Source organism: Papilio xuthus, unplaced genomic scaffold (genome assembly GCF_000836235.2).
Source record: "Papilio xuthus unplaced genomic scaffold, Pxut_1.1 DF827461.1, whole genome shotgun sequence".
NCBI classification, from domain to species: domain Eukaryota; kingdom Metazoa; phylum Arthropoda; class Insecta; order Lepidoptera; family Papilionidae; genus Papilio; species Papilio xuthus.
In genome coordinates, this window is record NW_013531188.1 from 248,888 (window position 1) to 316,314 (window position 67,427).

Genomic DNA, 67,427 nt, shown 5'->3' on the forward strand with positions numbered 1-67,427 from the left:
GTGCGAAACAAATCTACCTAAAAAAAACCATTATTTTGAAGGAAGGAATAAATATCACAATATATGATAGCATTCCTAGTACGGAAAAGATGTTAAAAAAAGTAATTTTGTAATGATGAAAATAAAATTATACCTAAATAGTAATTTCTCGTTTCCAGGAGCGCCGATCAACATGAACAGGTATAAGGCGGATGACGTGGAGGACATCGTGCACTTCGACTTCATCAGCAAGTCCATCTACAGCATCAGCCACTCCAACCCCAAGCGCAGGATCGAGAGCCCGCTCAAGGAGGCGCTCGATGACGTCATCAGAGAGGTCGGTGATCACAATGTCGCTTCTTTAACTATTATTATTTTCCTTGCGTTCAACAATACTTCTGTTTATTATTCGATCAAATAATTTGAAGATATTTTACTGGTGTTTTTGTTAATGATAATGTCGCGTATGATGTGCAGGTGATGGAGATAATAAACGCGCCGTCCCGTCAGCGCGGGCGCGTTATAGACTTCAATGAGCTGCTGTACGGGTACACGCGGCTGCAGCCGCTGCACGGCGCCGACCACGCGCTCGACCTCCTGCTCAAGTACCGGCGCTATCGCGGCCGCAAGATGACCGCCGCCGTGCGCCGCCACGCGTATCTGCAGCAGTCCTTCACCGGTACATACACCTAGCCTCTTTGCATCATTACGCCTCGTCTCAAATTCAATATCACCAACGTTACTATTTTACATTGCAGGTACGGAAATCAGAGAGCTACCGATCGGCGAGCCTCCTCCCCCCGAGGAGCCGGCCATCCTGGAGCAGGTGGAGGGCGTGGAGTACGAGGACTTCGACGAGCCGAGCCAGCAGCAGGGCTTCCTGGAGCGACTGGACGTGCGCGGCGCGCTGGAGAGCGGCCTCATGCGCATACACAGCAACCTGCCCAAGGTGCTCCAGTGGGGCGACAACCGGCTCGAGTACCCGCTCTACGACAGATGTATCCACTTCATCATGCCGCTCTCCGGGCGACAGGAAACCTTCGGCAGGTTCATGAAGAACTACGAGGACATCGTCCTGAAATCGGACCAGGCGGTGTCTTTGATAATAGTGCTGTACTTAGACAGTAAGAACCCTTCGGATTACGTGAACGCGCAGACTCTAGTCGAGTATTACACGGATAGGTACAGAAAAGATATTAAGATAATACAAATGGGTTCGACCACTTTCTCGAGAGGGGCGGCTCTGACGGAGGGGCTGAAGGTGTGTCAGGACGACGACCTGATCTTCTTCATCGACGTCGATATGATGTTCAACCATTTATCACTGAGAAGAATCAGAATCAATACGATAAAGTACACACAAGTCTACTTCCCCATTGTGTTCAGCGAGTTCAACCCTGACGTGGTGAACGGTGAAGATTATAACAAATTTAAAGACGAAATATTGATCGCGGACGATGATATTGGGAAGTTCGTCGAAGAAGAGGAGGAGACGCCGAAGACTGAACGAGAACTTGCAGACTTGAAATACAGCACAGAGATAAACGATGACAATGGATACTTCAGACAGTACGGTTTCGGTATCTTAGGGTTGTACAAGTGTGATTTCATGCGAGTCGGGGGTTTCGACTTGAACATTAAGGGCTGGGGTATGGAGGACGTGCAGTTGTTTGAAACATTAATCAAATCAAATCTAACAGTGTATAGGACGGCCGACGATAGTTTAGTGCACAAGTTTCATTCTGTGGACTGTGATAAGAATTTGGAAAAGAGTCAGTTCCTAATGTGTCTGGGTACGAAGGCGTCTACTTACGGCAGTGACAAACATATGGCGTATTACATGCTGAATCATCAGGAGGTGTTGTGGCCTCAGGAGCAACAGGACAACGAACAAGACAAAACGAATGCAGAGGACGTCGATAAAAAAGAAATAAAAGAAAAAGGTGCGAGCTAATACAGGGTAACACCGGGTCACTTTTAAAATTTGAGTTAAAAAGTGAGGTTATGTCTCCTTTTTGTTGTTTCACAGACTATTAAAGAGCAGATAATAGATAGTAAAATATTTTTTTTTTAAATCGGTCATGAACAAATATTTAATTTAGGCTGTATGTTTTATTTATATTATTTAAGCGCTTGGTTTTAAATACTTCGATTGATAATTTGCCACAATGACATTGTTTGCAAGAAATAGATTGTATGGATTAAAAATTATTGTAGGTTGTTTTAATTTGAGTTGGACTTACGAGAGGAATTTCTATTAATCGAAGTATTTGTAGCATTTTTATTTATAGGCGTAGATATTTAGTTACCTTCCAATGACATCTATATGTAAATTAGATTTATAATGTGTTTGTGTAACTTCGCTTTGCGCTGTACAGTTTTGTTTGCATAATTTTTAATTTATTGTCATAATTAGATGAAAGTGAGATGTTGTCGAAAAAACCATATTTTTTAGATGCATTTAAAACTTAGATAGTATAGAATTATAGATTTAAAAATCAATTAAATGTTCCTAAGAATCAAACTATTAAAAAGTAAAAATAATTCAGGGAATAAAATAAGTTTTTAATACACTTTTTTTTACGTCGTTTAAGGTTATATAAAACTCTACAAAACTTTTTAGACATACTTAGAGTTATTGCAAGTTTTTGTGCCAAACAAAATAAAGGTTGAAATGTAAACATTTCTATATGCAATTAAAATATTTCAATAGTCTATATTCAGTTGTACATTTTTATAAAATTTGTTAGGCAATGACTAGAATCGAAAATGTAATAGTAAATTATTGGTATAGTAAAAATAATTGGGTTACTTACAGCGTTCCAAATATACAAAATCTTATTAAAAACAGTTTCTTATTAAATTTACATAATAGTTATAATACTTCGACGTAAAAATCCTGTAAAATTTAATTATTTTAAAACCAAATTTTAATCTATGACTTTTTCCCGCCTTCCTAGCTCTGATGTATCTATTCTCATTGCATACTCTTTGTTCCTTAAATTTTTTTTTTCACAAATTTTTCCAAAATCGAAGCAATTTTATCTATAAAAAATCTTTTACTTTTTCTTTTTTCGTTATAAATCATATTGTTTTAAATAGATCGACGAAAATACTCAAACCCTAAAAGGTTGTGAAAATAATTCGTATAAAATCTATAGTTTTACATTATAAAGGCAATAATTACTTATTATCTTATGAAAAGCGAATAATTTATTATTAATATGCTGTAAATTGTACTTTTAAAATAATATCACTATGTCTATTTCACAATAAGGACCTTTTTATTCAATCATTTTTTATGTTTTTATTTTCAATATTATAGTGGTCATGGTTACTAGTTTAATACATTAAATATTTTCTTTTCTTTTCTTCACCAGTTATTTCTATTTTAAATTGCTCAATAAATGTTAAAGTACTAATTAATTTCCTCGCAAGTATGACAATACTTTTTCAGATTTAACATGAAATTCCACGACAGAAAATTTACTATCAAATCAATAAAAAATATAAACAATATTGCTATCTCTTTTTCGTCAATGAGAGTGAAAGGGATGCAAATGTGTTTTTGTACCGTTGTTTTGGCATTGCATGCAATATCACCGTCACGATGTTATTTCTCGAGTACGCGATTTAATTTTTGTCTTTTTAATACTGTGTTTAATTTGTAATATAATTGTGTGCGAGCTTTATATTTGTTTATTGAATTAATTTGTGTGTATCGTGATATCTCTATTTTTATACATTTTAAATATTATTTTATCATTCCTTTTGCAATTTACTATTTTATATTTTATGACAGTTCTGTATTGTGTGAGAGAGAAAGCATAATTTTAATGTGTTAAGTACTTCAGACATAAAAGTAAAAATCATATTTTTATCATTTTAAAAATATCCCTGTAATTATTACTGTTTATTAATTAATTAATTACGATTATTTTTTTAATTTTAGTTTTTTGATACGTTGATGTTTTCAGATTATTGAGACTAAAGTTCTTGTCAGAAAAATTGCTATTAATCCAGTACAGGAAATTGTTGCCTCTGTATGTAAATATAATTTTTTTATATTTATAAGAGCGTTTGGAATAGGCCAAAGGTATTCCATGGTTATGTTATGAGTTAGGTATCAATTTTGTTTGTAATGCTTGCCACACACGTTACGGCATAACGATTTTAACCTTGCAAGCATCACTAATACAATTAATAACATTCAAGTGTCTTTATCTAGTATAAAAAAATATATATTTATGCTCAAGAAATGCATTTGCGCAACTTATAACAAAAAAACATTTTTTATTTTATCTGTGTCTGTCCGTCTTTACGTAAGTACGTGATTCTTCCGAGTATCTCCGAAATGGACCGACAAATTTTAACAAGACTTTTACTGGAAGGAGTTTATGTGTCTATAAGTAATTTAGACAATATTTTTAATTCCGCGCTGACGAAGTCGCGGGCAACCGCTAGTAGTACAGCTAGGGTTTGCATGTAGGTTATGCATTAGATCCTAACCTAACGTAACGTGTGTGGCCTGCATAATCAATGTCTTCCTTTATTACTTCGATTTTCAAAATTATATCAAAAGTTTTTAAAACATTTTTCTACAAGGTGATGAATTTTAAATTTAAAATGAAGCCTCAATCATTGTTAAATATTAAAATAATCGGTTAAAAGGACAATAAGCAATAAAGTTCTATTTAAATAAGAACAAATATCTGCTTAATGATGTATTTCTGGCGAAATGGTGCTGACGTAATTATTGTATATTTTTAGGTTATAAATGTATTATTATTTTAAGTATTTTAAATGTAAAGATGCTGTAAATGTTACTTTGTGCTCACTAAGTGCCAATATTTTAGTACTAAGTAGATAATTATCAAATATTACAATGTTTATAGTATTGTAATGCAACTTCCTTTTTTATATAAAGTATTGTGATGCAAAAGTGATGAAATTCAATGAAAATAGTACGAAATTAAATATATTTTTCACTTACAATTTGTTTTATTTATGTATATTTCCACTGGCGCGATTACCCGTGCCAGTCTGGCCGCGAACGACTCTTATTATCTATGATTAACTCATAAACCCTTTCAACTAGCTTTAGTCTATGCTACTCGATTAGTGAAAAAGGAATCTTAGTATGTGTTGACTTGACTTTCCAATTGTCTGCCGAAACACAAATGCTAAATTTTCTATTTCTTTCGCATGTATTTGTGCAATGGAAACGCACTGTATCAGTAAGCACAATCTTTGGCAACTGTTTCCTCGCGGTAAGATTGCGTGCCTGTCATTACGGCAACAATTAATGAAACTTTCGCACAGACTGTGCAATAGACAATTGTACGTTTCGTCATAGAGCAGGAGCATCACTCAGCAGCCGGTCATTGTCTATGCTCGCTAGTTATGTAACTTTATGTAATGCACAAAGATTATACGACTAGGGCTGCCACACAGTTATTGACCACCCCAACATGATAAACAGGAGATATACCTTTGCCTACAAACCCATACTCTTGTGTAATCAATTACAACATACTGTATTTTAGACAAAATATAGAAAACCTTAGCCGTGAAGTTGTCATTTTAGCAGTGAAGATGAACATGAAGTCGTAGCAAGATTCTTTCTTATAAGGAGTCTTCTTTTGTTTTGCTCTGAAAAGATTTACGTAGTTTTGTATTTGTGTATGAACAAACACATAAATCATACTTTCAAAGTTTGACTCAATGCAGACGTAAGTTTAGTGACAACCCTGAATCAGCGATTAGAGTTGTGCTACAATGATAATGATCCGTTGGTAGCGACAGGTCAGCTTTTGTGGCTCCGAAACCCGCGGTTATTTAGCTGTGAATATTTACTTCTTTATACTTTACTCATACAAATGTAGAACTACATAATATATCTGGCATAACAGTGCCACAGCCGAAGTGGGCACGGCCGATCACATTTAAAATTATTTTTCTTGATTCGTGCGCTTTCATTCCAAATAATTGATACTTTTTAGTAAAATCGATTTTAAATTAATAAACAATGAGTTTCGTGGCCCTTTAATTAGTCATGAGAATGTACAATAATACATCAAAGTGTTCATTAAAGTTTCTACAACTGATAATAATGTGTTCGCGTAATGTTTTAGAATGGTTCTTGAGTAAGAGGAGTAACCACATTTCATTGAATTGATTATCGGAATAATATTGTACTTTCCAAAGTTTCAAAACAAAAGGAATAGATTAAGCAATAGGTGTATCGAACAGCAAATGGACAATTGGAGAAGGGTCTCATAAAATACTTACCTGAAAAGGTTACAGCGTGACCTTTTGCTAGTGAATGTTTCTTACACTAACTACTCCTACGTAACGTGTAGCAGTTAGCATACTCATGTTGTGAAGTAAAACAAACGTATACGGTGTCGAAATGTATTTATTGTTTTTTTTTGTAAAAAAAAACTTAAAAATAAATTAAACTATATTAACAATAAACTTTATACAAAACAAGGAGTGAAGGCCGGCGGTGGGACACTTCGCGTGAGAATTGGAGCGACTGTCCCCCCGCCGGCCGCAGACCCGTGAGCGCGCACAGTCGCAGGCGTTGGCCGAGCTGGCACAGACCGCGGCCACCTACATTGTACGTGGCCGGTGATCCATCGGTTAACGTTTAACTATTCGGACGAGAGATGGCGTTGCGCCCGAATCACGAACGCGATGAATGTTCCCTCTTAGTAGGGGGCGCCGTAGCTGCCCGAGGGGGCGCTGTAGGAGGAGGAGGGGTAGCCACCGCTGGAGCCTCCGGACTGCTCGTACTGCGCGACCTGGATGGCCTGACGGACGCCCTCGAGGTTGATGTCGACGACGCGGCCGCTGTAGCCGGGCACGCCGTAAGAGGAGGAGGGCACGCCGTAGGAGGAGGAGGGAGCGCCGTAAGAGGAAGAAGGAGCGCTGTGGCCGCCGCCGAAGCCAGAGCCGGAAGACGCCTCCTCCTTAAGGAGGATCTGGCGCACCTGCTCCAACAGTTGGGCGTCGACCTGTTGGCCCTCGGAGGTCTGGTACCCTGCGGGTACGGGCTGCAGTGGGCCGCCACCGCTCAGTCCACCACTGAAGCCGCCACTGCCGTGTCCGCCGGATGGCCGGCTGTAGCTGTAGCCGGAGGGGGGCTCGGCGCCTGCGCACGCGACCAACGCCAGGGCTATGCACTGCACAACAACGTACACAATTAATACTCACTTATTAGTTAGAAAAACGAATTTAATATCTAAAATATAAACAATAATGAATTTGATGATGATGCAATCACTGAAATTCACATGTATTCGTTAACTTTCCAACGTGTCCTAATGTTTTGCCTTTTCTTGTTAAACAGAAATCGTGCTGATGTAATAAACGACAATTGATAATATTCTAATGCACGTTACGTGAACGAGAATCGTTCTCATCGTATTTTTTGAAAGAGGCAGGTGAACAATGTTGCCCGTGTGAAATATAGACCCGGCAATTAATTAAAGCGCTTTCTATTTTTTTTTACAACTGTGGAACATTGTGTTATAATCCGTATGGTAAATATTCAAACATCTTCATAGAAACCGTTACATCATGTGACTATAATGGCGTCTACGTAAACTACTCAATTATAATAAAAACCTTTTAGGTAAAATTTTCTTCCAAATCTATTAATCCAATCATATTAAATTCATTCTTAAGTGTGCCATGTTGATAAAACTCTACTTTGTGATCTCTCAGGTTAATAGACGAGAGAAATGTGTGACATGATATCGTATGAGGTCAAGTGATAACGTTAGATTCTGGTTTTCTAAAATTTATCGACGTTATTCACTTTCTTTTTGCTATATTAACAACGCAGAGAAATTTGGGCTTTTGATAGACAACGAAGCGGATGAATCTTTTTATAATAGCGTCCGTTCTAAAATATTATCAGACCAACATTATAGTGATATCCTGCATAATAAGTAGTTTGTTGTTTGTTTATGTTTTGTAAACGTGGATTTAATGTAATTAATCCTTTTACTTCACTTGCAATCGTTGCATTGTCGTGTTGATATCAATTGAAACGATTCACGACTTGTAAAATACAGCTTTAGGTCACAGACGTGCAATGAAAGGAATCAAAGATCTAGACTTGGTAGAAATACTTTTTGGACTTATGTAAGAGTTTGAACAATATACCATTTACTTGTTATTTTTATTATTAATGGATCAAACTATATTAATTATACTTTAATGTAAAGAGAAAGTGCCTTGTCATAGGTCAGGGAAGTTAGTGCGATGTTACATAACAGATGGCGTGGTGATCGTTTCCCGCCAAATGTAAACTTCATTAAAGCGGGAGTTTTACTTATTAATAATTTACTTATTTTTATATTTAGAAATATAGATAATCTAATTATCTTTTTGAAGAAAAAAATACATATAACTGATAACCTTCTTTTTCAAATTAGTTAAAAAATGAAAGCTTTCTGTGAAGACGACCTCATTGCATCACAAAATGTCTTCCGTCACAATAGCGGAAATCTGACAAACTTATATTCATCCAGTATTCCATTTACATAAACATAGTGTATATAAAAATTAGTAATTCAAATTAAAGCAATTCGAATTAATTTTAATAACAATATTAATTAAGTGAAAGTCAAAGAAAATTTAAGAATTCGGATTCAACATAACATTTTGTTAATTTCGCCGTTAAACATGTATTGATAAGCTTTGAATTGGGGTAACCAGATATTTATTAGTCCAATACATATTTCTTTCAAATTTTATAGTTTGGTAAACACATCAAAACATTTTTATCTGGTAATATGTTCACACTGACTGCGGAGTCGTTAATAAATTACTAATGAAGATCCTTAACGTTGATATTTCGTACATACTAAATAAACGTGGAACTACTCAATTAGTTTGTTAGATTAGCAGTCCCCTAGTATTTTTCACATTAAAATAAAATGGTAAAATATATTCTGTGGGAATGTGAAACGTTTGGTTATCCTAGTGAGTCAATATGCGGGTACTAAAAGTTTTACTGGCGTACTGTTTGCGGCCGGTAGCCGTTGCGGTGAATGTTTAATTTATGGTCTGCCACTGACACGGCCATTACTCTATGGTTTATTTATTTATTAACAAATAAACGGCACTTATACGTTATTTATGAAAAAGTGGCGCCAAAAATAATTTCATTGGATTAAAAAGTATCTTATTATTTAAAGGATTGAATTTTTGAGAATAAGAAAACAATCGAATAATCTATCATCTAAGAAAACTAATCTCAAAATTTCCCCGCGTATTTAGTGTTACGTCATTTAATTCGTAATCGATAAGTTATCGATTCCACGCACGGGGGCGCTTAGAATCGAATGGAATAAATAAAATCGATTACAACATGCAATAGAAGGTTGAGCGTTTGATGTGACCGCACGATGAGTACATTCAGTTATTTAGGTGATGGCTGATCTAGAAAATTGTTGTCTCGACCTCACTCTTACTCGAAGATTTTCATCGATTAATTTAATTCGCACAAGTACTAAGTAATTAAAATTGCTCATAGAATTAATTAGGACTTTAAGATTTTTTTTTATTTTGAAATAAACTATTTTTTTTTAAAAGTTATCAAAGGAATATAGGATAGGTTACGGATTGGGTGAAAATAGTTATGTTAGTTAAAATTGACTTCACAAGATGTTTTCGACAGTGAAAACTTAAAATACTAAAGTAAACTAAACTAATTATACTAATATAGGATTATATGTGATTAAATTTGGTAAAATATGCGATAGTTTAGTTTATGGTACAATTTCCTCGTATTGCGTGCGATGGTAAGCGCTTGACCTCTGACCCAAGCTGACTCGGTCTTTGATATTTCACAACTTGGCGAAGGGAAAACTGACTTACGCAATGCAAGTTAATGTAAATTACGATAAGTATAATAATAGTAAGAGTGATTTGATAATACACATTAGAATGTTTTAATTATTTATGAATTATTGGCGACAAAAGAGATTGATGTTTACAAGTTTAAGTTTTATGTTATAACGTAGTTTTGGGGTTCTAATTATTATTTTTAACTTATTTCTTCGTGAAAAATACGTAAAGCAGAATATCTAATATTTATTACAACTGGATTAAAACTACAGAACTTTATGTTTAACTCCAAAAATATGTGAAAGTATTTAGGGTAACATTACCGCATCCGCACTATGTGCTTCAAAAGATAAACTTTTGTTAGACTGCGGTTAAAATAAAATTGGTCACAATCAAAATCACGAGTTTTAGTATATGTTCGTCTGGTATTAATTTAGAGTACCACATTAAGCCCGCTGTACACCTTTCATTTTAACTGAACAGAATCGTACAGTTAAAACTAACGTATCTAAGTTTCAGTTCCTATTGTGCAGTTAAAACTGAATGTGGGTATTGGGATTTAGTGCTCTCTCTAGATGCTCTCGGCATTGCGACCACTTAATCCCTTTGAATTACATTCGAAATGAAAACCACCAAAAGACCAGTTTATGTTTTCCCGCGCTTTTGTATATTCTGTTGTAAAATACAAAGAAAATGGAGGTCTCCTTACATTTAAATTTTACCGTATCTTAAAAAAGGGAGAGACTATTTTAAAATAATGTTCATAAAAATGTATTTGGAAATCTAAATATTATTTAATTAAGTCCTGATTCTCTCATACGGATAAATTGCAGATGGCGTTCCTATTATCTCTTTACTAGTAAACGAAGCAATGGGCAATGTCTAAGATTCGATCACTGGGCTTGTAATTTAAAAAAAAAATAATTTATGTCAGCAATAAATTCTAAGACATGATAATTAATGATTTATTGTTATCGATACGAATATTTTTTCGAAGTAAAAAAATCAATTAAATTAGATTAATTAAACTTATTTCTATCACAACAGTGTTGTCCGTTCTAAAATCATATTAGTGCAATCCTTTTTCGATATAACGATTTTTAACTTTAATACAAAATTCGTAAGAAAAGAATCCCGTTTCTTACGAACGTTTTAAAATGATTCTGATGAATTCACAATGCACGTATCGTTGCACTTTATGATTTGGGAATGGCACATCACTTGTCACTGGGCACAGGTCGCGGACTTACCGCTACGAAGGTTCTCATGTTGCTAGCGATGTATCACTGGGGTTCAAAGCGAACTAGTGTGATGTATTGTGAATGCAGTAGGTCTATATAGCGTGCTCTCTGCGGTCTGTGCGGTGGGGAGGAGAAAGGACGGGTTGTGTAAGCTGGGAGATGCTGCTATCGGATAGGAAATTATTTAATTTGAGGGCGTCACGCGAATTTTTCGACCATCGATTAGAGGTCGAAGGTTGACTACACGCTGTCCTAGCTTGAAAAGTACTTCAGCAAATGTTCTCGTGTATGTCACAACTGAGTTTTGCTCCTATCTAATGTCATAACTAATAACCGGTGTGGAAAAATACACCAAGTATGAAAGAATTTACAAAGAGCGTCTTGAAATGTCTGGGAAAATCTTGAATTGAATAGGTTTTGTAAGAGTTCCTAACTTAAAGCAACTTCTACTCATTATTCTTGAATGGTACACTTAGTGTTACGATCCAAGTCTGGTCTTTCATGAGGATTAATTTTTCTTTATGAAGGCTTTTTCAAGCTTCATAATACTGTATAAGAAAGGGATATTAAATACATTCGTATGTTTGTTTGTCAATATTTAGTTATGTCACATTGTTATCGACATATTTACTGGCAACTGGCGTCGACAAACAAGTGAGACTCGTCCAAATATGCTAATTGTTTTGTTTACTAAACTAAAAAAATAGCGTTTTCATTTAGTCCCGCCGTACACGGACTAAGTTAAGCGATTGCCATTACTGCTTTATGGAGTGCGTGTGCGTCGGCCTTTGTGTCACGTATGAAACTTTAAATATGGAGTTTTCAATTATTTTTGATATATTCTCCTCGGTTATATACCTTTATAAATGTGATACTAAGTGGCGTAGTTCGCGTTTTGTTACACAATAGCACGGTAGAGATAAAAGCGTGACCCTCGCGCGATATTGCTCCAGGAAGAAGGGTTTATAATCTTCAAATATTTAAATGAAGCAAGAAGACATAAAACATTTAAATTATAAAAAAGAGAGAGTTTTAATGACTGAACATGGATCCTACCACTATTGCGACAAATGACATTTGTTGATGTACTTTACTCCCGATAGGGGGCGCTGCATAAATTTTAACACTAACATCGATGACGTGACAAACACGCTCTCGCAAATATTCGTGCTAGGCCCTCTGAATAGATATGAAACATTATTTGAACGATAAAAACTCTTTACAGTTTTTTAAGAGAGAGCTACTGAATAGTATATTAATTTTCATACTTTTAAATCGCATCATAGTCATATACTATTTCAAGTAAAGTAAAACATATTTGGACTTGACACCTAGTTGCAACTTTTGCTTTACCGAGGCCGTAAGTGTAATGCCCTGAAAACTGTGGGAAGGCTGCCAATATCCTGACAGCGAGTGTAGTCAAGTGATCTGCTCTGTATATTACCTGAATACACAATGAGTTGCTGACTAAGATGTTAAATAAGATAAGAATTTAAGGAAGTTTCCGGTAAAAAGGCACAGAAAACATTAGGTTAATTTAATCCTAACTAGCTGTCGTCAGCAACTGCGTACTTGCGGTTCGTAAAAATAATAAGTAGTTTATGTGTTCTTCCAGACTATGTTCTATATCTGTGGCAAACATCAAGATCTGTTCAGCCGTTTTGGAGATACCTCCAAACAAACATCCATCCATCTAAACATTCGCATTTATAATATTAGTAAGATAATTTCATTCAGCGTTTGTATGAAAAGTGATTTGAAGAGAAATCTTGCATCAATTTTTTATAACGTTATCTTAAAAGAATATTTCGGTGGTCGGAGTAAAGGCAATTTGTTCGTATTACAAATTGTAATTTAATGACACTTTCTCGATTAAACAGAAATTAACGCAGCTAACGTTAATACCATACACGCATCCTTTAAAATAAATATTTTAAAGGATGCACTTAGACGGTGAGGCGACATAAATATGTCGCCTCACCGTCTAAGTGTCCCAAGTGTTATATCGTAAATTAGAAACGAATAGGATGTTATCCCTTATAAATATTCCAAAGGACGTTACATTCAAGTTATTTAAGACATTAAATTTCAAGTTTTTCCTGAAAACAAGACTGCAAAGTCTTTGTCTTTAATAAAATAGTGTTGAAATAGAGTTGATTTTAAACGGCAACTGAGGACACTTGATGACCAATGTAACAATTTGAAAGGTTTAATATCAAGTTGTTTTGTGGTTAAAAGACATTGAATGTAATTTAACTATTGCTTAGTCTGATAAGTGCTAATTGAAGCACAACTTACAGTACTTTCAAACATTCTCGACCAAATTATTCTGACCTTTAAGTTACTAAATCTTTAAGAATCATCTTAAGAGTAAAGTGGGCTATCAATATTATACAAAAATTAATGAGACTAGAATATTTTTTTCAACTGTAATAATTAACATACATAATTTTAACGTATTTATTTATTTGTTATAAGATCAACAGCAATATTTATAAAGTAGGTATACATTTTACACAAATATTATTGCGCGAACAAAAATAAAATGTCAAAAAGAACAAAATTTGAATTATTACTAGATTAAAACAAATAATTTAGTGATAAACATAGCCTGTGTCACTTAGTGATAATATTGCGTTCTAATGGCAAAAGAATTTGTGAAAACGGTTCAGTAGTTTTTGAGTTTATTCGTCACATAAAAATACAAATATTTCCTCTTTACAGCATTAGTAAAGATGTAGAAGAATGGATAGATTGAGAATAAAGAGGCTAGAGAATATAATCTCACAGCAATATTCGGAACACATTCAGACTTTAGTTTCTCAAGCGTAAATAACGGCATGAGGTTATCTACGATTAATGACGTGTGTCCCAAAAACATACGCGGAAGCGTTATACCAATATTAAAAAAAAACTTCAATAAAATGTCTTTTTTTTTTAAACTTATGAAAAGCAAATATGAAAAAGACAACTTCTAATGTTTTTTTATAACGTATTCGTTATAAAATATACGTCATATTGATATTTCATATAAGAATATTATATTTCACTACTGACTGGCGACTTTGGCGATCCCTAGTGTCAGAGTCAAACAGTTTCTTTCTGTGCATCCTCTCCTACGTCGATTTAAGGTAGGCAACGCATATGCAATTACGTATGTCTATGGGCAACGGTCACTTCGCTATCCAGCGATGTCAGGTGGCCGCTCGCTCGTTTGCCACCTTATGATATAAAAAAAAGAGGCCAAGACCTACTTTAGGTCGCTGCACTAGCTAAGTAAAAAAAATGCCTTAAATTATTATATGCTGTTTGTATATTGTGTCTAATAATGCTGTAACAGACTACCTTCACAATAATTATCACCTACCAAAAGAGTCTAGCATTGAAAATAAAAGTGAACGGAGATCTTACAATGTTAGTAACTTTCAAACTTGAAAGTAAAAACGTACTAGTCGAATGTTTTAAAGTTAAGTTATTCATAGTTCTTTTAATCATTCAAACTTTAAAGTCACAATAGAATTATCTTGCCAATTATCTCCTAAGACTATTCTTTAAGTAGCTCTGATTAAAAAACATACAGACGAATTTAGAACCATTTCCTTTTTTGAAGTCTGTTAAAAAAGGATTCAAATTATGTAAATTAAATAGACCACATAAAAATGCAGACAAATTGATAACCTCCTTCTTTTTTAAGGCTAATAAAAGCACCGCTCATGACTTGTGTTCGAAATCTTCTGACAAATTATGAAATGTCAGATATAACGTAAGGTCTCAATTTTTTTTCTACTACGGCCTTAAAAAACTAATGATGCTTGCGTGCTTTAGAAAAATATTGTATTGCGACGTGTCTTCATTGACCTTGGGGTATTTTCTTTGTATATAATTCGTGTCTACACTTCCTAGTGTTCAGTTGAAGACTAGATCTAATAATCTACATAACACGTAACTAAAATTTATTGTTAGTAACATTTCTTAATATTACTTAAGTCTGGATTAATCGACACTAGAGATCATTCTAAAGAACAAATTATTGTTTAATTACAGCTTTCGAGTGTTTTTAATTGTGCTTGTAGATTTTATAATTTCAGTATTGTTTCACATACACAAAGAATTATATATTTATGTATGTTTCACATATCATTTCTTTAGGCTTTATATTTTGCTTGTGAACCATACAATTATCCGCCATATTGATCATTAATAATCTATGGTTTTTATGCGTGAAATGGCCCCGTCATAAATCACGCGGTTTTCTGCCGATACATCGATCAACGATGACACGCGTAAATTGTAGAGAGTGTACAAGACGTGTAACCTTATCGGTGCAGCACAATTTAGAAGTAAGAAGAAATTAAAAACAGATTATGTAACGTAAATGAAGTACGTATAAGAACATATTTATAAATTCGTTGGTGAATGTCACAGCACATACTTGATGTGAACCAGGCTGGAAAGACCGAAGGGATTGAGAAAAGTACCGCGTACTTAAACTTTTGTTTCTAATTTAATATTAAAAATAACGTGGTTATTTCTTGTCCTAATTTACTATTGGTTTTGTTTAGATTGTCTTATTTGTTTTTTGTTTAATCCATATCTTTTATTTCGCAATAATGCGAGCTATTAATTCAAGCCCTACGTTCTCCGTCTATTAAAATTCATTTTACAAAAAAAACTGTTATATCAATATTGAATATTGATTTGAGCAACCTTCAACATGAAACTTTGCGTCTTTTATTCTTTCGTCTAAGCGTTACCAAAATGGCGTCTTTTTGTAGCGACTTTTTTCTAACCTCACTTATTGCAACATGTCAGTACACAAGTATTGAATACATATAGTAGTTTTTTTAACAGCGTTCTGTATGCGCATAGATGGTGTAGGAGCCTTCACAGACAGGGTCGCCAGTTTTAAGCAGAGATTCTGCACACGTAGAGTTTCGTACTAAGCAATGTTCATACATTATGAATCGATAAAAGACGTGGTCTATGGTTGACTGGTTACATATTTGCCTACTATAAAAAAAATAACGTTGTAACTTTTTTCAAATGAACATAATGTGTTTTATTTACCCGATCGACTCACTTTTCCTTCTACGACAGAACAAATTTTGACGAGTGAGCGTGGTGTCATTCTTAAGGAATTATTCTGTCATAAGGCGAGGCAAGACATAGTCTGTTTTCTTGGTATTTTTTAATAAATATAACGTGCAATTATTTAACATAATAATAAATAATGTAGTCAGTAAAATTGAAAATGAATTCTTTTACTAATATGGTATGCATAGATTTAGATTTCCGCGTTGCATCATAACGAGAGATTGCCGCGATTTGGTCAGATGTAAATTTCAATAATTACCGCCAAATTGCTTATGAGGTATGTTGAGATTTTACATATATTTAATTTCACCAATTTTTATTACATTCAATTGTTTTCAATAATATAAATTTAATAAACAACAAAAAAAAATCTCTTGTGAACAGAGAAAATATTATGTTAGAAATTTGTTAATAACTCCAAAATATTTAATTTTAGTTAGTAAAGTGTATATAATTAAAAAGTTAATTTTAATAGTTTTCACAAAAATGCTGATTGTGATGTATGTAAATTGGTACATATTATACAGTTTTTTTTAATAGTAAAGGTGATAAACGAACGAGTAGCCACTGGGCTTCGCCTAAATAGCGAAGTGACCACTGCCCATAGAGAATATTTTCCTAATATATTTATATAGCTTAAATATATCAGTATGTAGCTTAAAGTTCCCTTACTTTCACTGCACATTGGATGCACGAAATCAAACTAAATGTCTCAGTTAAGAGATGGTATGGTATTTGAATTGGCTTACGTAAGCCGTTTTATAGCGACGTCTAACATCTTCATAATACAAAAGTTAAGAATGTTTTTGTCACTCCCTTTTTATTTGTTAATATAAGTTCTGTTTCTGAAGGTACACTTTAAGGTTGTATGCTCTACAACAAATTAGTACTTCTAGAAACTCTTCATTTTGGTATTTGTCTTCTTTCCAACGCATTGCTGGGCAAAGACCTTCCCAGAGATCGTTTTCAATTAACCAGCTCTTTTCTGGAATTCCACTAGAAGGTGATGCGAATTGAAAGTGTAAATAAATCTGACTTTAACATGTTTATTGGGTTTTTTTTATAACAGAAGGGGGCAAACGAGCAGTAGGAACACCGAGGTGTTCAACGACGCCCATGGATATTAGCAATACCAGAGGAACCGCAGATGCGTTGCCGGCCTTTGAGGTTCTTCCTTTGAGGCTTCTTGAAGGTATTTTGTGTAAAGGTACATAACATCATACTGATACGAGTAAATGTAATTAATCATTTATTTATAGTATGTAGTTAACTACGTCCAGTCTGTCTGTCCATCTGATGGTCTCATGTTTAATCAGTATCTATTAGCATATATGCCAATAACTCTTGAGTAATTAAGATGATTTAAAATTCGCATTAACTCGCGAAACTTTCTCTTAAATACATCTAATTACAGACTCTTGATGAATTTAAACAGAAATATGAAGACAAACTACTTTTTAATAATTTATACTTTTTATTTACAATTTAAAATAGACAAAGATATAGACGTATTGTCCGTGACCTAGAACAGTAGGCATACATTAATTTAGAGCTAATTAGCATTTCCGCATGTATAAGGACATACAAACAGGTCAATCACATCAACAATGACATTGAGATGTCTAATCGTCGTGTATAAATCCTGGAAAGTTAAAGTTAATAAATCTTTGAAAAAACAATTAATAAAAGTAATTTAAATTAAAAATTAAATTAGTACTGTAATAGATAATGAAGTCAACCAACCCGCACTTGGCCAGCGTGGTTGACTATGGCCTAATCACCCTTAACTTTGGGTAGTCTCCGAGCTCCTCGGTGGGGACACATAGTGAGCTGATGATGATGATGATGATATAATAGATACAATGCCTACTTGGTTATTGAAAATTCAGGCTTCTAGTTTTATCGACAACGAAGTTATAGGGGGTCGCAAATGGCCTGAATTGCTTCGAGAAGAGAACAGCGCCGCTATTTTTTAACCGACTTCAAAAAGGAGGAGGTTCTTCTTTCTTCTTTCTCGGAGGCGCTTCCCCCAGATTTAAGGCATACGGACTATGAGAATACTTGTTTGGTACTATTGAATATTGTATTTTCGTATTCTAGAACATGTGGTCAATTATCTTATACCTTGTCCCACTTACGCATCATGTTTCTTTTCTAACGAATTAAACTTAATTGCCTTACGCATCGAAGATTGCTTGGCGACTTGTGCACAGTTTGGAGAGGGATTAATCAATAAACCATGAGATATTTAAGCCGTAACGACATGCGGTTAAATCAGTAAGAGGTACAAGGACGCGAAGACGCGTTGTAACTCGGGGACGCGGGGTCGCGGGGATCCTCCACGACCGCTCACTTTCCACCGGCCACCGCAAATGTTACGTCAAAGCCTTTGCATCTTCAGCTTCCTTTCCCAGATCTTTAGTCACGTAATATTTGGCGATAGAGGATGTTTTGACTGCATAAATAAATTGAAGAAAAGTTTGTAACGCATGACTCCATCCGCGCGGAATTTAAATAATAAGCAGCCTATGTGTTCTTCCAGACTATACTCTGCATCTATTCCAAATGTCAACGAGATTCTAAGAATCCAATTCATCCAAACATTTACATATATAATATTAGTGAGATATGTGTTTCGGCAATGGAAACGCTCGCTTATAAACAGAACTGTTTTAAATTATTCCATATTTCTATACTATTGTGAGGTTTATTCTTTATCATTGTCATTTTTGTATAAATTATCAATAGTTATTATTATTTACTGCTCAAAATTATTTAAATATGTAAATTCACATTTTCTAGCGTCGAGTTACGTTATATTTCCTAATTATTAATGAACAAATAATGAATTATACGCCATTATAATCTACTATTACCAAAACAAAATAAATTAAATGAATAATAAGTAATTTAAAATATTCATAAAGTCGAAATTATAACTATTAGGCTGTTACAAGATTAACAAAGATTTGTTGTGCATTTTCACTTGAATACAATGAGACTTACCATGGGTTTCTCACATCAAAATCTCTGTATAAAACATATCGTCATCGTCTATCTCATCTTGGGCAAAACAGAGATGACAATATGTTTTATACGGAGACTTTCGTCTCAGAAACCCACGGTGAGTAAAAGTAAATATAAAAAGAGAGATCTAGTATTAGACACAAAAAGAACCTAAAAAAAATAGTGAAGTAAGTAGACAAAAATATCACCCTCACCACCTCATCATGGGTGTCAATGATACACTAAAAATCTCCAAAAAAAAAATAAATGATGGCATACTTATATAACTAACAGAACCTTACTTATGTCATATATCGTAGGTAGAGCCCTGATTGATATTCAATGCTCTATGACCCGACCTCGACCCGAGTGGAGCGACCGTAAGGTCAATTGAACTGGGCCTCATCGAATGCCACTTTACAAATCTTCACATATATCCTTGACTACCTATAGTACTTTAAAATGCTGTTCCTTCTTGATTTTTCTATCTTCTCCACTTTTTAAGAGAACCAGGTTGGCTAGACAAAGTGCATTCGCATCGAAGCGATTCCATAGCGAACTTCAAATATGTATCAAACTGTCGCGTGATAATCACGTGACTTATCAAAAGCTATTTACAGTTCTATACATTTTTGAAGGTCGTAGTTTGAGATACGGAGAGTTGTATGAAAATTGTCACCCTTGTTTATACCAGGCTGCAGACTTAAGATAGGTATTCGCTAGTCTACACATGCTATAAAAAACATGGCATAATTTTCTATCAGATTTCACACGACTTTCACCACGTAAGCTCTGATAGTCACTTTATTTGAAGACATATTTCTGTTAGTGTCAAAGGTGAAGCAGTACATTCTAAACATCCGTTCACCGATGAAAATAAATTGCTACATCGTTGTAATTTAATTATCACATTAAAACTGCATCATGATTGGCGTCAACACGCTTTTTTATTCGGACACAATACGTCTTCTTAGGGTAACCAAACAATATCGTATATTCGGATAGTAAATTAACTTCTCTATCCCCATTAGCATGAGGATGTTCCTCGGACTTGTACAACTTGGAACCATTGAAATTATTTATAGATTTTATTATCGTTAATAGATGGCGCTGCTAAACTTTGAAATCGTGCAGTACTGTTTATACTGTTTATAGAAGAAGTTTTATTATTTATTACTGTATATTTCCACGCTATATGTATTACATTGTTAAGTTTTAAAAACTCTCACAAAAATTTTAAATATCGCTTAAACTTAAATTCTTCTGGCTATAATAACTTTTTTTTTAATTGCGATAAAATTAAATTTCATGGCAACACTAGTGTGACGCAAACTATTGTTTTACAACATATTTATTTATTAACAAGTTTAGCTAACATCGGGCCAAAGAAGGTCGCGGGGTCGAGAACAAACGCTGTGACACGCACGTGACAGTAGCACATATGACAAGCTTGTTACTGTCACTTTGTCATAGAATGAAGATAACCTTTTAAACCAATTTTATTTAGGAAATCTTAGAGGACACAGGCACAATGTGTATAACTTTTTGAGCCGTATATTAGCGGCTAATCGCACTAAATTGTTTGCATAGCAGTCATGATTGCGTTAGCGAAAATAGGACACACGACTCCGATGAAAGGCAACTGTCGAGTCGCGCGACTAATGGCTTAATGGAAAAAGAGTCTAATCCATATTCTGTGAAATATCCCTTAGTAGTACCACACTCAACTGTTAAATAAGTAAGTGAAAACAGTTGTCAATGATGTCATCTCTCCGGAGCAGCCGGTGACATCGGAGTGTCATCAGGCATAACCATCACGTATGAGATATAAAACCGAGATTACAGATGCTACTAAATTTCCAATCCGTAGAGAGACGGCATGCTAATGTCTTTTTACAAACTCCTTGCTTCATGCGTCGCTTTTACTTTTTATTGTTTTAAAAATATTATAAAAACAACAAATGTCTAAAAACTAATTGCTTTTTCTAACTAAGAATTGAAGAATCATTTACATAAAGTCTATAATCTCCACATCTTCTATATTTATAAAAGAAAGTCGTGTTAGTTACACTATTTTTAATTCAAGAACCGCTATAGCTTAGAGCCAGGAGACGGACATAGGATACTATTTATTCATTTTTTTTTTTTTTAATTTATGCCTTGACTAGCTGCTTTTTATTTAACTTACTAATATTATAAATGCAAATGTTTAGATGGATATGACGTGGATGGATGGATGGGTGGGCTACACTAATTAAGTTTTTTTTATATATCAACGCGGACGGAGTTGCGGGCGACAGCTAGTTTATAATAAAAACCCGAATCATTCATGAAAGAAAGAAAAGAAAAGATAGAAAAGTTTTTAGTATAGGTAATACAGATTAAACCAAGAAACAATAACTAACGTAATAAAATTGCACATAACTAAGAAATTAAATTAGACTTAAGTTACCATTTATGGTTAATTTGGATAATCTAGTGATGCCCACACTAGGCAATGCCTGTATCGTGGGCACCGATATTCAGATCATGAATAAATAACACTAAATTACCTAGATTAAAAATCGATAATATCTTAAACTAGACTTATAGGTGTATAAAAATATAGAGTCTGATTTCCTAACCATAAAAACTTAATCACGCTTTAGCTTAAAACGCATATGTTAACCCTTTTATCGCCAATCGTATTAAACATTAACAGAAATTATAATTATGTATAGCCACTCAAAATGACCTTGACCAATAAATAACAAAAGAATCAGTTTTGGTCATACATATTTAAGGGTAAAACATAACATACTTTTTTATAACCACTGTGACGTTCAAAGTATCAATCACCGGCTTTCAAAGGGTTAAAACACATGTTTAAATGACTGTATCTTTTGGAATAATACAGTATGATTTAAAAAATTACATCGAACATTTCACGCCATTTCTATTTGCATCGTATATACTAAAAATATTTTACGTAAATAAGTTTGCTGCGAAATTACTCAGAACAATACTTTCTACAATATCTATAATTAAACATATAAAAGATTATATAACACATTCTTATATAACATATTAAATTATGATTTGAGTAGTTACAATAGTATTTTGAGACACCAAACTAACATCAGTATATTTATGTCGGCCTACATATGCTATTGTTTATCCGTGTTGTAACATTATTGTTAATTATTACGACTGTAGCCCTATAATAGTAAGTTTTTGGACTTTTATTGACTCTTTCACACTCAATCTTACTAATATTATAAATGCTTAAGTTTAGCTGGATGGATGTTTGTTAGAAGATATCATCAGAACAGTTGCATGGGTCTCGTTATAATTTGGCACAGATGTACAACATAGTCTGGAAGAATATATAAGCTACTTGGTAAGTTTTTTTTAATTACGTGCGGACTGAGTCACGGGTGGGGACTGTTATCATTGGCGTATGTTAAGATTCAACGCTCCAACCTTTAAGGTTTGCCGCCAATTATAGGAATAGCAAAACATACAACCATAAAATAAAATCCAGTATTTGTTTGCTGTAGGCTGAGAATAATGATAATGAATTTTGTTAATGCATAGAGATAGTTCATTCGCGAGACGTCGCTCACTTACGTTATTGGAAAGTGCGGGGCAAAGGTTTTGACGTCATTAAGCCATGGTGATCGTCTTTGGTGACCCGACGAGAGCCGCGAGGCGCAAGCATGCGGAAGATAATTCTAGCATTGATTTAGCATTTAACTAAGGAAAGTTTACGCAGAAAAATACGCAATATTGCAAGGACATGTTAGGTATAAAATCCAAGAATATAGAGAGAAAATATCAAAGTTTTGATACTGAAATTGGTAATTACTGTTATAATCAAGCTCCAGATGTTTTCAAATGTGTTTTCTTAGACATTTAGGTGTATTTTAATGTCGATGGATAACAGAATTATAGGTTTTTGATCGTACTAATTCTGCACACGTTTTAATTTTGTTGTTTTTGTGCGTGATACGAAATCGTAGCACGTTGTAAAGTAAATCCTAAGATTACGACATTGATGTTGTTTTGGGGTCTCGTATTTCTTTTGCTGAGAGTGTCGGTGGCTTAGGGGTTAAGCAATTGACGTGTAATCTGCAGGGTTCGAATCCCGTCATGTAACAATGTGTTTTTACTATGGCCTAGTTACCTTAACTTAGGGTAGGCTCCGAGCCCCTCAGTGGGGACGTATACCTGATGATGATTTCATTTTTGCAGTTAATAATTCACAGCCATCTTTTTCAACATAACATAAACGTGTTAATCATGATTTATTAATTTTGGTTAAGTATTGTTCAAGATAAATCTATTGGAAGTTTAGTCAAGTACTGTTGTCGTAAGATTAAACGTAATAGTACTCGACCTACTTTGTTTGTAATTTTTGTGAATTGTCAGTTCACTTCTGGGAGTCTGACTGGAGAATAATATTTGCGTCTGTGTGATCTTACTATTGTTCTGTGCTGTAAACTTTATAAAGAAGAGTGGAGTGTTATTCGATTCCACTGTCAGAGATGTGATACTATTAAGTTGATCGAAAGATATTTTTTTTATTACTATAATGAACTGTAATGTTATCTATATTTAACATAGCTGTTGGCCACGGCTCCGTCCGCGCGGAATCAAAAACAAACATAATTAGTAGCTGATGTGTTCTTCCAGACTATGACCTTTTTGCTAAATTTCAGCGAGATCCGTTTAACGGTTCTGGAGATAACGTCTAATTAACATCCATCCATCTAAACATTCGCATTAATAATATTAGTAAAATACCATTTATTGATTCATCATGATCATAGCAACGCTTTTATTACGTAATTCTTCCCTGATTACCTCAACTAGCACGTCGTTGTGTTAGGTGGGAAGAGGTCGTGGTTTTACTAACAAATATGTAGAACGTATTAGATATAAGTATTAGATATGCATGGAGCGTTTCAAGTGGCAAGGAAAACAAACTTTCGCGTTCTGCCGCAGAATCCTTTTAACGCCTAATGCGCCCTTGTTGTCTAAGCCAAGAGATGTAGCGGGACGGAGCTATGTATAGCGAATAATTTGAGGTAAACTACTCCACATATTAATTTTAAACATGTCATACGGTCTTAATTATAAAAAGGTGGTCAATATTTTACAAGTCTCACATGTAGAAATTAAATTTAATACTATTATGCAAAACCTTGCATTTAAAGAAGTTAAAAGACGATTTTTTTTGTGGCAATAATTTTCATTTCCACACGTTTTTGGAATTTTGGTATTAGACATCTATTATTTGTCGTCATAAAAGAAGTTTCGTTATGGTTACAGCTGATTATGATTGTACGAGTAATCTATCGTAGCCAGTTTCTTGTACCTTGGGCCATACGGCATACATTTGCGTAATTCACGCGGAAGCGCGATGAGTGCCTGACATAATGAGTCTCGCGGTGCATCTGACCTTTCCCCTCTCTACTCCATAGTATGTATGTGGATGAGATCACACTTAGTGTGGCACAGTCGTCCATTACAAATGTACGTCTCATTAGAAATAAATAAAAGACGATCTACAGTACTCTTATGGGAAAGAACAGATAGTCAACTATTCTAGGGAACTGTACACTGTACAGTTCACCGTTGTCTAATCGTCATTTGTGTTTTTTTTGCTTTTTAAAAGGCTATAGGGCTATCTACGCCCCTTCAAGCCTTTAGCCGTGGTTTTCTGACATACAAATCTTTATATCGTCATCCCTATCATTATCTTTAACCACACAGAGATAACAAAATGTTTAAAACGGAGTTTTAGGACTCAAAAACTCTCTGTAAGTCCGATGGTTTGCGCTATCCCTTGATTTATCACATAAGAACGATCAATTTAGATATGCAAAGGTAACTCAAATTGAAAATAGATCGATGGGGACTTTCATATTTTACATGCGAATTAATGTAGCTTCACCCTAAATTCGACTGCGCTAAATCATCTTTCTAATGTATCACCTTTACTCAAAGTTGCTAACCACTGGAACAACTTACACTATCGAAGTCATGGCGATCAAAGAATCGTCTTGATGTCAATCATAATACTTATTTGGGTACTTTAAGGTACTAGAAGACGCGGAAAAAATGTACCTAAAATTCAATATTAATTAGCGGAATAAAATTAGTTTTTTATATTAGATTTTCAAATAATTTTGCAAGTTATAATATTTTTTGTACTATTTATTGTTTGACCTTCAGAACTGTTGTGTTAAACAGTAGATGCATTTTAGGCCAATGTCATTCTGCATAAATCTGACCTTGTTTATCATTATGTCAGAATTTATTTACATACATACTCAAGTAATATATTGGCCAAAACAAATATAGTCTTCAGAAAAACTATAAAAAAGTTGATTTAAAAATTATAAAGTATTATAGTAATTATTAAATTAAGAACGGCTGTAAGGAATTTTATGAAAATTGGCACACATGTAGAACATAGTCTGGAAGAGCACATAGGCTACTTATTTTGATTTTTTTTAATTCCGTGCGGATAGAGTCGTCGGTGACAGCTAGTTACAAAATAAAAGATTATAACGACGTTTACTTTAACACTAAGGACTTGTTTATTTCATAGTATTTGTAAGATATTTCTTATTGTTTAACTCAATTGTGAAACAGAACCTTGTAATTAGCTTCCTCTCAGTGATCTGAACAAGTACTACTACGTAAAAACTACTTATTTGTAATCATGAGTCTGAACTTATGGCATATTCTGTTCAGTGATCTCGATCCTAAGTATTGTTATCTGATGGATTTACGGTTTCTCAACACAATAACACAAGTTGTGTAAATATATTCTCACGGAATAACTATAAATACATACTATGTAAGTAAAACTTGCTTACTATGAGTTTACATTGCCGAAACACGTGAAAACATATACCTCAATATTAGTCCTTGCATGGTTACTCCAAACAAATGACTATCAAGTATAAGTATAGACCAGTGGTTCCCAAACTTATTTTGTCTACTGCCCACTTAGTATAAATATTTTTAGCGCCCGCATATTTTCACATATTTAAAACCACTATAACTACAAATTAAATTAATTAATTATAGTGACCTATATATGTATATTAACGGAGAATTCTAAACGAAACTTTTACTATAACCCGCAACTTGAGACCTGCAGCGCTCACAAGGGGGCGTTATCGCCCACTTTGGGAAAGACCGGTATAGACTGACAAAGTTATTTGACCCGGTCGGCATAAGTCAAACTTATTTATGATAGCTCACTAGCGCCCTCCTGCCAATATCAAAAAGTTTTTAAAAGAACTAACCGTGATAGCGCCTTCTTACCGGGCCCACTATCTCAGTTTGACTCTAACCGTGGGCTTCTGACACCAAAATACCCGTTTAAAAGATATCGCCATTCCTGTCATTTATCTTTGACATATTTGAGATAACAATATGATATTGTGTTCTCTTAATTAATAGAAGTTTCACGGTAATCAAATTTTGCAGTAAGACATGCCGACACCAAATTCGAAGTAACAATAATTGTAAAATATAAATATATAAGAAAGAAGAGAACTTTCTTATTTTCGAAGGTATTTATGGCATTATTTTTATACGAAGTCGGCTTTCTTTTTGTTTAGTTTTATACAGAAAGTTATAAATTGTAAGATATTATTTGTAATTAAGTACAAAGCTTTTACTTAATTGTCTGCTGTTACATAAAGCCAAGGTTACAATTTAACTTCAAAGTTACGTTTTGATTATAAAAGGAAACTTATAAAAAGTTGAATTATTTAACCTTGATCAAAGAGAATGGTCGCAGTATGTTTTAAGATTTCGTAAAACAGTTAAATCGTTTAGTTAAATGAATCAATAGTTAAATGGTTAAAATCTTAACTAACATTTATTTGTATACGATGATTTGTTAAAGTTTAAATTAATTCTAGTGTTTTTATAAATATACAGACCTAAAGATATTTTTTTAGTAAAAGAACCACATTTATTTAGAATTTTTTATTTCCATACGAAAAATTATTAAAATTCACAATAGCGGGTAGTTTATTAAGCTTTTTAAAGGACCTTTTATGTATATAATTGCACTTAAATCACTTTAAAATTATACGTCCCAATCCTCGTCAACTGTTATATTTACAACTTGCTTTGAAGCGTCCCAAAGTTGTTGTGTAAAATCCTCTTCATATGCTAACCAATGATTGATCCATTCTCTACAAAATTTGTAATGTTTCCCACTTATATTTTCCATATCTGGATCAGCAGCTAACATTGCTATTTGCTTACCAACATCCTCTTTCGGTTGACCCACTATATCGACGAACAATTGAGATGTATTCTTCGAAAGTCCTTCCATATTATTTAAAATATCAGTATCTTTTGTTATGTAAGGATCAAAAGTATTTGAAGTAACACCACTATCTTTAAAACGTCGACTCAATTCCGCACTGAATAAATCCATCGCTAGCTTAGAATTAGCCGTTGCTTGTATCGTAGTATATCTTCCAACGTCGTTCCAATGATCGAAATCTAAATGTCCGATGTACATCGCTACTGCAACACCGTTAATAATTCTACTCGGAGCTGATGCTTTTAACAAAGGCAGCAATAGATATGTTAATAAAAATGTACCGAAATAATTCACTTGCATTGTAAGGTTCAATCCGTCTTCTGTTAGTCGATCTGATAGACCTAGCGCTCCTGCATTGTTCACTAAGACATCGAGTCTATCTTCTGTTTTAATCGTAAAATCTGTGAAGTTCCGAACAGATTTCAAAGATCCAAGATCAAGCACTCTATGCACAATGTTCTTATTACCAGTAACACTTTGTATTCTGTTTCTAGCTTTGATAAGTTTAGTAGTGTTTCGACTGGCGATAATAACTCTAGCTCCTCTATAAGCTAAATTCTTCGCAGCTTCGAAACCGATCCCGGAACTGCCGCCGGTGACGATAGCAACTTTACCATCGAGCCTACCTTGCGTCTCGCACATTTCCTGGTTGAACGAAATAAAAACAACGCGGTATCAAGTCAACATTAACACTGCACTCTGAAATGAAAACTGGCTGTATAAACGTAATATTTACTTGTTATTATTTTTGTCATGAGCTAAAAAAGGTCCTAGACCCTACCATTTGTGTAAAAGTAACAACTATCGAATTTAACTCGAAAGTGAAAAAGTAATTTCGTAACAATATTTATTCTATACTTTAAAGTTGTCGTGTTTTTTTTTAAACTGTGCCAAGAAAATACTTAATAATGCTACTTGTTTTAGATATTTTAATACAGTACTTTTTTGATAGGAAATATGTAATAACGTTTTTTTCAATGAATTCTTGTCATACATTGTATTAAATCGAATTTATTTATTTGGTATGTTGAATTGCCATTAAAATTATCCATAGTAGGGGACAAAAGTTAATATGCACAGAGTGATCAAGCTTGTTTTAATTATAACAATCGATACGTCAGTCTGCGCGTACGCAAACTATGGCTGCGATGTATTGTTCTACCACAGGAACATACGTATAATGTGACTAAAATAAATGATAGTCAGTCGAGTATTTGTTAGGAATACAGAACCTTTTGGGTGTTAGAACAAATTTTATACTAGCGGTTGGTCGTGACTTCGTTAGTGCGGAATTAAAAAGGCCACCACCTCAAAGGCCGGCAACGCATCTGCGGTTCCTCTGGCATTCTCCATGGGCGTCGTTGAACACCTCGGTGTTCCCGCTGCTCGTTTGCCCCCTTCTGTTATAAAAATTAAAAAAAAAAACCTAGCCTAAGTTACACCCGCTCTCGTCCCGTCAAAAACCGTCCAGCTGTTTCGGAGTACACTGCTAAAAATTAATTAAATCAAATTCATCATATTCGTGAAATGTTATTCTTTGTTATGATATTACATACATATACTCCAATTTTAATTTTGTATAGATGTATATTATTTTATCTCATTTATAAATTAATGAAGAAAAATCGATAAATTGTAAAATTATGTTTGCATTATTACGTTAAAGTATTTCAAGTAAGCTACTTGTTTATTTACATTTAAAAACACATGTATATTGTTGTTTAAATTGAGGTATTACATAGGAAGTTCTGTGATGTTATCTGCATTAAATCGGAAGTATCAACAGAATTATTTGACCTGAATAGTATGAATAAATTGTAACATATAGTAACTATGTTATTTGTCTGTATATTTATAGGTTATTGTATTGCGATAGAGATCTATTATTACAGTTCTGTGTATCTTTTTAATAACAGTAGCTTTGGTTCGTTAAAATGTAATTTAGTGTACAGTAATGATATATTTATAAATGGATTTTTTTATTTTTTATATTAGTTTTGTTGCGTCAAAATGGAGTGGCCGTTTCTATTTTATTTTACTCTATTATTCTTTTCGCGTTATTGTTTCGCTGTGAGTATTTTATATTATTTATGGCCGTTATACAGGGTGTCCCAAAAGGTTACGTACATAGGAAGGGGGATGATAGGGGTGGTCACAAGGGTCACCAAAAAAAATAAAATAAAAATTCCCCTCTGGGTATTAAAAAAAATAAAGGGCATTTTTTAAAAACTTAAAAATTTTACACCTTCTGGGGCAATTTTGTAACCAATGACCTACAAATATTGCTACATTAAAAAAAAGGTATTATGTTATCGTCAATAACCCTTTATAAATATGAAATAAAAAAACAATACAACTAACAAAGATTTTAAAGAAAATTAAAATTGCCCCAGAAGGTGTAAAATTGTTAAGTTTTTAAAAAATGCCCCTTTATTTTTTTAATACCCAGAGGGGAACTTTTATTTTATTTTTCTGGTGACCCTTGTGACCGCCCCTATCTTCCCCCTTCCTATGTACGTAACCTTTTGGGACACCCTGTATAACATAGTATTAAATAGTAACTAAACGTAACTAGTATTGATAATATTTGTTAAACAATATGTTTATCAAATGTACAGAATTACAAAAAAGTAATATTTATCTTAAAACTATATTTATACTTAAATTATACTGGCGTAAATTAGTTACAAAATATCAGTAAAAGTCGTTAAATTTGTCTACAACAGTCTCAAAACAGACAAGAATCAAGATGCTATAAAATGCTTCTTAATTCTTTTGTATTGTAAGACGTATAAACTTAAGTGCTATGACAGGATGGAGCTGACAATCCTGTCACGATAAGATCCTCGAACCCGAAGTACATAACTAACTGCACGGCGACCGCTGCGCGCACCAGCGATCACTCGCTAATAACAAACATGACAGGCACAACACTTGTCACATACAACAACAATGTTAGCGTGAGTACAATCACATATTCACCAATATATCTTACTAAGGCTGGATCGTGAGCTGCTGTTTACATAAATGTAAGTTAATTTAAACGATGTTGGCCTAATTTTTTCCATTCTGTCAGACCCGGCTTTAATCGCGGCGGTACGATTATGCCAGCTCGTTTACTAAATAATAAGGAAAGGCACTATGAGATTGACATGTCCCATATGAACAAAAATCCCAAAAAGAAAAGATATAAAAAAATATCTTACTAATTAATTTAAATGCGATTGTTTAGATGGATGTTTGTTTGAAGGTATCTCCAGAACGGCTTTACGGACCTCGATAAAATTTTGCATAGATGTAGAACATAGTTTGTAAGAACACAGGCTACTTATAAAGGTTGTTTTTAATGCCGCGCGGATAGAGTCGCGGGCGATAGGTAGTCTTCTGAATAAGGTATAATACAAAATAAGCCGAGAAAAAAAACATAAGCTTCAAACACAACTTAGATATTTGCATCAAATATCTTGGCGTCCTAAAGTAATCGGCGCGCTGCGTTGCTCTCCCCCCGCATCTGCCCCGCTAGAAAAAAAATATAATAGGTAGGCTTATAAATAAAGTTACAATATTTAGATGTACAGGTAACTGTATGAACCGAAATTAATTTTAGATTCTAATAAGTTAAACAAATATGAAATTCTCTTCATTAATTTATTTTTAAAATAAACCTGTTTTATAATAATTTCAGATAGCTATAATCCTTCAAATGAAATCAGGTCGTAACTTCAAGTTGACTTACAAGATTTGCGAAGTGGTTCAAGTTAAATGGTTGACGGACTTCATGAAGAAATACACCAACTTACCTCACACGTGCCCCTTTAAACCGGTAAGGACATTTTTCAGACACAATAACAATATTAAGAAATAAAATAACTTTAAACGCGCAAAAAATAACATTCCTTTAGCTAAATAAAAAAATAAACACTGACCTATTGAATCTCTGATATAATATAGCGCCATCTATTGGCTTCCTTTTAAAAATAATATTTTATATTTTCTAAATTGGTGCTAAATATATTTTAAAAATAACTTAATTTAAATCATGTGCAGAAAATACCTGCGTTTATGTTTATATTCTATTCTAGTTTTTTTTCCAGGCTACATACAATTTCTACAACATGCATTTGCCGCCAAAAAACATGCCAATTCCGATTCCGGAGCGGGATTTTGAAGTCGTCCTGCAAGTGTTTGTAACCGACACCAAAGAGATAATTGTTGACATTGTTACAATACTGCATTTGGAAAAGAAAAAGAAAATCGAAAAAATTGTTGTAGAATAAATCGATTATTAAAATTAAATAGATTTAATTCATAATAAATATTTTATAACCTATGACTAAAATTCTAAAACTAATTCATAGACACAAACACAAAACTGTGTATCAAAATTACTTTTACTTATATATTTTAACATCAATTAAGTGGTAAAGTATCAATAAATCAAAATTAACTTTATTAAATTAACGTTTCGGGAGTGTTACGTATAAGATCTGCAGCCTTTTCTGCCATTCCGACCAGCACTGAGTTTGGATACAGAGATAGCGGCGTAGGTAATACACTGGCATCCATTATTCTTAACCCCTTGACGCCTTTCACTCTGTAATTTTAATAAATTATCTTGCAAGTCATAAAATTATTTATTAGAATTAACTTTCATTTTTTATAAGCGCCTGATTTCAACAGTCAAACAACCAGTTTAAAATATTGCTCGAAACAAATTTCAGGCGTTTATAAATTGAATATTTTCTTTATTTTTCAAAGAAAAAAAATATTTTTGATTTATGTCGATAAATAATATTTGTAATACCTTAAGTGGTTATCAACGACGGTACCTCCTGCGCAGGTGCCGGCGGCGTGGTGGCCGGTCACCGCGACCTCTCGCAACAAGCACTCCAAGTACTCGTCAGGGGGACTCATTTTTGGTGACTTTGGTTTGACATTAGCAGCTTCTTTTGGCTTTTTTTCCTGTTTCGTTGATTTGAATCTAAGTAAGGAAAATATCGTATAAAAATTGATTGAATTGCAAGTAAAATTATGTTAATAATTTGGTTGCTATTGAGACCTCTTCCTCTTGGGCTTCAATCCAGCCTGGTCCTCTGCGCTGTACCTCCAGAAGGTCCTGCAGCGCTCGGGCCGCGGCCAGTGTATTCTGGCCCCTATCTCTTGGAATGCCTTCGTTGACACCAGACGTTCCGCACGACGAATAGCTGCCAAAAATAAAATAAGTACACACTTCTTACTATCTTACTAATATTATAAATGCGAATGTTTAGATGGATGGATGTTTGTAAGAAGATATCTCCAGAACGACTGCATGGATTGTTTGGTATACATGAAGAACATATTCTGGAAGACCACACAGGCTACTTATTAAGTTTTTTTGATTTCGCGCAGTCGGACCACGGGCGACAGCTAGTATCTATATAAAAATGACCTTTAATCATGCACGCGACATCATGATACTGATGCAGGTAGTTGGTGTCGAGGAGTGGCGGGACGGAGGTGCTGGAGTCGCGCAGCGTGACTTGTCCGCGGGAGCGCGGCTGCGAGCACGTCGTCAGGAACATGAAGCCCTCCTTGCGCGTGTCATTGTGGAACGGATAAGTGTCGCGGTACACCTGAAAATGTCATGGAAACTAGATAACTCATTTTTTAAAGCTTTTTTCTGTTCTTTTTTAATAGTGCTGCGGCAGTGGAAGCCTGCTAGTGATGAATGTTAACCTGATGTTTGTAGTTGGAGAGGTCTCTGAGCAGCCGCTCGCTGGCCGAGCCCAGCGCGAACACCATCACCGCGGACTTGTTCTGGTACTCCACACCAGACACCGGCGGGAACGACAGGTAGCCTGGTACAATCATCATCATCATTGTCCTACCTTTATTCCACTATTTGTGGCATTAACGATCTACGTCAGCAGTCTTTTTATCACAAACATCTGTATGTTTGTTACTAATTATCTCCTGAACGGCTACACATGTCTCACAGAAATTTGGCATTAATATAGAACATAGTCTGAAAGTATAGACAACTAATTCGCGGACGGAGTCGCAGGCAACAGTTGGTACGATTTGGTGACCTTGTCTTCTCCAAACGTAGTCCCAGAGCGTGGTAGCAGTGAAGACCTTGGCGAGCGTGATGCTGACAGGCTTCCTCACGCTGACGTACAGCGGCATGTTCATGTGGTCGTGCAGATTGGCGCCCACGTGCGCGTTCTCTACCACAAGGTTTAGCTTTAACCTGGTCAAAAGATTTGAACAAAACTTGTAGTACCCGATACAAATTTTTACTAAACAGTTAGTAGTTAGTTTTCCATACATTCTTGACACTGAAAAGTAATGTACCGTTTTATAAGATCCCGTCTTCCTATACCAGACAGCATCAATATCTGCGGAGACTTGATGGCTCCCGCGCACAGGATGATCTCACGGTCCACAAAGATGTTGTCGAGGTTGCGGTGGTTCTGCAGAATGTACAGTGACGTCGCTGTTACGTTGTCGAAGCGAATCTGACAAAAAGAACAATTTTTAATTGATAAGCTGCAAATAAGACGTGAGAAACTGTACATTTGAAGTATGTCTCAATGTTATAAGGAGAATAAAGTATCATAAACATTCAGTAATTCACACGTGACGAGCGTCGGTGGCTCAGTGGTCAAGCACTTGACTTGCAATCTGCAGGTCCTGGGTTCGAATCCCGCCATGTACCAATGTGTTTTTCAATTTCCGATTTACATATGTACATTTATCCGACGTTCTTACGGTGAAGGAAAACATCGTGATGCTGCACATATCTGAGAAGAAATTCAAAGATATGTGTGAAGTCAATCAACCCGCACTTGGCCAGCGTGGTTGACTATGGCCTAATCATCCTTAACTTAGGGTAGGTTCCGAGCCCCTCGGTGGGGACGTATAGTGAGCTGATGATGATGATGATGAATTCACACGTTTGAAATGCTCTGTACTGAAGTTGCAACTTGAAATCCCAGCTTATATCAATTCACAATAACAGGAATAATCCTGATCGATAGTGAAGAAGAATTGAAAGTATAACAATATGTTGTTATACAAGTTGTAAACAAGTGGAAAGTTACTTTAAACTTACAGACACCGCTTGCGTGTTAAGCAAAACATGTAGATTAGGTCTCTGCATGGCAGGCTTCAAGTACCCGTCCCAGGAGGAGTGGCGTAGTCCTGCGCTGACTGTGGCGGCGGGCCGACGTAACACGGTGCCGCGCCCGCCCAGGGCTGATGAAGCTTGCTTGAATGTCTTCATCAGCTCGTTGTCTTCCGACAGTAACTTTAGTTTCATTGGCGCCTAGATTAAATTATATTTCGTTGTTTAACGTAACTGAAAGAAATCAATTTTGTTTTCTACTTTAGTTTATATACATACCGCATTACATCGCGACGTTTCGTGACAATGTGTTGAATCATATTCGCTCATGGTGGTCCCGAAGGCCTTGATGAAGTAAGGCTTCAAGTCCTTAAAAGTCCAGCCCTTGAAGCCCTTCCTAGACCATCTGTTGTAGTCCTCAGGTAGTCCGAAACCGTGCAGTAGGAAGTTTATCTGACCTGAACCTCCTAGACCTTTGCCTCTCGGTATAATTTGTGTCTGGAAAAAATGAGAAATAAGGTTTATATAAAATGTAAAACAAAGTTTTTTACAAGAGGTTAAATTGTCTACCAAACGGAAATCCTCGGCCTGAGTTCTTGCACAAAACTTGTGAAAAATCACAGAAATAATCTTTATGCCCTTCTTTCTCATTTATTTTATTAAGGACAAGGATAGCTGATACCTGATCCCAAAGTCCGAAAGATGAGTACTTCTGCGGCGTCGTCCTGACCGACCAGTCGTTAGGGCCCTGCTGCGCAGCGGTGGATGTGAGCGGAATTTTGGTGAAGAAACCCATCTGGTCTCCAGCTTCCACCAGCAACACTTTGACGTCAGGATCCTCGGATAATCGCGCGGCCAACACGCAACCCGCTGTACCTGCACCCACTGTGTTGTATCGTATAGTTAATAACAAGTTTACTTTATTTCAGGGTCACATATTTAAAAAATAAATATTATAATAAATGTAGTATATTTTAATTTACTCAAGTTTTATTCCAACATTTTAGTTCTAATTTTCCTTATGTATTATAATGGTTCCTCTTTCTTATATGATTGCTAAAATAAAGTAACAGGCGTTTTCAAAACAAATTTTTATAAAAAATATCCCATTGGAAAACATGCCCTTATCTTAGTACTTACCAATTATATAATCATATCTCTTATCAGGTTTAGTTACTATGCTTGAATATGTATTCACATAACTTGTGTACACTAAATACGATATGACCGCAACCACAAAACTTATAAAAAACGAAAAAATATTCATTATCGGAATTAACTAAGTAATAAGGCAATATTTGATTCCTTATTACAGTATAGCTTGTGACATGCAACGGGAACTAATATAAGACTAGTTTGTGTAATTATTTAGTCTAGCAAATGGTACCGCATAATTGAATTAGGCGGGCGTCTTCAACCTTTTTGCGTTATGTTCACATTATTTTTTATCTACATTATTCTATTTAAATAATAGTAATTAAATATTACAAAATAAGACGACATTCAGTTTTCTAAAACTGTCATGATAAAGACCCTTTTATGAATAAAAATTGTCCTGAAAAATTATGTGATCAAACTCCAGTTATTGCTGCAGCTCTTTTAATTGAAATTACAGAATTTAAAAGTATTCTAAAGCTTTATATCTTTCTTTACATTACATCCATTATAAAAATGTTGACAACTACTGACAATAGAGTTAAGAGGATTAAAGTCTTGGCGGCATTGGAAATCAATACTGCTTTTATATCAGGGTATATGAAACTTTTGTATATGACTACATCACACTGATTTTATACTTCTTCATTAGTTAATCCTATCTTCTATACCATATTACGGCTAACGTAAAGTAAAAGGCCTGTATCATCAGAAAATTAAATAAATTGGGATCATCAACTTGTCTTTGTCCCGTAGATAAATAAACATTACTGTAGAGATGTTACAACTTGTCCCTACAGAGGGTTAGCAAGGTATGTACTATTCTTCCATACATTTCTATTAACGATTAAATCTGAATTTACTTTCACACTCCATCCATACTTACATAACTCAGTATCAATATTAATAAAAATTGTGGGACTACGAGCTGACATTAAACATTTTTTAAAATGTTAGAAAATAAAACATGAAATTGTAATTATGCCATTTTAATATTTGATTATTGTATCTCGTGAATATTTCTATTATTGCCAACAAAACTATAACAAACAAAGTCCACACTTATTTTGTACTTATGGTTAAGATATCAAACAATTTACTTACTGGTTCCTTAGCATTAAATAATGTAACTCAATATTTTTTTTATGTTTTTATTGAAACTGTTATACATTTTGCATTATTTAAAGTATACATGTTACAAGTCTACTTCTCCGCAATCTTCTACCATCTCTCTCATTGCAGGCACCATGACTGGAGCCTCAACAACCGTCCTGCGACCCTTAGCGTCCATCACCTCTATAGTTTCTGGTTCAATGTCCATTGCAGTTTCTTCTTCTGCTTGTCGCTGTTTAAGACCAGCTGCAGGTGATCTGTAATTGAGAATTAAGTTTTGAAATGAATTGATGAAACATCTTTACTTATTATTAACTTTAAATAACCTTTACTTACATTAAATTTTCAATGCTTACATTAAATATAAAGTTCACTGTGAAACAACTATTAAAGATTTCAAATAGTGTCTTTTGAAACCTTTAATAGTTCTGTAATTACTTTATAAGTATAGTTGGCTAATTTATTTTTTATTTCGATTCACATGTAACGCAGGCATTTATAGTATTTTTAGATGTAAAATATTTTAACTCAATTAATTGTAATCAACGACCTTGTGTATATATAAGTAAAATCAATTTACCTTATAAGAGAAATGTCTCTTTGTACTTCTCTTACATCTCGTTGCCACTCAACTTCGCGGCCCTTCCGCAATCTCTGCATTATGTAGTTGTTTGAACGTCTCTGACGAATCTCTTCAACTTTCTTCATTGCTTCGATAGTCTTTTCCCATAATTCTCTGCTATATTTCACTGGTATGTGGCGACGCTTTTCGAATTCAAATGAAGGGTCAATAGCCAATTCTTTACCAGCTGTCTTACGGTACGCTTTGGTCCATTTAGTTTTACGTGGGTTCTTCTTCTTTTTGAATGCTGCATGGCATTTAGAGCGACAAAATCTGAAAATCTATTAGTGTGTTTAGTATGGTGTAATTGCACGCAATATAAACGCAAGTTGTGTATTAAACATGTGAATTAAAGAGGAAAGTATAATTACCTTGCAATCATTTCTTACAAATTGAATTCCATGACCAGGATATATCCTGGATGAGCAAAAATAACAAGTTTCTATACGCATTTTTACACGTGCTGTTTTGATAGTTTGACAGCAACGTCAGAAAAGAAATAAATATGGCGCGCTTACTATGTCATTGCCAGTGCTAAGCTTGTGTTGCTATTGCAGTTTAGTCCGTTACGTGGAGTTACTTTAAATAATTAATAATTTTGAAACCTTTTCCTCTAAAAATATTTCATTTAGATTGTAATTTTTTTTTAATAATTTATATTTAAAAATCAATTAATTTTCAAACTGACAAGTACAGCTATTCGACACTAGATGGCGTTATCGTTAACTTTGATTCGGAAGTGTAAACAAGTAGGACTAGGAAGTTAAAGTTCAGTAATTCAACATTTCAGTTGACTGCCCGATTTACTGCTTTCCTAAAATAACCGTTATGTTTACACCACTACTTGGCTGTTAAGCGTCTAATTACCACGTAAGTGGTCGGCACTTATTCTGTATAGTTCAAATAGACTACGAATGCTTTTCCGGCCTTATTTGATAGATAATTTGTTTTACTGACTCAACATTGACCTTTTCGTATCGATCTCTTTTATTGTTAAAGTCAATAATCGTAACTACTTATCCTGGTAATGATAGACATAGTTGTTATTTAAGAGTTATGTTTTTGACTGTCTTTTTACCAACACTTATGTGATGATCTTAAATAAGTTTTCTCGACATTTCTCCAGTAAGTAACGCCTTTGCAAGTCTAGAACATCCACTTTAAATACATCCACATCAGCCTCCGTAATATTTTTGTGGAGTTCTGTTCTTTGCACTGCATCCAAATCCGCTTCCGTTAACAAGGCTTACGTTACAACCCTAATCACTAGATAGCGGTATAGCTCTGTACTCTATGATTTTAAGAAACTGAACATGTACCAACATCAATAAAAAAGGAATTTTGCTAGGAAATGAAAGCGCTCGTCTATGTAAGTTGTGTGCGGTCATTGCAGAATAATGAGTCATAAACAATGACATTGAAATATCGCAACGATGGATTCTTGGTGGTCTCTCTATGACTATGACATTATTTTGGGTGGCATACATGACAGTCGTGAGGGGATTTCTCATGGCCTCATTATGTTGGTGACATCGTTTAGTGAGCGAATTATCGATTTTGTAACAACGCTATGAATACTAATTGAACATTTTGGTATTCGCAAAATGGTAGTATAATATGTTTGTACTTATTTCTTTGAACTTCGATACATTCAAGTTCGTTTTAAAAATTAACAATATAATATTAAAAAGCTTACTAAATAATGAACAAGCTTTAGTTTGAAAGCCAAATATTGATGCTATAAAACTTTTTTTTATTTCATTTTTGGTGTTTTAAATGTGGAAAAATATTTTAGCATCTTTATAGTTTTTATATTTTACACATATTGATGTTAATTTCCGTTCGCACCGGATAACTATATTGTATCAATTGAATGAAACTAAATAATGTATTTTCGATTGAAACAACTGCATTTTAAAAAACTATTTCATATTCAACATGCGCATTTGATGCAAATGCTTCGGCAAAGGGACGTGTGGCTTTTCGCATGCCCTATCACTCGCGCGCGTAAAAAAAAACAACTGTCAACTGTGACAAGCGAGGTGACAGTGAGTGTTGCATGTTATGAATAATTAACTAACACAATATTCTTTTTAAACAACAATAAATTAAATGATTTATTCGATTCTAGTCTTTTTCTTTTAAGCGATAGAAGATATTTTAGCTTGAAAAATATTTTGAAAATCTCTGTTCTTTTTTAGTCTGGTTTGAGGATTGTAAAATTTTGGATGCGTTCTGGAGAAATCGATGAATGGATTGCGCGGGCGTCTGTCAGATTTGTGAATGAGATTTGACGCCTTCTTCGACGTGATTGGCCTTATCTCGAAATATCTGCGGTTGTTGTACAGTTGTTTCTGAAATATTGCGCAATTTGAATACAATGATTTACAAAACGTCTCTTTCATGCTGTTGTTGATATCGAAAATTATAATCGCTATCACGCTTTTACTAAAAAAACCATTATTGCAATGACTCGAATAAATTAAAATAATTAGCGATTTCAAAAGTGCTAAAATAAAACACTAAGAACTAGATTAAATGAAATCAAATTCAGTATTGTCCCACATTGTCTAGACCAGGAGTACGTGAACAAAATATCTAGAGAAAATTTTATTTTACTGGTCAACATTATGTTTTTAAAAAAAGAGTTTTTATTGACGAACGTGTTAAGAGATTCCAAAACATTCGTTAACATTCTATTGTTCAGAGTTGAGTAACAAGGGAATGGTGCGTTCGATTTTTAAATCGTTCTCTAGTGATAGGGTTGTACCTTTACTGAAGATTCTCGAGTTATTGACTGTTAAAAGAAATAAATGTTGTTATCTTTGCCCTATCGATTAAATTTTTTAAAAGTTACTAACAATTAAAATAATTTGCAAGTTATTTCTAATTTTGCAATTTTTATTTTAAAGAACAATTAAAAATACTCAAAAATAAATGTAAAAATATTCACAGACGCATAATTCACAATGTAGAAACCGATTCGATTGGCATTACCTACATCAACACATTTCACTGTCTGTCCGTACGATTAATGATTGCAAACAGTTTAGTATGGAGACGATGTTAGTAAAGGCTTCTATTTTAAAACGAATCGAGTAGGTTTACATAACATTTAATATTGGATATCGATTCTATGAATCGATTTTAATACGTCTGAAAAATAAAACTTTATTACCTGGGTAGTTTACTTTCACATCAGACGAACTTCCTAGATCTACAAAATATAGATACAGATATTGTGTTGTGGGGAAAAGTTAATAATCTTCATATTACAGATTAAAAATATATACTATGTTGGTCCGTTACTGACTTCAGACATATCTTTGAATTTCTTCGCATATATGTTTAGGTTGCATCACGATGTTTTCTTTCAATGTAAGAACATTTGATAAATGTAAATATGAAATTCGAATTGAGCCAATGATTAACTGCCTTACTCAGAGTCATTAAAAGGGTCCTGTAGCTATTTTATACTAAATCTTCAATAAGGGTGACTACCTCACCAAGCATTACAGAATACTAAATTGGTAGAACATTGTCTTAAAGAGCGTGAATTTAACTGCATAATATAGAAGAGTAGTGCAAAGTTAAGTAGGAATAACTGGTAGTTAGGATGAGGAAGCTTGTGCTGTATAGTTTGTGATTCGTTCAGTTATCCTATTATACTGCGCGCGCGATTTCAAAACGTGTTGCGCGTTCAAAAACAACAACGTGTATTGAAATAGGTTTTCTCCTTTGAATGAGCTAAGTTATATTGTTAATTAAAAATAAATTTTCATGGTAATTTTATATACAATTATTATTATAATCTTTATATATATAATTCTTCTGTGAGTGTGTATGTCATTGAACTTCTCTCAAACGACTGGACCGATTTTGATGAAATTTTTTGTGTGTATTCAAGGGGATCTGGGAATGGTTTAGATTCACAATTTTCATCAAATATTAACTTCATTTTAATTTATTCGAATTAAAGACGTCTAGACAGGACAACGTCTGTCGGGTCCGCTAGTTTACTATATAAAATGTACTATCATTAGCTTTTTAAACTCTTTTAAAGTAAAGCGTGAGACATAATTATTTAGAAAGGAAAAAGAGAACGCTTTGAATATCAACATGAATTTATATTAATCTAATTTACATAAAGTTAACCATCCGTATTATCTCTTTTAACGAAAAATAATAAACATAAAGGTACGGGCACACTAAATCGAATCCAAATACTTTCACAAAGTGATCCCAATTGTAATCGATCGTCACTAGAATTTCATTCACAAATTTATAATTACAATAAATTTGAACAGTTTTCAACTTTATTACTTGGTAATAAGGGTTGTTGAAATAGTATAGTTATGGTAGAAAAACGTAATTTGTGTATAGAGGATGTCGTAAGACTATTTAGAGCGGTCCTCGATTAGGTCGGAACTGTTCATTTACGATTTTTATATCGATTTCAACGATAAATTTGTGTCGGTTTGTTCAAGGTCGATGTGACCCGTTTACAGCTAGTTTTGGAGGGAAAGTTTGTTGGATTGTTAGTATATGGGGCGATGAGTAAAGTGTCACCTTTCTTTTAACAAAAATGTTGAAGAATATAATCTGTAGATGAAAAAGATTTTTTTGTACGAAAATATTTACTTGTGGTTAATTTAATATTATAAGCTGCAACAGAGAAAAGAAGGTTAAAATCTCATCATCATCATCATCATCGGTCAGCGTATGTCAGTCTATTGATGAACAAAGGATTTCCCTAATGTCGTCGACAATATGTGGTCCTTCACGCTCTGCATCCAGCGGAATAATTTTGTCATAAATTATTGTACTTGATTTTAATAATTTAGCTACGATTGGTGTGTCGTTACCTTTTGATAACTAGATGCGCAATTATTCAATATAGTTAGAGCTCATTTGGTCTCATTAGAGTCAAGAGCTTAATACCCTGAGTACAGTTAACAGATAAGTCCTTAAAAGGTCTGAACACGTTTTATGGAGCGTGAACAATTACAAATTGCCGTGCATACAGCGTGCATGTTTTTGCGACTTTAGAATAACGAATGTGCTACCGTTTTTGTATTAGGCCGGGTTACCATGTGTTTATAATAGAAGAGACTAATTTATCATTTCCGTGAATATTTTAAAATACGGGACGTAATAAGGACGTTACAAATAAAGCAATTTTTTTTTTAATTTTTGAATTTCGAAAATGCCAAGATTCAAATCAAATTTACTGTAAGCAAATTGTGAATGGATAAAAATTACTGGCAGCATATTACATTTGTTGGCAATTTTTACTTATAAATCTTCCGGCCAGTGTTAATAGCTAAATACACTGTTGCTTTTAACTTAACCCTTATCACAATGCAGTAAGGTTTAATTTAATGTTTTTATTGATACATTAAATTTGCAGATTATAATCGGTTGTCAGGTGCATTGTGTCGGAATTTGCCGGCGGTGGTGGCAGAAATCTGACGCCTTTGTCTCGACGAACGAGAATTAAGAAAATTGTCTTACGTATGGTGTAACCTATCATGTGTTTTATTTGCATGTAAAAGATTTAACATAATTTGTTATTATTTTATTATTTTTACAAATATATACTGATATTTCGTAAGTATAATGTAATAAGATATAACGTAAGTAATGGTTTTAGGTCCCTATTTTTTTACAATGCCTTTGAGGGGGTTAAACAGGGTCATGACTGCAATTCTCGGTCCTTTGGCGCCCCTTTTCTTCAGCGCCTTGGGCGGTTGTCCCACCCTGCTCCACTATAACGCCGGCCCTGAGAGAGGAAATAGTTTTTCGACGGTAAAACGGCTAGTACGGCTACGGCTAGTAATCTTATTAGTTAAATATTGATGACAACTACTTAACAATAATTGCAAATATTTAAAATTAGAAATTGGCCAAATAACACATTAAACAAATCCTTGCCATGCAAGGAAGAGATGGAGACGGCACAAAAAAAACTACTTAACATTACGGTACTGTACATACTTAAATATAAAATATATATAAAGGTTTATTTATATATGAAACATGTCAAGATTAAACAGTTGAGAGTCGGATGAAATGAAAGCTTTCCCGAAATTCTGAGTCGCGGATTATCCTGTCCAAATTGATGGAACCGCAAATTAAAAATGGTGATCGCCCTTCTGTAACAGTGAAGGAAAAAAAAACGTAATACGTAACTTATAAAAAGTGACACATTATTTATAAAAAGATATAAATAAAAATAACCTAATTATTTTATTCTGAAAGGATTTTGGTAGAAACTGTAATCTTAATAATATTATAAATGTGAATGCTTAGATGGATGGATGTTTGTTTGAATGTATCTCCAGAACGGCTCAACGGATCTCAATAAAATTTGGTATACATATAGAACATAGTGTTTCCGCGAGGACGGAGTCGCTGGCTACCGCTAGTGTAATATAAAACAAGATATTTTAAAATCTATCAATGTCTTGAATAAACATACTTTAGAAAAAATTGATAGAATAATATTTTTACATTGCATTATGCCATTGGCCTATAACATAATTAAAACGTAGAGTTTCACGGTTGACGCGTGTTTACTCTTCGCAAATTAGCCTTACCACACAGAAGACGGAGCGAGACGATAATTGCAGCCATTTTGTTTTTTTTTCAGCTTCAAAATAAATGAAAAATAAAAATTACAACTAGTTGTAGTTTATTGCTGTCTGGGCCGGTGGCTCAGTGTTACTTTCGGCGGCAAAGCGCGCACCCGCTCCCGCCATATTGACCGGCGCAAGCGCAACACGCTTTCAACCAGAGATTCAAAAAGTTAATTAATTAAAAAAAAAAAGTTTTGTGTTAGTGTTATTGTGTTATTTTCTTAAATTGTGAAGTGTTTGTGAATTATTGATTTTAAATAAAATGTTTAATTATTAAATAGTGTTATAAATAATGAATTGTCTTAATATTGAAGTAATCAGTTCAGGTAAGTGTGTACTGTTTGAATTGATTGTGTATAGAAATATCTGTATTCGCAATTGTTACACACAAAGACATCATTAGTATATATATCTACTAGCTGTCGACGACTCCGTCCGCACAGAATTTAAAAAAAAACTTAATAAGGAACCTATATGTTCCTACAGATGATGTTCTACATCTATGCCAAATTTTATTAAAATCCGTTAAGCCATTCCTGCGATACCTTCTCACAAACATTTATCTAAAATTTTGCATTTATAATATTAGTTAAATATACATACAAATATATTTAATTAATTACAGTGTATGTGATTTTTTAAATCATTGTGTATGACATTGTGTATGACTGTTCAGTCCTGAAACGGTTCAGAAAATTCGAACATTTTCTTAAATTCTACTTTAAAATATTTTCACGTAATAAAACATATCTGTTACGAATACATATAATAGAAATATGTACATTTAAAAACTTAATATTGTTTTAATTATCGTTTAAAAAAGATAGCTGACAATTTTAAATTATATTTTCTTAATCAATTTCACAAATAACAGTTTGAAATGACTCATACAATTTTAGCTTATTGAATACGACATAGCTTACGTACATACATAAAACTTTTATTTGTTACCTCCAAGTTATGGAACTTCCTGAGGCTTAAGTAAGTAAAGTTTACGGCCGACAGCGCTGTGCTTAGATCATAACTTTGAATACTTTCAGCTCTACGATTAGTGTTCTACTGAAAATTGTCTTACTAATATTATAAATGCGAATGTTTTAAGGTATCTCTAGCACGGCAGAACGGATCTCGATAAAATTTGGCATAGAACATAGTTTGGAAGAACACATGGTTTTTTTAATTCCGTGCGGACGGAATCGCGGGCAACAGTCTGTATTTTTATAAATAATTTGATTTCTTTTTTTAATTCAGTCGAAAAAAGTTTGCAATTATAAACAAAAGTTGATATGTTTTTAGAAATGAAGCTTTATGAAGTAAAATATTTATCTTTTAGAATTAGAAATTGTGAATGTGTGTACTTCAAAATACTTATATTTGCTAGTGATCGCAAACATTTTTCGATGTGTTCAGTTCCATACAAAATATATTACTAGTACAAAAAGGATCTGATAAAATAACTCTACATGTTCTTAAGTTAGTATCCTCTGCCAAGAAATTATCGTTATCTCTATATTTTCAAAACTAATGAAAGGGATGACAATAGTAAATATGTTTTGTACCTTGTAATAAGCAATGGAAACGAACACATGACAAACAATTGACAAGCGATCGAGTACAGACTTCGTGCAGTAATTTCACAAATAATGACCGGCTGTTTGTTAAAAAAAATAATAACTGTTATTATTTTAAACGTTATGAAATGTTAACTTTTATAGCTTTTACTTTATACTTTTTTATTTTATATAAGAGTGATTTTCGTGTAGTAAATGTGAGAGCATAATGCTGTATAGATGCAGTTGTTGCATGCTGTCCGCGTGGAATTAAAAGTTAATAAATATACTTAATTAGTAGCCTATGTGTTCTTCCAGACTATGTTCTACATCTATGCCAAATTTCAGAGGGATGCATGCAGCCTTAAACATCACGGAAGAAGAAAATTTTGATACCAAAAGTAGCCATTCTTCAAGGAACTTCCTATAACAAATTGACAGTGTTTTACATTTTGATTTATGTGTTTTTCTTGATCTTATTTTCCTATAAAACATAACTAATACCCCATTGGCACAGTGGTTAGTGTTAATTATATCGTCTGATTACAAACTAGGTCATTTCCTTCATCATCTCATTAATATACTAATTATGAAATTTCACGCCGCGTGACGTCACGCTACGTCACGGCACGTCATCGGCTTTCTTCCTAGTCCGATGTTTAATCTGGAATAGATAAATAGATCAAAAGCGCTTGCATTCTTCAACATGACTGGTGCCCAACTATTTTATCACTGTTTGCCGGACAAGGTTTGCTTTTCTTAGTTTTTTATGTGAGTCTATGTTTGTCCAATTTTTATATATCGATAACCCGCTTTAAATATAACCTATAATCAAACACGGTACAGTCAACGAAAGTCACTGTTCCATGGTTAATATTGTTAGCAAGAAAATCCGAAAATATGGCAGTGTATTGACGCAACACTAGCCCTAAAATGTCGACGTTTATGTCCCCTCACTAATCATTCTGACACTTGACTTTGTAACGCATGTCATTCGCGCCAATTCTAACTAATAATGTCTGTATAGGGATTTTTTTTATATCATAAGGTGACAAACGAGCGAGCAGCCACCTCAAATCGCTGAAATATCGAAGGGACCGTTGCCCATAGACATAGGCAATTGCATATGCGTTGCCTAACTTTAATCGACGGAGGAGACTTTGAAAACTTTAGCCAGCTTCATCAGAAATCATATATATTTGTTCGCAAATTATGTTGGAATAGCAATTTTACCTTTTCTTGTGAAATAAATATATTTATTAAAGTTCAAGGTGAATGCCAATCGATATAACTTTGACCCAAATGTGTTGAGTTGTCATCTGTAATTATTTTAACTTAAACTTATTAAGTAGTTAACGCTTTCGAACGATACCGCCCTGTGTTTTAAATTATACTACAAGTTGTATGTAATTTACTGATCAAGGAAAGTTTTGTACGAAAAAAAATAACGTTTAATTTAAGAATATTTTTGGAAGATTGTCACCTCAAAAAGAACGTACACCTTAGGCCAGCAACGCATCTGCGGTTCCTCTAGCGTCGCGGATGTCCATGGGCGTCAGATCAAATAATATTAGGCGATTCGTTGCTCGTTTGTCTCCTACCCCTATAAAAAAAGAACTATATTTGTACTATTTATTAAAAAACATTACATATTGAAACTGGGAACATTTTGTAATAACGTTACACGTAACTTGCTACTGTGAGCAATCATTAAAAGCTTTTACTAAGCAAATATCATTTAGACTTTCGTTACGTGTACACTTGAGGACAATAATACTGGCACAGGTCAAATTTTATTTTATCTATAAACTGTTTTTATTCGTTTCAACACAAGTAAAATAATTGTTATTTGAATATAGAATTTTGCAAACATTACGAAACTACAAATATTCTTATTCGTGTTTTTTTAATGTTTTAATAAAACACAAGAAAATTAAACATCAAAACTAATTTCTCTTTAAACGAACAAATAACAAATTTTACTAATATTATAAATGTTTTGATGGATGGATGGATGGATGGATGGATAGAAGTTTGTTTGAATACATCTCCGGAACGGCTACACGTATTTTCATGTAATTTGGCATAGATGCAGAACATAGTCTGGAAGAACACATAGGCTAATTATTAAGTTTTTTAAATCGGGCGGACGGAGTCACGGACGACAGCTTGTACGTTATAAATACTGTTGATCACAATTTGTTTTGAATAGTGGCTTTTTATTAGAACAAAATCAACATGCCATGTAATCGTTTAACTGGCATGGACGGAATGTAACGAAGTCTGAAAATAGACTATGTCCGTCTTTGCTTTGGAACAAGAGTCAAATTGGCGTATACCTTTTGTTACACAGCGGATGATAGCTGAAAGCTATTTATAATTGCTATGCAATGTCTATTGCTATTAGATTTGGTTTCACAATTATTCTGCCAGATTTTAATACTGAATAGGTTTAGGTTTATTAAATTACATGAATGTATTATACCAAGTTCATATATCTATATGACAAAATATCATAACTAAACACTCACGTATTTATTCGGTGTCGGCACCGACTAGTTTCGAGTCTAATGTGGGCCTTTTATCAGGGTGAGTGTGACTGTTATTATTTCGCGGACCTGACCTGACGTTACTCATTGGAACATGATTATCAAATAATCATCCTTTATCAAGGTTAAGTATACACAATATATCGATGTGCTGTTTCGAAATTAAGTTAGTAAAAGAGTTATAGGATAGAAAGATTTTCTTAACTTAAACTTAAATGGCAATAAAAACGGTAGAATTTTTACAAGGAGTTGATTTTTTTTTATTTAATTGAACATGCCAGTTTATTTGGTCGCGACTGTACTCGTTTAACTTCGTACTGTTTATTTTTGTATGCGTCAGTGAATGAAGGAACTGATGTATGTAGGTAGGAAGTTTTTAACAGCTTTCTCGTCTTTCCAGTACTTTACGTAGTATTTAACGTTTGTAGAATTTTAAATGGATATTTATATTCTAGACCATATGTTGGACTAACATCGATTCACTATTGTTTTATGGTGTTTACTATGAAATTCAGTATTCCTATTTTATGGTGTGAACGAAGATATTTTATTTTTTTTCTGTCTGAACATCTTAGTGTCTATTACTTTGCAATGATGTTAGTGCATTTATTAAAATTCCTGAGAACAAGCGACAAATTAATAAATTTAACCTTTAGATGCTAAGTACGGTTGCCTAAAGTTACAATTATCATTTCACAAATAAATAAGACGCATCTAAAAACCTTTTAGAACTTAATCGTAATTATGGATATAATTGGCATTAAAAATGTCATCGAAAATTACAAAGTATCGACAAAACCTATTATGTTAATTTAAAGAATAAATTTTATCAGTTCATTTATCGAATCGGTCGTGGGATTGACATCAGAATGAAAAACCGATATCGATAATCGATTCCCGTATTTGAACGCTGCGATTAATCGATAATATATTCGATTCATCGCATCGTTTAGGAAACAATGTTTTTGTTAATTCATGTCTTATAAGTATTTACAAGCGTTTCTTTTATCACTGAGCTCAAATAAATTGTGTGATATTTATTTACATTTATATTTAAATTACATGCTTATATATAAATGTAAATACTTCTCTATATAACAGTTTATTATAAATTACTGAGAACTTTACTTATTAATACATTCTTTTAGTTTTTAAAACTTTAGAGCTATCCTATATATTAAGGACAATTTTGTTAATAACCTTATTTTAATTATCAACAAACGTATTCATTGTCTTTAAATTATGCTTAGCGATATTATTTAATATCAATTTATCGTTAAATATAACGGCTTTGTCTCAGCCTCATCAGACTAAAATACATATAACACGAATACGTGTCGCCGATGTCACATAAGGAGGCCATTTATTAACAGTAAAACACCATCTTAATCCCTAGAGATGAACTGACGCTGTGGGAGCCTAGTCTGCAAACATATTATAACACACAATATGATTTTAATACTTTAATAATAGAGTCCCATTTCGTTTGCAGTTTAGTTTTTGATAAATTTGTAACATACAAATTGATTTTTTTTAAAGGGCATTGACTTTGTAATCGTCGGGAATGTCTGGAAGAATATTTTGAAAGGATTTAAAAAAAAAACTTTCATAAGATGACTGAGAAAAATAATCATACTTTTAATAAAGTACCAATATGTATTTTTATTTATCATTATATTTCAAATTTTAGAATTAATTTATCGTGCGTAGACGCTCGGTGGTTAAGCACTTGATTTGTAACCTGCAGGTCCTGGGTTCGAATCCTACCATGTACCAATGTAAACTTCGTGATGTTACCTGCACATATCTGCAAAGAAATTCAAAGATATGCGAAGTCAATCCGCACTCGGCCAGTATGGTTGACTATCGGCTAGTCACCCCTAATTTAGGGTAGGTTTCGAGCTCCCGTTAAAATTTCTATATCCTTACTTATACAATCGTATTATATATAGATTACTGAATGACATGTTTACATTAGTCAATTAAAGTGTAATGCCCTTTTCTATCTTTAACTTGCCCTTGAATGTGTTCACTTGTTAGATGTGATCAAAGTACCGCACTGACTCAGTCAGTTCACAAAACGTCGAACGCCATGTCAATATAAATCACGGACGCATCTAATGCGGTGGAGTTCTGCCAATCTTGTGATGACAGCTCACTCGGTGACTATTTCTTCGTAGGGCGTAAGACCTAGGACTTTGCTAATTTAGATGTTGAAGCGCTTTGTTTTTTTTATACATGTGAAGGGGGCAAATGATCGGCGGGAACACCGGGACGATTCGACCATTGACACACGCAAGACTAGAGAAACTGCAGATGCGTTGCCAACCTTTAAGCGAAAGCTACGCTCGCTTCTTGAAGGACACAAATTCGTACTGAAAGAGAATTTTCCTCGGCGGCATTTCCAAACCAGTTCTTTTCTTTCTGCTTCACGGGTGTGAGGCAGAAAATTCCGTTAAAATGGCACAATTGTTAAAGCATTAATAAAAATATGTCATGCTATTTTTTTCAGACAGTTTTTAGAGTCGTGTTTTTCTAGACATTACGCGTGTCTCTGTCACCGCATCTTTACAGTTCTAAGCAGCGCCGAGCGGTAATTACTAGCGAATCTATTTGTCAGTTTTTCTGTCGAGATATTCACATCGCGACTAATGTGCCGAGGAGTGTTATTTTTAATGTTGTGTGATATTAGGGCTGGAGTGCACTATGTGTATTTTAGTCGCGCGATGAAAAATATTTTTCATCGTTAACTATTATAATTTTGTTATTTACAATAAGTTCTATAAGATGTTAAATTAATACAATGGATCAAGGAAGTTTATATGTTTAATATTAAAAATTTGAAACGAAAAACTGACTTAGATGTACACGTACTTCATTACGTAAATTTAATAGTCATCATAGACTAGATGACAAAAAATCTCTTAAATATAAGACTCTCGCCACACAACGAGTGAATAACGTTAGTGTGAAATTGCCTTATTTCACTAGCAGATCGAGATTAAGTGGTCAGTGGCGGCATGGCGTTCAGTTGAGGCGATGCCAATACAAACGGCGCGGTGAGCGTGCGGAGTGCGTGCGGCGTGCCGTGTGGACAGACATTATGCCAATATGCGGCTAGTCATAACATTTTGATACGTCTTTATTTTATTTCTATTAACCCATTGGTATTATGAGTTATATATTAGTATTATACATTGTTCTTTAATGGAAGTTAAATAATAATGATCGGCCGAAAAAACCTTATATTTAGCCTACGGTTTTATAAAACGCATTTATTGTTTCGTAAAAACTTTTTGGTTAAAAAGGAATGTCACTTTTAAACGATATATTATTTGTTTCACTTATATTAGATAATATTTTTCGCAGTTATTTTATACGTTTGCCTTAAAAAGTATGTCTTTCCTATTTAATTAATTTGTCACTTGTAGACTGAACATCTTAACCGATTCTGGTCAGAGAGGATTTCAATTCCATGGAGTAGGGGAAAGTCAATCGTAAGGAAGATAACTGAAGCATTAGTGTTTTTAATTATTTAAACTTCAGTGCGAGTTATCTTATGAAGTCGATATCCTTTGAATGCATCCAATCCAATGTGATTATACTTAATACATATTATTTGTCGACTCGCACTTCGATTAGTTGCAAACACGTTTATGAAGCAGCTTAATTAACTCGTTATATTAATGCATAGATCGGACATTTAAGTTAAATATCACATAACGCTAGAAAACATGATTTTGAACTATAGCTTATTACTATTTGATAAATATATATAGTCGAGTTTATTTATTTACTTATGTGCAATAAATATATAAACTCATCTCAATCTCATTAATGTTAGACATATAAACTCATCCACAATTCATAAGCATGAATTCAGAAACGGACAAAGCCATCCATACAATACTTGTTTGAAAACCCCTTTACCACCTTCATCAATCAAGCAATAATTTCAAGGGTTGTTACTTATATAATAATTAAGAATTTATAGATAAGAATTAATTTTAACATTTAACACTTAGGAACTCGGTTACCTCAAGTTATATCGACGTCGATCAAACCAATAAATACAAGAAGAAAACGTGTCTTAAGGACAAAAATAAACATCCGAAGCTCCGAAGTATGATCAAATTATTGCCGGTGGCTTCGAACCCGCGCTCTATCATTTCCAGTGAGGATAAACCAACAGTCGCTCGTGTGTTTAACAAGACGGACACTCATACAATATTCATGATGTGCTCGTGGAAGGATGTATATAATCACGAACTCGAACCGCATTTGTCAGATACAGGGTTGCCAATTTTTTGCACTTTTTTAATATTTGATGATAGCAACACTAAAAGTAAGATAAGCCATCATTGCGCATCCAAATCGATCTTAAATCATAACTTATATTATAAAAAGATGTATGTTGCTAACTAGCTTTTGCCTGCGACTCCGTCCGTGCTAAATTGAAACTTGTAGTAGTCTTTAGTTCTACCAAGCTATCATACTAATATTATAAATGCGAAGGTTTAGATGGATGGATGGATGGATGTTTGTTAGAAGGTATCTTCAAAATGGCTGCATAGATTGGAAGAGATGTAAAACGTATAGATGTAGGCTACTAACAGTTTTTAATTACGCGCGGACGTAGTCGGCTAGTATTTAATACGACACTAGCGCTTATCTTTGTGCGTCCAAATTAATCAAACATAAAGACTAATATTATAAAAAGATGTATGTTTTTATTTAACATCTGTTTATGATAGTTTACGAGTCAGTCTCCCCGAATTCTTAATGAGGTGACATTTTACAGAAGACTGACAAATGACCGGACATGTCCCATGATGTTATGACAATCGCAGACCACAGACAAATAAATCTGTCAGCTGCGACTGGACATGCTCTGTGTGAGAACTTATGAGTGTTAGGCAATGTCTAATCGCTCTATCAATTTCTTTAGTATTATGATAAATTCTTCAATATATAATTCTAAATTCAATTACGAACATATAAACTTATTCTTTCCGATGTCATAGACTTAATGGATGATTCTTTTACCTTGTTAGTTTTAAGGAAAAAGAAAAAATAATTCCCATAGCACACATGCACAAATACAATTAAAGAATAAAATGAACTCCTTAATCTTTGGGACCATTAAAGCTACGCGTCTATTGTCCCCGGCAGGACGCATCGCACGCATCGGATTATACGGATGAGGGCGGCGCGCATTACGGACGCAGCGCTGTGTAAAATCATACAAAGCAAACTAAAGTCCGTTGCGGGCTGCACGGTGCGTACAGCGCGGGCCAAAGTACGCGTACCTTTATTCATTTTTTTGTCACCACTTTAGTAATGCCAAGATGAATCAATTTAGTATAGCTATTCCTGTAATATAGCTCTAATATTCAATTGATTATTTATTTGTAGATGATGTATAGATGACCTCATTGTTCACTGTATTATAATGTCATTTGAGTTGGCAAAACTAGAACATAGCTAATGATTACAATCAATGTTCAAATTATATTTGGCATATTGACAAATTAAGATATATGGCTCATATTAGCAATGTACTAGAATAACTTAATATAATTTGTATATTCATTTAATTCCTCTTTTAAAGGCACGCGCGCATTTGCCGTTCCTCTGGTTTTGCAGATGTCCATAATACTCCAAGACACAATAATATTAAGCTACCAGCTGCTCTTATTTATATTATGCGAATGTTTAGATGGAAGGATGGATAATTGTTACAAAGCCAAAAGGGCTTAACGGATTCCGATAAAATTTGGCTTAGATGTAGAACATGTGGAAGAACACATAGGCTACTAATAAAGCTTTCTTTGAATTACGTGCAACGAGAAGCGAAAAGTTAATATATTTTTATGGCTTATATGTTATCTGTACTGTATTTAAAATAAGTCTCACTTAAGCTATAATAAAATATAGTAAATAAATGTCCCACAAAACCAACTTACCATCAAAGGGACAATATTTCAGTCGCTATTTAATTCCATCTCTTCACAAGCTCTCCTGACAATGTTACTCCACTGTCAAAACAAACGACGGTCGGCCATCAATCCTACAGTTAATACGAGACGAGAATAGTTCGGTAAAAATAATTTGATGGTTAGTTCTCGTTGCAATCATGATCTCTTGATAGCATGCAAAGGGTTAGAATTACTGGATCAAATGTTACATTGAAAAATATAAGTTACATAAATAACTATATTAAAATTATTATTTTATAGTCTTGTCTATAGACTTTTTATAAATTCGGAAGAAATGGACGATACATGCTACCTATAGGTAGATTTCTATATAAGTATAGAATGCATATAATATGAATTTGTGATGGAATAATCGCATTTTTAATTTTGTACAATCTGTCAACCCTAAAAACGACTTGAAGCTCGTCGTCAGACATTATCGCGAGATAATTGCCGCGCCCGCACCGAATACGGCCGTCTACATACTCTTGTCTGAAAGCGCGCGTTTGCAAGCGCGCGTCTGATGCTTTGATATGTCAACTTTATATCAATGATGCAATGAAAGATGCTAATGCATTAGTTTATCTTTTATAAGTTTTATTTTCGCAAATGTTTTGGAATAAAGTGCTCCTGCTTTTGACATTTATAAAAAATGCACTAATTTTTGAGTGATTTGTTCTAAAAATAGCATGGTATCAATTAAAAAATTAGGCCAAACGTTTACCTTTATATGGAGTTAGTGATAGTAAAGGGTGACAGACGATTGGGACAGACAAGCTTCGATAGTGTCATAGATATGTGCTGGCGAGACGCCAAGCCGCGCCGCAGACGACTCGGTCCCCACAAAAAAATATCACACGATGTATTCTGCAAATAAACTCAATCACACCGTCGATACAGCTTCGAAGAATTAAGACGATTTCTAGGAAATAGTTTATTGTATTTCTTAAAAATAGTTCCGTCCTCCGTCGCGCGCTTTCGGTATTTTTATAACGAATAATCGTCGACGAGCAAACGGCTTATTAAATTTTGTTATTGGCCAGCAGTTTTGATTGGAATGTCAGTATAATACCTTGTTTAACATTTCTCACGTTTCGTAATGCGTTCTTTAATATTACGTTACACACATTATCGGCATTAACCAATTTGTATTTCTACTAAGTCATAATGTTTGTACGTTTGTCCTATATCCGATCTTCATTAAAAGTAGATGATTATTGATACGAAAGTACACCACTAAGGCTATTATAATCTAAAGAAAACACATATTAGAATTATATTACTCAGATGTATTTTATTTATTAAGTAGTAACACAGATAAAAATACAGACGAATTGATAACCTCCTTTGTTTTGAAGTCGGTCAAAAAATGAAAAGAAAACCGAGAGTTGAGTTATAATTGTACAAAATAATTTTTCTAGTCTCTAAGTACACCTTAAGAACTTGTGTTTGTGTATATTTAACATGTCGAGACATGTAAGATTTTTTAACCATTGACATTTTTCAAAGCAGATAATATAGTCTATTGTGAAAGATGTTTAACATTCTTCGCTTCGTTCTTTAATATCAGTAGCCCCGTTAAGTATTTTTAATATATTAAATTTAAATATAACATTCTGAGAACAACGTGAGAAGATATTTGGATCGGACACAATGGAGTTAAAATATAAAATACCGCACGTTCTTAACTTCTTAATGTGACAGGAAATTTGCATAAAAGTCTTTAAACAATGTGACAGCTGTCAAAATAATCGATTCGACCCTAACGAAATCGATGTTACGACAGTTTTAAAAATAAACATCGATGTAAATCGCAACATTAAAATTGTTTCAATGCTATCCGATCTTCAATGTTATAGTTTTTTTATATTTCGAATACCGATCAATGGATGCCGAAATATTTTTATTTGGGAACTAACCTATTTTGAATATTTAGGAAATCGATTAGTAACATTCTGATGATGTGTTAATCGAATTAAACTGATTAGAACGATTTAAAATGCACGCCATAGCTTAGATGCCAACTTGAAATCTATTTATAGATTAGTGTCTTAGAAATTATAAATGCTTGTCAATCACTTCCCTTTCCCACTCTTTCTTTATAAGAACATGCTGGGAAGAGGAGAGACTAGAATTGGCGTCTAGGACATACAATCATCAGACTAAAAGCAAAATCCTTTCCACCTAGCTCCTGTCTTTTGTGCGGTCGTTGCAGCTAATGCTGCCGCGTACTCTACTACTGTTTTATCTTATAGAATCTGCTCAACTACTTTTTGATATATAACACCACATTGTTATAGATTAGATATAATCTGTGTGTGTAATCAATATCTAGAACTTTATGTCACTCTAAAATATCTATATTTTTTAATTTATGACATTTGACAAACCCGTAAAGCTTACGAATTGAGATATTATTTTTAATGGTGTGTAATGCGTTCTGCTTTTTATGAACTATATAACCTTATTGGTGAAATTGTCATAAATGTCTCGAAATTTAATTGGAAATGATTTGAAGATTTATTTGTATTGCCTTGTTTTACACTGCTACAATTCTAATTTTAATTTTCATATAACTATTTTTAAATTTAGAACAGATCATTAATATTTTTTTTTGTTATTCGATTGACAGATTTCTTTGTAAAGAAACATTTTCTATGCTTTATAATCTATACTTTCGCACAAGCAACTAAATCTAAATTTGTATCGATTAGAAATCGAGTAACTCTTTATAAAGCATTGCTCTCCATATATAGCAATGTACAAGCAATAAGCATTGATAGTGAATACATTTGGGTTAAGTTTACATTAAGTTAGATCACTTAGCGAGAGAGGGAGGCTACTGAATTTCGTTAAGAACCCGTTAAGGCCAACCTCGAAGCTATTAAGCTACGCTATAAAGATAAAATCTCGCAATTTTGTACGTTTAGCGATAAAGTGCGCTGTATCAGTTATTTATTGCACGTTGCAATACGCGAAGGTAACCCATTACTTAGACTTTAGACTATTCTAACTTGATTATTACACGATAGAACATCCATATGCTTTTCATTCACTAATGAAACTATGAATTTTGTAAATTAATTTACAGCTTAATTTCGATAAAACACACTTTTGGTTCACTTTTTAACTTTTTTCAATAAAATCTATATACTGACGACTACACGTCTCAATTTTCTTGTATAAAATAAAAGATATATACAAAATAAGGTATTCATGTATATAACTGTCATTATGTCGCCCGCGATTACGTCCGCGCGGAAATTAAAGAAACTACATTACTAGCCTATGTGTTCATCCAGATTATGTTCTACATCTATGCCAAATTGCAGCAAGATCAATGCAGCCGTTCTGTAGATACTTTCAAACATCCAACCATCCAGACATTTGCATTTATAATATTAGTAAGATGTAAGAAGTTTACGTACGACAAGGATGCATCTGTCAAATTTTAGCTTGTAAATGTACGTCATTGTAGATATTTAAGCAATTTTCAATTAATAAGTTTATATACAATTTGCATATATTTCTAATAAACTATTGCGTTTTATTAGTACCAGTGGTTGTAATGACTTTTAGGTGTAGCAATTACGTGTTAGAGTAAACTGGAAACGGTTATCGTCGTATTAGCATACGCGAGCGTGCCTCGCATTGCGCCTCCTTTGCGGGTTATTCTGATTTATAATAGCAATTGCTATCGAATTGTGAGGTTAAGGATAGTCGCAATACAACATTAAAGTCCTAGGGTCCTTCAAGATGCGAGCATACCATTTCCTGAAATGTCAGCAACGTATTTGTAGTTCCTCTGGTATTGAAGATGTCTATGGGTGTTAAACCCGAGGTGTTTCCGCTTCTCGTTTGCCCCCTTCATCTTTTTCTTTTCTTCTTCTTTTTCTTCTTTCTTTTCTTCATTCTTATAAAAAAATATCTAAAAAAAACTCTTTTTAAATAATGATAAAGCCCGGTCCCTTCCGTATAGTTATATCGGCTTTTACCTGTACCTTCTTGGAGACTTATGCCCAAGATACTTTTGCCTCATGACGTCATGATTTTTCTTCGTTTTATTTGTTAGTTAAAATATATTTAGGGTTCTGGTTTATTCATTTTCAAAATTTGAAAAAATATCAGTTATTCAATTTATACTTTAAATTATTAACTTGAAAGAAAATTTATGGTAAACAATATAACTTTCCTGTTCGTTAAAAAAAACTAGACACGCCCGCATGACAGTTTTTACTGTTTCCTTATAAGATCCGATTCGAGCGCTCGTCGCGTTCGCGCCATCTGTCAACCAATAGCCAAGATGGCGGCAAAATGACAATGTATAGCATTTTGCCATTGGTTTCCTCGACTGTATCGCCCCGCCAACAACCAGTTTAGCCACTCGGTCATTAAGTGAACTTATAAATTAATGTAGGCTGTTCATGAAATGTCGTTTGGCAGCTATTCCCTGGGCGGTCGTAAATTTTTCCATATTGTTTTGTTCCTCGATGTGATGATATAATTGCATTTATTTTAACATTTACGGAAGAGTTAATCAATGATTTCTGATCTTTGACGTGAAATTATAATCTACTTTTTCTTAATAAGAAAATACCTGTAAAATATTTCAAAGAGCATCATCTTTGTCGCACGCCTGTTAACGTGATTTTTTATTTGAATCGTTTCCTATTCATTAGACAGTTTTTGGAATATGGAATGTATTTGCATAATTTGGTTACATTAATTCGTTATCGAGGGAACGCAGAGAGAGAGAGAGAGAGAGCGGGAGAAATGCACCGCGCTTTGCTCGCCGCACGAATGTAAACTTGTTTGGATGTCTTTGAACTGTTATTTTAATATTACTCTAGACTAACTTCGTTCCCGCAGTTCCGTGTATTTTATATAACACTGAATCTACGTAACCAACTAAACAAAACATTTGTTACTATAATAGTATGCTTTTGTTTTTGTTATTTTAGTTATAATAACAACAAAACTATAAAACTCACGCTAGTAACACAAAGGGGCAGGCAGAGACTGCTTACTTCCTTAGCAAACCTCTTTCCTCATCCATATTCATACATTTACATACAAACACGACAGTTTCGGGTACTTTGATTTAATTACACATATTTAAAATTTGCAATAAATAAAACACTCAAAGACTAAGTTCTTAAACAGTAACGTAATGGGAAATCGATTAAAACACGCAGTATCAAGAATCAATCGATGTTCCAAATCGAATTGAATTCCACGAAGCGACTTAAATCGATGAATTTATGATCGAAGATAAATCGATACGATAATCGAGTTTCTTTGACGACGACCTCTGTAAACATTGAGGAAGAATCAATATTACGATTCGATAGAGTTGTCAACCGTTTGGATAACAATGCCATGTTTACAATTACAAATTAATAACGTCGTCCGTGTTGTCGGAATGTAAATGACAACCGACTCTGTGTAATTTAAACATTTTCTTTCAATAAATAAGGGTATTGCCACACTTGGCTAATGCACTTTATACTAACAAATTAGCCTTATGACATGCATGGAGACGATTCATATATAATATTTTCTAAACATTTTTTTGAGGCTTTACTTTTATCGTAGATTCTGTTATTCAGGATTTTTTATATTTTTTAAAACAATCAACAATTGTTATAAAAAATATAAAAAATATTCATAACATTAATTAGTCTTGTCATTTCCAAAAAAATTTCAATTTCTTCCAAAACTAATGTTTCCGTATGAAGTAAAAAGTAAAAATTCTCTTTAAAGTGTTAGTAAGTATAATTGATAATTATTCTAAGTTATTTTATTAGGGTTCCGTACCTCATAGGAAAGAAACGGAACCCTTATAGGATCGCTTTGTTAGTTGTAGTGATCGTAAAAACATACTCAAAGATATTAATTTCAATTTTCACGTTATATTTCGATACAAAAGATATAGGTCGCAATATTGTTCCCACAGTAAAAGATAAGTAGAAGGGAGATATAATTTAAATAAAATAAACATTAAATATGTTAACAGCAAATTGAATGATCATGTGGCGCGGTTTATTGCAAATATAACGGATCCTTTACGACATGTCTGTATGTTTGTATTCACTTGAACTACCATAAGGTTTTAGTTTTCAATAAATACTTATACTTAATCGATCTTAAATACGATATATATATAACGAAAGGTAACAAGGTAATTTTACAATAGACAATTTCTTTTCATTTTTAGTCTGAGGAAAAATTACTCTATGCCTTTTTTAGTATTTCATAGTAATAGCGCTTTGACCAATTTTAATGTGGAAAAATAGTTTAAGTAAAATTGTCGAAGCTTTAACAATTTTAAGGCAAAGCGACTACGTTAATTATTCTTTGTAAAGAATTAAAAACTGCAACTCATAACTACGGTCGCTTTCAAATTATACACTTTTACTATTTGTTAAAAGCTAGTTTCAACAACCGTGTCTTGTTCTTCGTAACATGTTTATGCGATTTAGAAGCTTAAACCGAAGAAATACAGCTTATGATGCCGTAGCAAGGTTTAGTGGTGGCTGACATAAGCTATTAGGGTGTGCGTTTCTTTCGTCGAGCTCAGTTTGCTTGAAACAATAGGTGATTTATTATTAAAATCTCAAACAATGAGCTCGGCCGTCGCTCATAAAACGCTCCATCGGAAATGGACAAGCGGCGCGACGGAGACTTAGTGCCAATTGCTAACAATGTACCATTTGCTCTTTTAATTTGGCCACACGAGAGCCATAAGGATAGGAAAATATATTGACGACCAAATTTCAACAGTCCCTTTGTACATTAGTTCTCGGGGATTCTACACTATTTGGATTTGAGAAAAGAGATTACAAGTCTTCTAAATCAATGTTTGAATCGTCGTTTCAATGACTTCCTTCTTGATTACATCATGTATGCAACTCTTTCGTCTACCTCTAATAATAGACAATGGCATGTCTCATTTTGAAAAATGTCCACAAGAACAATACTTTTGGAAATGGATCTAGCTATTAAATGCGTAGAAAAATACTACAAGCAACAGCTAATATGATCGTATAAAGGAAAACTAAAACATTATTCACAGGAGACAGGTAATGGCAAGTGCCGCACAACTCGTAAAGTGTTGGATTTATCATCAGCGCGAAACACGCTTCCCTTACCGCGGTGGTCTCTCTTTACGATGTAACTAGCTGTCTCCCGCGAAACCGTCCGCGAGAACTAAAGAAAAAACTTAATTAGTAGCCTATGTGTTCTTCCAGACTATGTTCTACATCTATGACAAATTTCAGCAGAATCCGTTAAGCCGTTCTTTAGTTACCTTCAAACAAACGTCCATCCGTCTAAAATTTCGCATTTATAATATTATAATAGTATGAAGTAAGTCTACGTCTAGAAAACTATTCCAGGCAATACTTTTAAGTGCAGATTTTTGGATTGTAAACTGATATGCAAGTATGACCTTGATAATCAACTGTAAAAGATAGCTGATAAAATTGACAAACGCAAATCTGGCTTAAAAACTGCAAAGTACAAATTAAGCCATTTTTACATTAAACCAAAACATTACAGACCGTTGATAAAAAAGTTTAGTTGTTATTTTTACCTACAGAATTAATTTAAAACAGTTAATGCAATCGAGAGACTTAGTACGAGTATAGTCTGTGCAGCTTTATTTATCGTGATTTTAAAGTCGGGCGATTGGCCGTTGACGACGGAGGAATAAAAAGAAAGTGTTACACACTGTAAAGATTTCATCGTATTATCTCACGTCACGTAGAATTTCAGACGAACGCCTCTGCATTCTAGTATGTAGAACGTCTAGAGGACTTTCTGTTGATAAATTATTCTTTTCCCGCGTAATTTTCACTTTTTTAAATCGAACGTATATCATGCGGCTGCCGTGATTTATTAACGGCCATTCTTTTTAATTTTATCATGTGTAAAATTATTTGCTTTTTATTTTATTTACAGTCGTGCGGTAGTTGTTTTTGAATTAACAACAGAAAAAAAAACTAACTAAAAGTATAGTAATAACATAGGGATTGCTTATACTAATATTATCCACCTAACTTCTTTCTGTCTTTATGTCTCTCTCTTCTTTGACAATATAACAAACTTTTTTTTTTAACAAATTTGGTATATTTTAATCTGTTTTCCGACAGTTTTAATTGTTTTTTGTATATCTTATCTACAAAATAACCGTGATAACACGCAGTAATAGCTTATGAAATAATACAACGTAATAGAGTTAGAGAATGTCACTAAAATAATTAACTTGTTTTCTTTATTCAAATGAATTGTTACCACAACGACACGACAGAAAAAAAGGTGCAGTACCAGTTGCGTTGTCAACAACGGACGATCGTTAAAATTTATTACAAATTTAAATAAAAATCCCAGACTTTGGTAAAAAATAATTGAATAACGTAAATTTACCGTCGGATTGTTACTACGATTTTTGGTACACGGCCAATAACCTAGCGTCTGGGACGTTGAAAACAAGATGCATGTAGGCTTAGTATAAATAGAAGTTTATGCATCACGACCGTGCTATCACATCAGAACAACTTTCTGCTACAAGTTGTACGGTTGCAAAAGTACGGGCTCCTGCTATCTTGGTACCATAAATGCTGGACAAGTCCTTTACCTTTCCATCCAATTCTTAAAAGGAACTGCTGGTGCCTTTGCCTTGTCTTAAATGAGTCAATTTTCTTTTTATTAAAATAAATGGGAATTCTTGGTCCCTACAGGATAACGGGCGTTTATTTGTCATCAACCTATTTCATATTTGATATTCCCTAAATTGAAATACTAACAGCATGTTACCGAAAGTGTCGAATTAAGTTAGATTGAATAATAGCAGTTGTAAACGATGTTATTTCTTATTAATTGGAACGCGGAGCAACAACCGATTGTGATCTGAGTAAATTGCTTGTTAAAAATGTCTCCGAAAACGAAAACAATTTGTGTTTTGTGTCAGTTAGAAATTCTTAATTAAAGACACGAAGCAAAGCTTTCTTGAAATGTCCTCACTGCTACGAAAAAATGTCTGTAAACAGACTAAACAGTCTATTGCACAATAATAATATCAAGGAGTTATATCGTTTTACTAAATTGTGCTTAAGTACTATAAATAAGGCTTTTAACTTAAACTGATAAGTTTAATTTACCATATTATTTGTTTAAATTACTTATGAAAGTGCGATGTGATTAACAGTGGCCTCTACATATAAGGAGACTCACGACTAAGTCTTTTACCTAATGTCAACTCCTTTTTTGTGTGCTCTTCTTCCCTTCTCTTTGTCTCTCTTACTCTTTGTGTTTCTCTTAGCTCAAATAGTCAATTGCCATCATTAATATTGATTATATCCCCACTTTCATTGAGTCACAATGTTAATATTCTCATAATATTATTAATTAACGTCACCGTCTCGGTTTGTCATAATTTATTTCAAAATCTAATAAATAAATGTGGACAGATGGCGCCACTGGTCGGGTCTTTGACGGTCTAGATTATCAAAGCCAACAATATAACCTCTTTACAGCAACGGCGTGAGTTGTCATAAATCAACATGAATAAACGCAATAGGACGGACAGCCGGACAGTTTTTGCGGCGTACGGTGGCCGACGACGGAATCATAAAATACATAAATCCCCGCACCCTCTTTTAACGCCATTCGATTTTGCCAACTAATTGAAATAAACTGCATGCGAGAATTATTTACGGACTCGCCGTGAGATTATATTTGTTAGACGAAAAATCTTTTAGATGAAGATAGCTGTAATGCCAGTTTAAACTAAATATATTTATTCTTTTCTACATCTAAATAGTTTTATAAACTAGATTATATAGAATGATCAACACTTTATACTAGAAGTATATCGTACATGGTTTACCGTAGCCTAGTATTTTTCATGTAAAAAGGCTGAATATTTTTAAATTTAGAACCTCCTCCTTTTTGAAGACAGCCATCAAAAATTCTTCAGAGAATTGAAACTTGATTTCGAATGGCCAGTATTTAAAACCATCGATTTCAATGGACAATTTTTTTTTCTATGTCCACGTTTAAATGTTGCTTTTAATATATTTAAGTTAGTATTCAGACTTATTTAAAAGACACGTTTACAACAAATTGTGATAGTTTTGTTGGTTTTAATATAATTAGGGACTGAATACATTTACAGCAGTATGTAAATTTAAAATTAATTCGTACAACTGTCCGCACAGATTGCGTATTTCATCGAATTCTATTAAATGATTTTCATTCTTATTCCTAATGTGTTAAAGTCTTTTTTAATTAAATTTAATTATACGTCTAGTATTCATATTTTTGATGGTTGTATCTTTAATCAATTAATACTATCGATTAGTACTATAACACGAGTTTTACAATTGTTTGGTATTAATTTATTATATTTAATTAGGCTTTAAAATAATGTACATGCAAAATAATCAAACACCAAATAATTATCGTAAGTTTCTAAGAGCCAAATTCCCATTTTAAAACATATGTAGTGTATGCGTATTAATGAAACGGCGGTTGGTTTGGGACTGATTTATTTTAAATCGTACAGACGGTAGGTTACACTAACCTACCTACATTTATCACAATATATTACAGTCTCCCCCTTAAAAGAATTACAATAAATACACATTCCACATCAACACTTCCCTTCTACAAAAAAAAACTTCATACATATCACAGTACACTTTAAGCAACAAAGACAGGAATGTTGACATACAAATGTAACAATAAAATCTAGAGGAAAACTAATGAACTCATATTAAAAAAAAAAACTAAGCAATTACAATTTTAACAAAACAAATCTCAACTCAATAATCAAAATTAACACAGTAACATTATACTCGAATCATCAACAAAAAATTACTTACTGATTCTCAACCTATAAACACACAAACTTATTATACTTTATACTATTTTTAAAACATTATTTAAATATGTACGAAAACCTTTTACTTTCTCAAATGCAAAGAATTAACCATTTCTTTCTTAGTAATTCTAAACCACAGTAAACAACAATATAATACCAGTATAAACGATAAATCTTTTAACCAATAAATAAACAAACATTTTTGTTACACTGCACCTAAGAAATTACAGCAATTTAAACAAAGTATAATTAGCTAAACTCCATACCCCTTGTATCAATTAGACATAAACTCACACTGTAGCACACGACCAAGTCACTATAGTGCACAACAATTACAATGTTGCAGATTAATTCTAAAAATGGACATTCTGGTAAACTTTTCTAACTTCCCTATAAAACTCTAGGTACATCAACAAATACAAAAAGTACAATTTTTAAACTTAAATCACCAAGAGACAAACCTTGCTAAAATTAACTAAAATAATTAAACTGCTATCAAAAACAAAAAAAAAAATTACAAAATTTTACCTAAAAATTTCGACGACCTAGCCTGGACTCCACGTCCAACCTTTTTAACATCACGAGTGACTGCGCCAGTGCGCCTGGACCCCCAGTCATCTATCAGCCTGCCGACGACACGAATGACAGCGCCAGTGCGCCCGGACCCCCAGTCACCTGTCCCTCCTACAAACCAACAAGCGACCTTGCCAGTTCGCCTGGTCTCTCCTGTCACTCGTCCACCCTACGACGGTGACATACCGTGTCCTGCCTCCACCTCAGCAGTGACACCACGCACACTACACGTGCAACAAACAACCACACTAGCACGCCCAGACCCCTAGCCACTTGTCCGCACTTTAACAGTACAAGTGACCAGTCAGTGCGCACGACCAATGTGCTCCGCCACCTCTTCGGCAGTAGCACCGTGTCCTACCTCCTCCTCGGCAGTGACACCACGAACGCTCCCACGTTTACTAATCCAGCCACGCCAGTACGCCCAGACCCTCCAGCCACTTGTCCGACCTTTAACAGTACAAGTGACCAGTCAGTGCGCCCGGCCTATGCGCTCCGCCACCTCCTCGACAGTGGCACCATGTCATACCTCGTCTTCGGCAGTGACATCACGAACACTCCCACGTGCACCAATTCAGCTACGCCAGTACGCCCAGACCCTACAGCCACTTGTCCGACCTTTAACAGTACAAGTGACCAGTCAGTGCGCCCGGCCTATGCGCTCCGCCTCCTCCTCGGCAGTAGCACTGTGTCCCACCTCCTCCTCGGCAGTGACACCGTCCACGCTCCCACGTGCACCAATATGGCTTCTGTCATACCGCGATACCGGTGGCTACCCGCGTGACGCAGCTGCCTGCGCTCACGCCGCTGCAGCCCCACGCGTCCCGCTGCCCGCTTCGCCCACCACCTAGCTCGCGGCGAACGATAGCAACACAACACCTATTACCATTATCCCTAAACGGTTAAACACAAAAAAAACATGTTAGGAAACACATCCTACATTACACAGACAACATTCACTATTACAGTATAAACTACGAACACTTTCCGCTTATGACTCGGAATTAACATTGACTAAATTCACAAACTAACTGCAACATTCGGGCGTCATACAAAAATTAATCGGCGATGTTTTCTTACAAAATTAAATTCAATCAAACTCAATCTTAGACATTCCTAGAATTAAATTACACTGAATCAAAAACTTACTTTGCATAATAAAATTTCATTTAGTTACAATTTTTTAAGATACGTTACTAAACACGTCATCATAACAATGCAGCGGCGCGTCTGTCCCGCTCTAACTCGCGGTAACAGCATTGCAGCTGTCTCGCTCGCACACGTGCTGCGCTCAATTGCATTATGCTTTGTCATGATTTGAAAAACTACAAAATGGACGTTGCAATTTTAAAACTCTTTTTCACAATTAATATTATCTTCGAAATTATTTATACAAAGAAAAAAAGACTGAAACACATCGCTTGCCCTTTACCAATTTGACTAAATTAACAACTACAAAAATATTACGATACAAAACACTAAACAGTTAATCTTACATTCACTAATATCATTCGCGTCGTTTACCACTTAAACATACACGCACAAAACATATGACGCCTGCAGGATACTCTTCCCCGCAGCTCCTACAGGTACCTTCGCCGTCGCCGCTGCGCGAGGCCCTCGCCCGCTGCCACCGGCCTGCCCTGGCCCTGCCCTTCTTCCGAACACATCCAAGTACCCGTGTGCTTCCAGCACCACACACGTATACTGCGGCCACACTTCCCCGCC

General features: G+C 34.1%; 6 protein-coding genes across 6 annotated transcripts in view; 2 read left to right on the forward strand and 4 right to left on the reverse strand.

Annotated features, from left to right (window-relative positions):
* Chsy (Chondroitin sulfate synthase) overlaps positions 1-3,151 on the forward strand; it is a 29,747-nt gene extending 26,596 nt beyond the window's left edge. Inside the window, exons 4-6 of the mRNA XM_013314558.1 lie at positions 159-316; positions 457-658; positions 738-3,151. Of these exons, the coding sequence (XP_013170012.1) occupies positions 159-316; positions 457-658; positions 738-1,933 (1,556 nt within the window). The 3' untranslated portion in view covers positions 1,934-3,151. The remainder of the gene's footprint in view (positions 1-158; positions 317-456; positions 659-737) is intronic.
* A 3,228-nt stretch (positions 3,152-6,379) lies between these two features.
* On the reverse strand, positions 6,380-11,142 carry CPG20 (cuticular protein glycine-rich 20). The gene is given in 2 exon segments (NM_001311968.1): positions 6,380-7,166; positions 11,094-11,142. Coding segments are annotated over 2 exon segments (492 nt in total). The 5' UTR covers positions 11,112-11,142; the 3' UTR covers positions 6,380-6,692.
* Positions 11,143-27,236: 16,094 nt separating this feature from the next.
* LOC106119371 (retinol dehydrogenase 13) lies at positions 27,237-28,214 on the reverse strand. The gene has a single exon (XM_013314300.1). The coding sequence runs from the start codon at positions 28,168-28,170 to the stop codon at positions 27,283-27,285; it is 888 nt and encodes a 295-aa protein (XP_013169754.1). The 5' UTR covers positions 28,171-28,214; the 3' UTR covers positions 27,237-27,282.
* Positions 28,215-30,383: 2,169 nt separating this feature from the next.
* LOC106119253 (uncharacterized) lies at positions 30,384-31,975 on the forward strand. Its single transcript, XM_013314168.1, has 4 exons — positions 30,384-30,488; positions 31,214-31,351; positions 31,623-31,759; positions 31,948-31,975. Exons 1-4 carry the CDS (start codon positions 30,447-30,449, stop codon positions 31,973-31,975), a joined length of 345 nt encoding a protein of 114 aa, XP_013169622.1. The 5' UTR covers positions 30,384-30,446.
* ninaG (neither inactivation nor afterpotential protein G) lies at positions 31,955-35,971 on the reverse strand. Its single transcript, XM_013314293.1, has 11 exons — positions 35,777-35,971; positions 35,319-35,521; positions 34,916-35,134; positions 34,625-34,837; positions 33,865-34,028; positions 33,600-33,760; positions 33,247-33,368; positions 32,960-33,143; positions 32,588-32,732; positions 32,333-32,509; positions 31,955-32,122 (listed from the first exon to the last, which is right to left on the reverse strand). The coding sequence occupies exons 1-11, from the start codon at positions 35,901-35,903 to the stop codon at positions 31,981-31,983; spliced, it is 1,857 nt and encodes a 618-aa protein (XP_013169747.1). The 5' UTR covers positions 35,904-35,971; the 3' UTR covers positions 31,955-31,980.
* A 957-nt stretch (positions 35,972-36,928) lies between these two features.
* On the reverse strand, positions 36,929-37,998 carry RpL24-like (ribosomal protein L24-like). Its single transcript, NM_001312451.1, is given in 3 exon segments — positions 36,929-37,161; positions 37,485-37,807; positions 37,898-37,998. Coding segments are annotated over 3 exon segments (579 nt in total). The 5' UTR covers positions 37,979-37,998; the 3' UTR covers positions 36,929-36,986.
* Positions 37,999-67,427: the final 29,429 nt, after the last annotated feature.

Excerpts from the sequence above, each read along its gene's own strand:
- LOC106119371 (XM_013314300.1), bottom strand. The coding sequence starts at position 28,170 with ATGTGCGAGACGCAAGGTAGGCTCGATGGTAAAGTTGCTATCGTCACC.
- LOC106119253 (XM_013314168.1), top strand. The coding sequence starts at position 30,447 with ATGACAGGCACAACACTTGTCACATACAACAACAATGTTAGC. Across the intron at positions 30,489-31,213 it reads CATACAACAACAATGTTAGC|ATAGCTATAATCCTTCAAAT; the intron begins GTGAGTACAATC and ends TAATAATTTCAG. Across the intron at positions 31,352-31,622 it reads ACACGTGCCCCTTTAAACCG|GCTACATACAATTTCTACAA; the intron begins GTAAGGACATTT and ends TTTTTTTTCCAG.
- ninaG (XM_013314293.1), bottom strand. The coding sequence starts at position 35,903 with ATGAATATTTTTTCGTTTTTTATAAGTTTTGTGGTTGCGGTCATATCG. Across the intron at positions 33,369-33,599 it reads CTACGTTTGGAGAAGACAAG|GCTACCTGTCGTTCCCGCCG; the intron begins GTCACCAAATCG and ends TGATTGTACCAG. Across the intron at positions 33,144-33,246 it reads TCTCCAACTACAAACATCAG|GTGTACCGCGACACTTATCC; the intron begins GTTAACATTCAT and ends TGACATTTTCAG.